This window comes from Triticum aestivum, chromosome 2B (assembly GCF_018294505.1).
Source record: "Triticum aestivum cultivar Chinese Spring chromosome 2B, IWGSC CS RefSeq v2.1, whole genome shotgun sequence".
NCBI classification, from domain to species: Eukaryota; Viridiplantae; Streptophyta; class Magnoliopsida; order Poales; family Poaceae; genus Triticum; species Triticum aestivum.
Window position 1 is genome coordinate 730,315,829 of NC_057798.1, and position 72,089 is coordinate 730,387,917.

General features: G+C 47.3%; 2 protein-coding genes across 2 annotated transcripts; both read right to left on the bottom strand.

Annotated features, from left to right (window-relative positions):
- Positions 1-24,826: 24,826 nt before the first annotated feature.
- Positions 24,827-28,350, bottom strand: LOC123042336 (uncharacterized). The gene is made up of 3 exons (XM_044464809.1): positions 27,506-28,350; positions 25,622-25,848; positions 24,827-25,542 (listed from the first exon to the last, which is right to left on the bottom strand). Exons 1-3 carry the CDS (start codon positions 27,939-27,941, stop codon positions 24,919-24,921), a joined length of 1,287 nt encoding a protein of 428 aa, XP_044320744.1. The 5' UTR covers positions 27,942-28,350; the 3' UTR covers positions 24,827-24,918.
- Positions 28,351-30,605: 2,255 nt separating this feature from the next.
- LOC123042337 (uncharacterized) lies at positions 30,606-32,957 on the bottom strand. Its single transcript, XM_044464810.1, has 3 exons — positions 32,400-32,957; positions 31,538-31,764; positions 30,606-31,462 (listed from the first exon to the last, which is right to left on the bottom strand). Exons 1-3 carry the CDS (start codon positions 32,773-32,775, stop codon positions 30,758-30,760), a joined length of 1,308 nt encoding a protein of 435 aa, XP_044320745.1. The 5' UTR covers positions 32,776-32,957; the 3' UTR covers positions 30,606-30,757.
- Positions 32,958-72,089: the final 39,132 nt, after the last annotated feature.

The following is a 72,089-nucleotide window of genomic DNA, read 5'->3' on the forward strand; positions in this document are numbered from 1 at the left end:
CCTGAAAATTTGGGCAAAACCCTAGATCAATTCCCCTCCGCGCCACCGAACATGTCGCCCCCACCGTCAGACATGTCTGTCGCCGCTCCTCGCCCAATCGGGAGCCGCCACGTCGCCAGCTCCTCCCACCTCCGTCGTGGCCCGGCGAAGCCCATCCAGGGCCCGCCCGGGTCCGAGCCACCGCCGCCGCCGCAGCTCGCGCGCACGCCACCCGGTGCAGCCTCCGCCGCCGTCGTCCAGCCCCGCCGCCTCTTTGCACGGCGACCCCGCCCGGCCCGGTCTCCGCCGCCGCGCGCCCGGAGGCGCGTTCCCGCGCCCCACGCTTCCCCTTCTCCGCCCAACCCCGCCACCCGACGCGCCGGCCGGTCGTCGTCTACGCGCGCCAGCGCCGCCTCCCATCACCGTCACCCCGCGCCCACACAGCCTGCATGCCGCCGCCGTCCGGCCTTGCTCCGGCCAGATCCGGTGCCAGGTGGCCGGATCCGCCCTGTGCCGCCCCTCTCCGGCGTCCGCCGCCGTTCGCCGGAGCCGAAGCTCCACTACGCCACCCTGTCGCCGTTAACCCCAACCTCCTCTCCCTTTGACCAGTGGGCCCGCGTTCCCGAGCCCAGACGTGTCCGGTCCCCTCCGGACAATGTCCGCTCCGATTCCCCAAGGTTGTTTTTTTACCAAGTCCCTGAAAATTCATCAGCATGTGTGCATGTTTGCATGGCCATAACATTGTGCATGTTGCTCCATTTGTTGTGTATGATATGTCAAAATGTTCATCTCAGAGTGCTCTTCATGATGGAGTAGTTTGCGTTCATGTTCCAGTTCATATTGGTGCCTTAATCTTCGTTGCAAAACTGCTAATTGATATAAACTGTTGTAACTTGCTGATTTGTCATTTTTGTTGCATTTTGTGTGTGCATCCTATGAGCATGATGTCTACATGTTTTAGGAGCTTAATAATGCCATCTTTATATTGGAGCAATACATGTATTTTTATATGCCCTGTAGTGAGTGCATCAAGCTTGTGAAGTGAGCTACTTGCTGTTAATGTTCTGTCAATGCTGATTCTGTCATATCATGTTGCCATGTTTTCTTGATGCTACCAATTTATCCATGCATAATCTGGAGATACTTAGTTGACATGATTTGATTTCCATGTTATTCTCTATCATACCATGCCTTTTGATGCCTTATATATGTCTTGTAGCATTTGTTTTCATTGCCATGAACATGCCTATATGTCGTTCCAGATTTCTGTTAACTTCATGATGCTATGTTGTGAGCTTGTTGTTAATTAATCTATGCCTCATTTGGAGATGCTCTAATTACATGTTTTGAAGTATTATATGAGTAATATGTTCACATGCCATGTTTGTTAATTTTGAATATCATATGCCTCTGTTCCATGCTTACAAACATGCTATGATAATGTTGCTGTTTTACACTAGCTGAAATTGTTTCAACATTCAATCTTGTCTTGTTGGTTCCCACTAATCCCTGAGACATATGTATATGATGCCATGATGTTATTTGCTTTTTCTTATGTTTACTTTGATGCCATGCCCTTGGTTGCTATGCTTACTTGCTGTAGTCTGTCTCTTTCTTGCTCTCAAGTTGCCATAATATTAACTCTGCTCATGCATATGCTCATGTGTTATAAAGTTGCATTTCGCATTGATCATATTGGTTTAAACTTGATTCCTATGAACATGAACCTTACTGATATTTGAAGATGTTATCTGTACTTGAAGTGTATGTCAAGTTTGTGCTCATATGATTCCTGTAGCATGTTGTTTTGATGTTTGCAATGTGCCTACTTGCTATTTTGGGCAGATTGTTGTTATATCTTGTTTGGAGTGTGTGTGTTGCACCGTTGCTCCGTTTTGAGCATGCTCTATATGAAACTTGCTTGATTTTGCATGTAGTTTCATCTTATCATGTTGCATCCATGTTTTGAGAGTGTTTGCTTGATGTTTGAATGCATTTTCATCTATGTCATGTTTAACTTGTTTTGCTCATATCTTCTAGGCCGTAGCTTCGAACTAAATGAACTTTATATGTAACTTGACTAGAATTTCGTGCAGATCATCTTGGTGCATTTTGATGTTTAACTACTTGAACGTAAGGTTTATTCAGATCTGGACCAATTTCGAAATTTATGAGGACTTACCGGATTTGTTATATGTTGTTTCCGACCTCATTTAAACTGGCTTTCATGTGTTGTTCTTGTATGCATCATCACTTGCCATGAGTAGCATCATTCAGCACTTGTCATGCATCATGCTTGGTTGTGCATCATGTCATGTTTATGTGTTGTGTGTTTACCATGTTGTTTGCTTCTTTCCGGTTGTGCTTCTTCTCGATAGTTCTTGTTTCGTTGTGACCGTGAGGATTCGTTCGACTACGCTTGGTTCATCTTCGTCTGTTCGTCTTCTTCATGGACTCGTTCTTCTTCCTAGCAGGATTTCAGGCAAGATGAACATTACCCTGGATCTGACTACTATCATTGCTATGCTAGTTGCTTCGTTCTATCGCTATGTTGTGCTACCTATCACTTGTTTATCAAGCCTCCCATATTGCCTTGTCAGCCTCTAACCGTTTCACCCTTCCTAGCAAAGCGTTGTTTGGCTATGTTACCACTTTTGCTCAGCCCCTCTTATAGCGTTGTTAGTTGCAGGTGAAGTTGAAGATTGCTCCATGTTGGGACAGGATTATTTTTGGATATCACAATATCTCTTATTTAATTAATGCATCTATATACTTGGTAAAGGGTGGAAGGCTCGGCCTTATGCTTGGTGTTTTGTTCCACTCTTGCCGCCTTAGTTTCTGTCATTTTGGTGTTATGTTCCTTGATTTTGCGTCCCTTACGCGGCTGGGTTTATGGGAACCCCTTGACAGTTCGCTTTGAATAAAACTCCTCCAGCAAGGCCCAACCTTGGTTTTACATATGCCTAACAACCTATAACCTTTCCCTTAGGACTAATTAACCCGAGGGTCATCTTTATTTTAACCCCCCCCCCGGGCCAGTGCTTCTCTAAGTGTTGGTCCGAACCGAGCAGCCTACGGGGCCACCTCGGGGAAACTTGAGGGCTGGTTTTACTCGTAGCTTGTCTCATCCGTTGTGTCCTGAGAACGAGATATGTGCAGCTCCTATCGGGATTTGTCGGCACATTCGGGTGGTCTTGCTGGTCTTGTTTTACCATTGCCGAAATGTCCTGTAACCAGGATTCCAAGACTAATCAGGTCTTCCCGGGAGAAGGAATATCCTTTGTTGGTCGTGAGAGCTTATAATGGGCTAAGTTGGGACACCCCTGTAGGGTATAAACTTTTGAGAGTCGTGCCCGCGGTTATGTGGCAGATGGGAATTTGTTAATATCCGGTTGTAGAGAACTTGACACTTGACTTAACTAAAACGCATCAACCGCATGTGTAGCCGTGATGGTCTCTTCTCGGTGGAGTCCGGGAAGTGAACACGGTTTGGGTTATATTTGGACGTAAGTAGTTTCATGATCACTTCTTGATCATTACTAGTTTGCGACCGTTTGCATAGCTTCTCATCTTATTCTTGTATTCGTAAGTTAGCCACCATATCATGCTTACTCGTTGCTGCAACCTCACCACTATCCATTCCTTACCCATTAAGCTTTGCTAGTCTTGATACCCATGGTAATGGGATTGCTGAGTCCTTGTGACTCACAGATTACTACAACAATAGTTGCAGGTACAGGTAATTCGATGATCATGACGTGGAGCGATGTTTGCTTGTTTTGGAGTTCTTCTTCTGCTTCTTCTTCGATCAGGGGATACGTTCCAGGTCGGCATCCTGGGCTAGCAGGGTGGATGTAGTTTGAGTTTTTTTTTGTTTCATTCGTAGTCGGATGTTGCTCTTATGTATGATGATGCTGTATTCGTGTGGCATTGTATGCCTCTTGTATGTATCCCCAACTATTATGTAATGGTATGATGTAATGATATCCACCTTGCAAAAGCGTCTCCAATATGCGCTTCTATCCTTGGTGGGACCTTCGAGTTCCTTTAGGATAGGGTCGCATATTGGGCGTGACAGTTACTTACTCCCTCTTTCCGGAAATACTCGTCAGAGAAATGGATGTATCTAGGCATATTTTACTTCTAGATACATCCATTTTCATCCATTTCCCCAACAAGTATTTCCGGATAGACGGAATCTTTCATTTATTTCACATATTTCACATAGGTAAAATTGTGATATGTGAAATATTTCAAGTAAGTGAAATATGTGATCTCCAAACTATTTCAGGGGAGTTATTGAGGTGTATGTTTCTGAAAATATTTCCAATAAGTAAAATATGTGATCTGTGAAGTATTTAAAATAAGTAAAATTGAAATATGTACTAAAATGAGTATGATATATCTTTCAAAAACATTTCGAAAAAGTGAAATATATGTTTCAGGAATATTCCAAATAAGTGAAATATGTGATCTGTGAAATATATAATTAAATTAAAATTGAAATAACTACAATAATGAGTGGGGTATATGTTTCGGAAACATTTCAAACAAGTGAAATATGTGGAATACATGTTTCAGAAATATTTCAAAAAAGTGAAATATGTGATCTGTGAAATATGTCAAAAAAAGGAAACTAAACTAGGGAGTGTAATGAGTGAGATATATGTTGCAAAACTTATTTGAAAATAAAGTGAAATAGAAATCATTTTTATAGTACCATTAATGAAAATATGTGAGATACATGTTTTAGAAACAGTTCAAAAAACAATTTTGAAATATGAAAACATTTTTAGTGCATTAATATAAATCATTATCAAATAATTAAAATTATTATTTTGAAGTGCCTGAAAACTTTTTTCAAATAATTAAAACCCGTTTGTATACATTAGTTATCACTTGTGAAACGAATTTAATTTTAATCAATTTGCAAAAAAAAAATAACAAGTCTAAAATTTATCCTATGATGGTCTTTTTGAAAGATCCATCAAGATGTCAATTATATAAATGATTTCAAATATAGTTTAAATATACCATAAGACGGCCAACTCAGAGGCTGGCTAAATCATGAGAAACTTTTATCACCTCGATTGATCGCTAGCTTCCATTTCAGAACATGGCCAATTGCTAAACTTTAATTATGTCGAGAAATTAATAATGGATATAACGTGATAAGAGCATGAAGGCCAGCCCTTGGTGGGTTCGAAGGAGTACTAAGTATTGGGACTTTGAAGGGAGACGTGCCCTATGAGAGAGCTAGCTTTAGCTTTTTAATAAGGCTATCTGGACCTTGATTAGATGGTATTTGCGATTGTTTAATGCTTAGCTGGTCCTTTCGGGTACATGTGATTAGTGTTAATTGCTAGATGTTGGGGTTTCTTGGTTTAATATCTTATCTTTTCTTGTGAGGAGATATTTTTTTTAAATATCTTAGTTGTCGTGTTGTAACGAGGGCTAAATTAATCAACACAAGTTGGGTAATTTATAGTTGTCGCAATGATTGGAGCCATGCATTGAGTACTATATGGCTGATGTGTCAAGAAAACAAAGCCTAATCATTTACTTGAAGGATTAGAGTGAGGAGGATGTTTGATGAGACATTTGGACGGTGGTTAACCTGGCATGCGTGTCACGAATGGCTGCCGATTTGTTGTTTTCGAAACAGAGCGGGGAGCACATGCTGGTCAACTTGATTCTGAGGCGCCAAGCTCGAAATCATGAAAATATGAAGCGCAAGTTTCTGCCACTAATGTTTGTACACTTGATCTCATCTTAGTATTTAGCATATGATACACCGGCATGTGCAAGAGACGTCAAGGATAATCATGGGACACCCACATACTTTAGAGTGTATTTTTCTTGTAGCATGTGAAGATTTGTCTCCGACGGATCTCGTGGGATTCGGTCAACATTTTTTATTTTCATTTATGACAATTGCTAGTAGCACAAGCAAAAGGAAACAACGAGCCCTCTCTATAAACACCTGGTGAATGTGATGTGGCAAAAATCCAAGGTTTTACTCTCTGTAAGCACTCCTCTTAATTCTTAAGCACCTCCATTATACATGCTCTAATGCTATACCAGTGGGACAATTTGTTAATGGTTATTCCTACAGATTATATAAGCTTTTGTCTTTTCCTATATTACAACATAGTACATATTTGGCATGCATGCTAAAAAAAGATAAATATTCAGGTGGGCTTCAGGAAAAAAAAACAAGAAACATCCATGGTCAATTTTTGAGTTATGATATTTAATAAATAGAGGGATACTATTAAAGTAGGTGTTCTGCCAATCCCGTGTAAACAAGCAAGACAACAACCCCTCAAAAGCTATATGCCATAATATCACAATACAAAAAAATTATTAAGTGTCTCATTAGCCAAGTAATTACAAAGAAAACAAATACCAATATATGTTATTACCATAACATTTTTTTTCTAGATGCAAATACCTAACCATTAAGAATTATGAATGTTTGATTACCAAAAATTGAGAAAGATAGTGTATAAACTTTCAGAGTCTTCTACAAGTTGTGGGTTCAATGTACATGCACCAAGTCTTACAACACACTCCCTTTTTGATTCCTACACTGTCTAAATTTTGGTTTGATGACTCTTTGTAGTGATCACTTTTAGGATTCAAAGAAGTCATTTGTTTAGATCAACACCGCATCAGTTCTGCAACTAGATTCTCCCCATTAGATATAATCTCTAGCCATATCTTATACACTTTCTCATCCATCTCCTCATATAATCTCTTAAGCATGTCCTTAACCTCTTCATGTACCACAACCTCATCTTCATCTTCATATATGCCTGACTCTGAAGTTTCGGATTCCCTTTGCTTTCTAGCTGGTTTCTTTATTTCACTTTTACTTTATACCATGATAAGATCACATAATTAATTTGTTGATTATGTTTTCTTTAAACTTCATAAGCTTTAGGATCTCATAGCCATCGACAAGCCATCTAAAGCCAGAAAATGTAGTTCTTTTAGGCATCTGCATAGAGTGTCCCAATCTGTCAAATTTTGATATTTGTGTTCCTCAATTGTGACTAGACTTTTCTGATTGTAGCATTAATACTAAGCCATTGCAGAACATGCTCGAGCATGGCCAAGCGGATATGAAATGAAGCTTTGGGGTGAAAAGACCAGTTTTGATAAAGTAACATTAGATCCCATGTCAACTCCTAGTTTTGTGTTCTAAATCTTTTTAAAGAAAATTTATGTCAATGCGTGAAAAATATAGCTAATGTGTCAGTGTGCACATGTACATATGCATTAACTATATTATATTTACACTATAGTACATGTGAGAAGAAAGATGAAGTAAAAATCTATTAAATCAACATCATGACTCGAAACACACCTACTCCTATAGAAGGAATTTATGAAACTGAAATAAATTGCAAGAACTATAACCTTCCCTAGTCTATGTCCTTTCTGGTTATGAAGAAAACATATGCACACTTCCAAGTTTCATCAAGGAAAAACTCCAAAATCTATAATCTAGGCATGACCAGGACATTCATGCTGCTGTAGCACTCACCGGGAATGGTGGTGTGGCATGATGGCTGATTTTGGTCGGTAACAATTGTGTGGTCATGGATGGTCGGAAGAAGATGTTAGAGTCTACTAGTGCTATTATCAGTGGTGATCGATGCGTATGGTATGTAAGTGGAGGCACTTGCTCATGGAAGGCAAACAGTGTGGTTAGTGGTGATCGGAGGCGGCCTGATTATGGACCGCAAGAAGGCAACATGATCAGGTGGGTCGGTTAGGGGCAGCAGAGAGGCGGCAAGTGTTAGCGTCTGTGATGGATGCATCCAACAGCCAGGGAACGATTGCGTCATGTGAACCTGGGTCATGGCATGGTGGATCTAGATCCCTAGGTGTGGGTGCATTCCTAGCTCGGGGCAAGAGCCAGAATTAAGGAGAAGGGGAAACCACTTCGTTTGGTGTCGTGCGCTCATGTGACAATTTTGTTGTAGTTGCAATGGAAGGCCAGGGCGACACTTGGAAAAACAATGACTTCGGTACGGTATTACCTTGGGAGCTCTCTATGGGTTGTATAACATTTCTGTATGTACTTTATAACCAGAAGCAAATTTGGACCATGCTTCCGTAGCTGGTCAAAAAATGTGTATGGCTGGTTTCGGCTTCTTCCTATAAAAAGCTACTCAAGAAACCCAACCAAAAGAAGCATGTGTTTGATAATGACCATGCTTTGTGTTTCAAATTCAAAATGAATTATGACTTTAAGTTTTGAAATGTTGATAAATTAGGTGTGGTAGAATATATGTCCATATTATCTCGGGGCTAGAATGTGTTGTATGGATATAGTTTGCGTAGTGTACAAATAAGTAAAATAGAGAGAAACTAATGTAGGGGATTCTTTTGAAGATGTGGTTGAAATGCCATCCAAAAAATGAGGGTCTCAAAATAGAGATGCCCTCGGAGTGTTTTTTGGTGGGTTGGGGGGTTATAGAATTTGAGGGCCATGGTTGGCAGTAAACATCGTTAACATGAAAAACTATTGACCGAAGAAAAATGCATGCAAGAGATGAGTGGACTAGTAAATGGGGAAAAAGTTCATATTTCAACCCTGAACTGTCACATATATCCAAGAATCAACCATAAACTATGGAATTGTCTAAGTTACCACCTTGAACTGTCAATACCGGTCAAGTTTCAACCCTGCCCTCTCCTCAAACTAGTTTTTGGTGAGTTGGGGTGGTTTTAACCAGTCGACCCGCCTTGTCAGCTACCATATGATCAAAAATAAATATGTGATCGTATCACATCAGACTTAAGCAAGCCTAAGAAGATATTAAGGAGTACTATAAGCAATCCAAACTATTCAAATGAAAAAAAAACATAGATTGCTAGATCATATGCGTATGGAACTTAAATCAGCTACATTGCTAGCTTCCATTTTAGAACATGACCTAGTGCTTTACTTGTAAAGAATAATTAATGGATATAATGTACTATAAGAGTATGGAGGCGAGCTCTTTGTTAGTTCGAACTAATGCTAAGTACTGGGACTTCCCACGGAGACATGTCCTATTTTTTACTTTTTATTTTGAGGGAGAGGCAATCGTGTCCTATATATATGAGATATCTTTAGCATTAACATTTTAATTAGGCTATTTGGGCCCGATTTAGATTGAATTTCCTCTCGATGACTTCCTAGCTGGTCCTTTCAGGTACGCAGGAAAGTGATTTAATATTTAAGCCGTCCGCAAACTGGATAATTTACACTTTTTTTCGAAACGGAGGCAAAAATATTTGCCTCATCGATTAATTAAGAAGAAGAGAATTGCCCAGTTAATTTACGAAAAACCGGACGAAAACCGATATAGACTCCCAAATGCGGACTACTCGCAAAGTAGGAAACACCAAAACCGCTTAAGCGGCCCTCTAAACAAACAACAACCGCAACCCTCAACACTTGAAGAACACAATGAAACTCCTAACAAGCATACTAACGAAAACTGACCACCCTTCATCATGAAACCACATACGCCTTTCGGATGGCGCCACACTTCTTGTTTTTCTTCTTTGGTTTCTCCTTACTTGGCATCTTCTTTGCAAGGTCACTTGTCTTGCTAGATGTCGGCTGTTGAGCCACCCATTTGTCAAGAAAATCGTAAAACTCATTAAATTTCTTCGTGTCGTTGTCATCAACCAAGGGGCTTGTAGGAGCAGGCACCAACCAACCGGCAGCATCAACATCATCGAACCAAGGAACCACCGACAGAACATCCTCCATCGCAGGAACCAGCGACACAATCGACTTCGACATCTTTAGTTGCTCACATGATAGAGATGAAACATGTTCCTTACACAACATCGTCGACGAGTCCACCTCCAATCGCTCCAAGGACAAAGGCAAAGCAAGGTTCGAACATATATCCCAAATCTCGGGCATGAGTTGCAACACCGGAGCCGCAAGCCCGACGATGGACTCGCCCACAGCGGGAGGCAACACAACGGAAGAATCAGACACCGATGGTGAATTGTCCCGAACACGAGGAGAGAAACAACCATAGGGCTCTGCCCCCCGGTCCTCCGTGGAGTCAACAACTGCCACACCAAGAGGTTGTAGCGTGGCCTGCAACATAGCCGGCACAAGGGAGAGCCTACTCAAAGCAGCCTCTACCTGCTCCAGGAAGCTCTCAATTCGTGCCTGCCAGCCTTGAAGCAACTCAGTCTGATCAGCAAGGGCGGTCTGGAGCACCATAGAAGATGGGGTTGTCGGGCTAGCAAAAGCAGAAACCACAGATGCCCAAGACCCACGGCCAAGCGCAGTGAAGGGGAGCATGGATTTCATTTGGCCCTCTCTTGAAGGAGGAGGTGGACGACGTTGGGTGCCAAGGCGAGAGACGGGCGGGACGACATGACATGCCAATGAACTGAGAGGACGCCATGGGTTGCGGCAGTTGCACGCACGATGACTGTTCTCCAAGCAACGAGAGCATCGGAATGGATCTCTGCAAACCGCAGCACGGTGGCCACGGATGAGGCATCTGCAGCAGCGACCGTGAAGCCAGGCGGGGATTGGCCGGGGAGCCAGAGCCAAGGCCGGCGACGCCGACCGACGCCGACCCTCCACTTTCACCCATCCTAGCTCCGAAGATACCACAGGGGCAGTATCAACAACAGCAGCAGCCTTATCGCTCACCCCGCCGGAGCATCTGGCAGCCAATGGCATCAGCGGGGCGAGCTCCTCGTCGTCGTCAATGCTGCAGACTTCATCAGCGAGAGAAGCCCACGACACGGCCAGCGGCGGCTGCGAGGCCCGCACAACGGCATCGGGAGCGAGCACCTCCTTGGAGCTCTGAGAGCCCGGCCACGCCGGAGCAAGCGCTGAAGGCAGAGAAGGCTCCTCCCCGACAGCAATGGCCGTGATGACCGAACAGGGGCTCGCCACAGGCAGCGGCGCCCCTTCCAGCAGGAGCTCCAGAGGGGCCACAGAGACATTGAAGGCGTGCGGTGGAGGAGTCCGCTACATATCAAGATCCAGGACGGAGGGCGCCGTCACGAGCAGAGGAGGTGGTGGTGGCGGCGGCTCTAGCTCAGAGAAGACGAGCGGCGGTGTGGGGAGGGGCGTCCGGAGCTTGCAGGTGGCCGAGGATGCGGCGAGCGGCGGGGCAGGGGTCGCCGGCGCCGGGGAAGGCGCCGAGCGTGGCTGGGATCTCATGCCCTTGTCATGCACACCCCGGGTACAGGAGAGCAGGGAAGAGCTGGAGAAGGCCAGATCCAGGAGCTGCGGCCTCGGGGGAGGCCGGATCCGGGCGCGGCGGTCGCGGAGGTGGACGGAGCGGCCGATCCGGGCGGCGGCGGCCGCGTGCTCACGCGGCATCGGGCGCGGTAGCGGTCATGCTCCCGTTTCTCGGGCCAGGAGGTTTCGTCCCCGACGCGACCGATGATTTATTTTTTAGAGAAAAGGCCAAGGTCCGACTTTATAGGATAAAGCCACCAGGCAGTGTCACGGATATCACAGGTTCACAGGATAACATAACCACACAGAGGAGTTTAAGAGAAACCTAAGCAAGACGATACAGGCAACTGCCATACACAGCGCGCAGGCCGGGGGAGGAGAAAGACGTAATGTCCGCAAACTACAGCACCAGATTATACGACAGGGTTCGTCCCGGAGATCTGAGAAGCCGAAGCCCGAATTTTGTTGATGAGCAGGTCCAGGGCGTCCCGATCGGGCTCCTTAGTCAATGATCTCCACTGCTGCAAGAATATACATGATTTGAATAGAACATCAGCAGGTTTAGATGGGAAGGTAAGCTCAATAGTAAATTTGTTTCTAATGTTCCATAAGGCCCAGCATAAGGCTCCCAAGCCAACCCAAAATACCATCTTGGTGACCCCGACCAAAGTTTTGGCTAGAGTTCTAATATCAAAGAAAGAGGAGGGACCCAGGAAACCCGAAGCCAAGATCTGACGCAAGACCAAACTAATTTGGCAAGTACACAGTTGAAAAAGATGTGGTCCGAATTTTCCAAGGCCCCACACAGGTTACAGAATTCAGAGCCCGGCCCATTGCGTTTTTTGATCTGATCAGCAGTAGGGAGGCGACCACGAAAGGCTTGCCAGAGAAAAATCTTAATTTTTGGAGGAACCCTTGATTTCCAGACACAAGAGAATCTAGCCGAGGGGGTACCACCAATGAGTCTAGAATACAACGACTTAACCGAAAATTTACCAGAGGCCAAAAGTGGCCAAAACACCGAGTCGGCCGACTCCGAGAGCATGGGGAAGAGGGCAGAGAGGCTTTGCCAATCTTCCAACTCTTCAGGAGACAGAGCCCGACGGAAAGCCAAATCCCAATTATTAGCAGCCAGCTCCGCGATGGAGATCTGCGGATTGGGACAATAAGAAAACAGAGTCGGAAAGCTCACGGCAAGTGGGGCATCCCCAGACCACCAATCCAACCAAAAACGAACAGCAGACCCATTACCCACAGAAAACTTGACATGCTCCAAAAAAATCGGCCTAACTTTAATAAGAGCTTTCCAGAACTGAGAACCACGCCGCGCGGAAGCAAACATAGGATTGGAGTGGGGGAAATATTTGGCCTTAAGAATCGAAAACCACAGCGACCCGGGCCCCACAGTCATAATTTTCCACCACCACTTGATAAGCAAACAAATGTTCATCACCCGAGTGTTAATAATGCCTAACCCCCCAAGGTTTTTAGGCCTACACATAAGTTGCCACTTAACCAGCCTATATTTTCTTTTGTTATTAGCTGAATTCCAGTAGAAGCCACCCCTATGTTTGTCGAATCCAGAATGCATGCCATTCGTGAGAAGATAGAATCCCATAAGGAACATAGGGAGAGATGACAAGCAAGAGTTGATTAAAGCCACTTTGCCTGCATTGGTATTATATCTACCCCTCCAAGGGAGCACCCTGTTTCCTACTTTAGCAACCACCGGAGCGAAGTCCTTCGCATGAAGCATACTAGGAGAAATAGGAAGTCCTAAATATTTGAAAGGGAAGGAGCCTAAAGAGCAATTAAGGAGCCTGGCAACCCGCAAGGCTTCCGCCCCGTCCACACCCGTAACCAGAACCTCACTCTTGGCGAAGTTGATCTTCAGACCCGAAACAACTTCGAAACACAACAAGATGAATTTAAGATTGGCAATACATGCATTATCCAACTCCACCAAGATGATAGTATCATCTGCATATTGCAGATGGGAGACACCTTCCGGCAGTAGATGGGAGATCACAGGGGTAATGTGCCCACATCGGGCCGCCTTGGAGAGCATGCAAGAGAAGGCGTCGGCCACAAAGTTAAAAAGAACAGGGGAGGCTGGATCCCCTTGGCGAAGGCCCCTGCCATTCGCAAAGAAGTTGCTAATAACGCCATTCATAGCAACAGCAGTATGGCCACCCGAGACCAACTGCATGATACGATGGACATAAGCACCATCGAACCCTTTGGCAAGAAGGACCTGCTTGAGGAAAGGCCAACTAACCGAGTCATAGGATTTTTCAAAGTCTAACTTAAGAATAATCGCTTTAGCTTTCCGCGCGTGTAGGTCGTGAACAATCTCATGAAGGGAAAGAATACCATCTAGAATGAAGCGCCCTCTGATAAAAGCAGATTGAAAGGGGCTAATAACTCTATGAGCAACCGGGGACAGCCGATTTGCAAAGCCTTTGGAAGGGAATTTGGCAAAGTTGTAATCAACGCTATAGGCCGAAATTGAGAAATAACATCACCACCCTTGACCTTCGGAATCAGGGATATAACAGCGTAATTCAGGCGAGAGATATCGACAGTACCAAGACAGAAACCCTGAATGACGCTACACGTCCGGGCCAGATGGCTTTTCCATTCCTTTCTTTCGGAGATTTTGGCCCCGATGATTTTATAATTTACACTTATTGTGATGATTGCAGCAATGCACATTAGTATACTATACATATAGACAAGCTTTGCTCATCAGGGTGATGATATGTCCTTAAATCAATGCCTAAATCTCTTGCTTGTAGTATTAGATTAAGGAGGGTGCTTGGCGAGAGATTTGGAGCCTGGTCTAAGAGGGTTGACAGCATGATGGATGCATACACTCTTCTAAAAAAACATGATGGATGTATGCTAGACGACTAGTACTGTCAAGTTGGCGTGTGACGAACGTACGCGGCTGCCGATTTGTTGTTTTCGAAACATGACGGAGGCACAGTGCTCAAAATCCGCGGAAAAGGACTTGCCTGAACTCCAGTATTTTTATGGGAAGCAGCTCAGCTCCGGCAGAAATCCAGTGAAACTCTCAGGTTCCATATACTCCATCCGTTTCTAAACATAAGCCTTTTTAGAGATTTAAATGTAATCCACACACGAATGTATATAGATATATTTTAAAATGTAGATTCACTCGTTTTGCTTTGTATGTAGTTCATATTGGAATATCTGAAAAGGCTTATATATTTAGGAAGCGGAGGGAGTAGAAGTTTATATTGCTTTTGTTTGTCCACTTGGTCGAGGAGAGAAGATTAATCAACTGATTGGTCAGGCGCATAACGCACACTGGCTAGTCAGCCAGGTGGTTGATGGTTAGGTTAGGGGATTGGCCAATCCCCAGGGGTTTGACACTGCAAATTAACATAACATTTGGCTAATGGACGGATTATGCATCATGTGCTCTAAACGGATGAACATCGCCCTTCTTTCCCGTTGGCTTTGGCGTATCGCGCAGGGTCAGGGTGGCCTCTGGCTAGACATTATCCGGAATAAATACCTGCGTGGTCAACCCCTTGCCTTCTGCCAGAAATCGGGCGGCTCTCAGTTTTGGCAGTCTCTCGTCCAACTCCTACCGGTGCTCCGCATTGGTACCTCTATCTCGGTGGGGTCCGGCCTCTCGACGCTTTTCTGGTTCGACCATTGGGCCGGAGACTCGCCCTTCGCGGCCCGCTTCCCCACCCTCTTCTCTATCTCTGTCGACCCTATGATTTCTGTTGATAGGGCCCTTAGTGACTTAGGGCGCCTTGCTTTCCGCCGTCCTTTTGGGCCGGCGGAATCCGCCGCATGGCGTGAGTTACTTGACTGCGTTGCTCTTAACGAGCCGTTGGTGGATGGCGACCAGGACCTTATGCGCTGGCGGCTGGAGCCGTCTGGCCAGTTCTCCACCAAATCGCTTTACTTGGCCATTGCTCCCTCATCCGCCCCCCTCCCCCTGTCGATGGTGTGGTCCGTCCGCGTCCCACTGAAGATTCGCATCTTCATGTGGCAGTGGATCCGTGGACGGGTCCCGTCCGGCGTGGAGGTCCGCAAGCGAAATGGCCCGGGCACTGGTATCTGCCCCCTTGCGATGTTTCTGAAGACTCCAATCACATTTTCTTCGCTTGCGTTTCCGCCCGGTTCCTTTGGAGCTGCTTTCACGAGATTGTCGGTGGGAGTTGGTGCCACACCAATTTCCCGGACCTTTTTGCTGAACTCCAAGTGTCCCCTACGACCTCTCGCCACATTAGGTGGCTGGAGGTTGGGGTCCTTGCCTGGACGCTGTGGACCGTTCGCAATAAGCTTGTGATCCAACGTTCTCCCCTCCGTCGCGCTACTGATGCTCTCTACAAATTCTCGGGTTTCTTGCAGCTTTGGCGACCGCTTAGCCGCCCCCCGGATCGGGACGCCATCTCAGCCTTCATCACCGATCTTCGCTCAATGGCCGTCCGCCTGTCGCCGCCGCCCCCGCCGCCGCCGCCGGAGCCAGACTAGATCACCTGCGCTGGGCAGGCAGGCTTTGCTGTGTTGTGTTTTTTCTCTCTCTTCTGGGCTTGTTGAGTTGTGCCCTCAGCAGAACCTCTGTACTTTGTTTGTGGATCTTGGGTGGTGTGTGTGGACCTGTTTTGGTTGTATGTCTTGTGGCGGTTTGCTTTATTTATAAACGGGGGCGAAAGCCTTTTTGGGTAATGGACGGAAATCTCATGGTCCGGTCAGTGTACGTCGCCGCCCCAGCATCTGGCCTGATCCTGATGCCCCGGTGACTAAAATAACCCAAGACGGCAGCATCTGGTGCTCTGTTTTGTCCACAGGTAGCTGGTGCTTTTTGGTTAGCTAGATTGACTCAAGCGGCCGGGAATTTTGTTCCACTCGTGATGTCTACCATTTGGTAGGAATAGAGGATTGTCTGTTTCCAAGATGCCTTTCGCTTTCTTATTTGTAAGTTGTATCTCATGCATCTGAACCAATTTTTAACCGATGCAGAACCAACCACGTGCAATCTCAGAGCTTATCCGAAGGTCAAAAAACACGAATCTAGAGTTAACAGAAACGTCAAGGAAGCTATTTTTCCTTCTATGAATTGTCAAAAGGCTCACTGCTTTCTTCAAAGGAAGGTCACAACCTTTTGTCGAGAGGACAAATGAGTCCGTCGACAGTCGTCACCACATCCACAGGAGTGGGCCTTGCGATGTGGATTTTGCTCCTGCCGGAATGCAAAACTGTTTGCCACTTGGCAACCAACTGACTCTGTGGTGTCTGTCTCTTTGCAGAGCATGCCGAGTGAAAAGAGGGAGAATGTTCGTTCAGTGGTCTCATGTCTGTCAGGATGACAATAGAGCAGGTACAGGCGTGTGTTCCACATCTACAGGCTTGGATCAGCTTTGTCTAGGAAGGATTATGAAGAATTAAAATGGGACAGATGAGACTCGTGGATAACTAATTGTAAGCCTCTACCGAACTCATAGCTTGTTATCCACATATTTTTTTCGGTCTAAGAGTTTTTATCCACGTCCTTATTTTTATATCAACATGGGTACATACAAGTACAACACAGTGTATGGTAGGACTAGGGTTCCTACCGGCTCTACTGCGTAGGTTGTAGGGGCAAAGAGGAAGTGGGCGTGGCGAGGAGCGGGCGCGCCGGCGGCAGGGCGCCGTCGCGGCTAGGGTTGAGAGCGGCGGCGGCTAGGTTGCGGCGGCTAGGGTTTCCGGCTCCTCTAGGAGCCGGGCAACAAAAGATAATAATAGTCTTTATTGCTTGCATCCAAAAGAGTCTTACAATCTATATTTATATCCTAGATAACTTGTAGAAGAATCAATCCTGAGATAACTTGCCTAATCTGAATAAAACTAAGGTAACTTGCGGGCCTAAGCCTGCCTGTTGGGCCTGCACGGCCATAGACCTGGCCGGTCATAACATCTCTCCCCGCCTGCGCAAACAGCTCGTCCTCGAGCTGAAAGTCTGGATAGTGTTGACGGAAATCCTCACGCTGCTCCCAAGTCGCCTCTTCCTCCGGAAGGCCCGCCCACTGAATTAGGATGAACCAGACGCCACGACGGAGCTGAGCCTGCAACACCTTTGCTGGCTCTGGAAGAATGCGACCATCGGCGGTTGGAGGAAGCGTCGGAGGAGCCGCCGATGGCTCGCCACGGAAAGGTTTGAGCAGCCCCACATGGAACACGTCGTGGATGCGGGCGCGGGCTGGAAGCTGAAGACGATAGGCCACCTTCCCAATGCGCTCCACGACAGGGAAGGGCCCGGCGTAGCGAGGGCCAAGCTTGCGCTTTGCGCGCGGGTCCAGTGACTGCGTAGAGCGGTGGAGAAGACGCAGCCACACCCAGTCACCCACTGCGAACTCCGCCTCGTGATGATGATCGTCGTAGTAGTGCTTTGCCGTCTGCTGGGCCTGAAGGAGACGCTGACGGACCTCAGCCAGCATCTCATCACGGGTGCGGATAAGGTCACCCGCTACTGCTGTCCGAGCCGTCTCCGGGTCGACCGGAAGTATAGGCGGGGGTGGTCGACCATAGACCACCTCAAATGGCGTCGCGCGCAGGGCGGAGTGATAAGAAGTGTTGTAGCAGTACTCCGCCCAAGATAGCCAGTCCACCCAAGCGCGAGGTCGATCACCTGTCACACAACGCAAATACATGGCAATGACCTTGTTAACCACCTCAGACTGACCGTCCATCTGAGGATGGAACGCCGTACTCAGGCGGAGCTGGACACCCGCCATCCTGAAGAGCTCGCGCCAGACATGGCCCGTGAAGACTGGGTCCGGATCACTGACGATCGACGTCGGGAACCCGTGTAGACGGACTATGCCGTCGAAGAAAGCCCGGGCCACGGATGCCGCTGTGTACGGATGGCCCAACGCGATGAAGTGGGCGTACTTAGAGAAGCGATCGACCACCGTGAGGATGACTGACTTGCCCCCTACCTCGGGAAGGCCCTCGATGAAGTCCAAGGAGATATCCGCCCAAACCTGAGACGGCACCTCCAAGGGCTAAAGGAGCCCCGCCGGTCTCAGGGTCTCTGTCTTGTTGCGCTGGCAAGTCTGACAAGACCGAACCCAGTCGCGGACCAGGGCACGATCGCCAGGGATGTAGAAGTCAGCGCGAAGACGGTGGAGGGTTTTCTGCACACCCTCATGGCCCGCCGAGTGAGCGAGCTGCAACACCTGGTGACGGAGATCATCATGCGCCGGAACAAAGATCCGGCGTCCATGCAGGAGCAGTCCGTCAGAGAAGCGCCAGGGCTCCTCCAAGTGGCCGACCGCGAGCTGCTGCTGAAGAAGTGCGGCGTCATCGGCCGTCGCAGTGGCGCATCGAATGTCGGTGAAGAGACCGAACGATGGCCCGGAGCGGATGCACAGGGCCGTCCCGGCGGACGCGTCGGCGGTTGGTGCGAGGTCGGAATCGCGACGGGATAGCGCGTCGGCCACGGTGTTAAGACGGCCCGGCCGATACTCGACGGAGAAGTCGAAGCCGAAGAGCTTGCTGATCCACTGGTGCTGCGGTACGGTCGACAGCCGTTGATCCAGCAAGAACTTCAGGCTATAGTGGTCCATGCGAATGTGAAAGGTCCGCCCCCACAAGTATGGCCGCCAATGACGCACGGCCTGGACGAGGCCAATGAGCTCCCGCTCGTAAGCGGCCAACTTAAGATGGCGCGGAGCGAAAGGCCGGCTGAAGAAGGCGAGGGGCCCATCGCCCTGATGAAGTACGGCGCCGAACCCGGCGCCCGAGGCGTCACAGTCCACCACGAACGGACGGTCGAAGTCGGGCATCTGGAGGACGGGGCCCGTCGTGAGGGCCCCCTTGAGGGCCTCGAATGCCGTCGTCGCCTCAGCGTCCCAGGCGAAGGCGTCGCGGCGAAGCAACCGCGTGAGGGGCGCCGCGATGAGTCCGAACTCCCGGATAAATTTCCGGTAGTAGCCAGCGAGTCCGAGGAACCCGCGGAGAGCCCGCGGTGAGTGAGGCGTCGGCCAGGCGGAGACGGCCGCCACCTTATCGGCGTCCATAGCCACTCCGTCGGCCGAGATGACATGGCCGAGGTAGGCGACGGTAGGTGTCCCGAACGAGCACTTTGAGCGCTTAAGGTGGAGGTGGTGCGCCCGAAGCTCGTTGAAGACGATGGCGACGTGCTGGAGATGTTCGGCCCAGGTGGCGCTGTAGATAAGAATGTCATCAAAGAAAACAAGCACAAACCGCCGTAAGTAGGGTCGAAGGACGTCATTCATCAGGGCTTGGAAAGTCGCCGGGGCGTTGGCGAGGCCGAAAGGCATCACCAAGAACTCGAAGTGGCCATGGTGGGTGTGAAACGCCGTCTTGGCGATGTCGTCCGGATGCATGCGCACCTGATGATAGCCCGACCGAAGATCGAGCTTGGTGAAGAAGCGTGCCCCATGGAGCTCATCCAAGAGCTCGTCGACCACCGGTATAGGGAACTTGTCCTTGAGCGTGAGTGCATTGAGGGCGCGGTAGTCGATGCAGAAGCGCCATGTGCCGTTGAACTTACGGACGAGAAGCACCGGCGCCGTGAAGGGTGACGTGGAGATCCGGATGATGCCTGCGGCGAGCATCAGGGCACACTGGCGCTCCAACTCATCCTTCTGCAGCTGGGGGTAGCGGTAGGGCCATACCGCCACCAGAGTGGAGCCTGGTACGAGGTGAATATGATGGTCGTACACCCGGGCAGGCGGAAGACCCCGCGGAGCGTCGAAGAGGTCGTTGTGCTGCTCCAGAAGAGAATCCAGCAGGGGGTGCTCAGCCTCCGAGGACGCGGCAGCCAGCTGGAGATGTGGCACGGCAGCCGCGGCGCCCCCAATGCCCTCCCACCGGATGCGGTGGCCCTGCCGCCAGAATGTCATCATGAGTGCGTCGAAATCCCATAGGATGGGGCCGAGGGTCCGGAGAAAGTCCACCCCGAGGATGAAGTCGAAGCAGCCGAGATCGATCCCTGCACAAGTGATGGAAAAGTGTTCGCCGCCGATGGAGATGGGAACGTCGCGGGCTAGCCCATGGCACTGGAGGCGATCACCGTTCGCCACTGTGATCCGCAGGCGCTCCCCGCCCGTCGTCGGGAGGGCTAGCCGACGCATGGTCGATTCGGGCAGAAAGTTGTGTGTGGAGCCCGTATCTAGCAGGGCCACCAGGCGCTCGCCATGGATCGTCACCGGCAGCAGCATGGTCTGCTCGCCCCGGATGCCGGCCAGGGCGTGAAGGGAAACGACGCACGCCGTCGTTGCGGAATCCATGGCCGCGTCCTCGGGCGCCGTAGGCGGATGTAACGAGTCGGGCGAGTCGTTCTCCTCGGTGTAGTCGACCGTCTCTAAATAAAAGAGGCGGGGGCAGACATGGGTCGGCGTATAGGGCTCATCGCAGTTGAAGCAGAGACCCTGACGGCGACGCTCCTGCTGCTCGGCCGGTGACAGCCGACGGAAGGGCCGTGTGGCAGCCGAGGATGTGGCCGTCGCGGATGGGAGAGGCCGACCCGGGGCTGAGGAAGTCGGTGCTGGCCGACTAGGCTGGCGGCCACTCCGTCCGAGTGGCGGCTGCAGTGCCTGGGCCCGCTGCTCGAAGGCCCGGGCGTAGTACATGGCCGTCTGGAGATCGGGGGGATCCCGGAGCTCGACGTCCACGCGGATATGGTCCGGCAGACCGCCCACAAAGAGCTCGGCGCGCTGGGTCGCGGAGACGCCCGGCGCGTGGCATGCCAGGGCCTGGAAGCGATCGGCGTAGTCCTGCACCGTAGATGTGAATGGTAAACGGCCGAGGGTCGCCAGTCGGCTCCCGCGGATAGGAGGCCCAAAACGGAGAAGATAGAGCTCTTGGAAGCGCTCCCACGGTGGCATGCCGTCCTCGTCCTGCTCGAGGGCGTAGTACCAGGTCTGTGCTGCGCCTCGAAGATGATAGGACGCGAGCCAGGTACGATCTGAAGCGAGCGTCCGCTGCCCTCGAAAGAACTATTCGCACTGGTTGAGCCAGTTGAGGGGGTCCTCCGTGCCCTCGTAGGTGGCGAAGTCGAGTTTGGCGAACCGCGGCGGTGTCTGCTGCGGCCCGCCGTGCTGAGCAGGCGCGGGGGCTCGGAAGAGTGAAGCCGGAGGTGCCTGATCGGAGTAGTCCGGGTACTGGCCGGCGGGGCCGGATGGCCCGCCGAACTGCGGAAACGGAGTCGGCTCAACCGGGGTCGTGGTGTAGACCGGTGAAGGCGACGACCCCGCCGCCCATGCTGGCAGGGGGGACGGGGACGGGGGAAACCGGACCTGATGGATCGGTAACCCAGTAGTCGAGGCCGCGCCCGAGGTGGTCCCGGCTGATGAGGGCGCGGAGAACGGCGGTGGACGCAGGCCCTGGGACGCCGTCGGCGGCGGCTGCTGGGCCGGCCATGCGGGGAACGGCGTCTGCTGAACCGGCCAGACGGTGGGCAGCGGCTGCTGCAGCCAGGAGACGGCCGAGGTGGCCGGCGGCAAAGGCCAGAGGGGCGCCAAGGCCGGCGCTGGCCCGGATGCCAATCCCGCCTGGATCGGCCCGAACAGGGGCCCGCCGTACGCGGCCGCGCCCTGGTACGGTCCTGGTGGTGGCGCGAAGGGGCTCGCCCCGCCCCCGTACTGCGGCTGCTGCTGTAGGAGAAGACCAGGGGCGGCGATCGGGGCCGATGGCGGTTGAGCATAGGCCCCGGCCCCATATTGCTGGTGGAGCTGAAGCCCGTGGACGTCGGTGACGAGGTGATGTAGCGTGGCGGCGAGTTGCTCCGGAGACAAGGCGGCCAGCGGTGGTGGTGGAGATGCGCCCGGAGACGCCGGTGCAGGTGGTGCCAAGGAGGAGACGGGACACGCCAGCGAGGTCCCGGCGGATGCGGTCGGCGCGGTGATGCTTGGCGCCGTCGTCATGGGCGCGGTGGTGCCGACGGGCAGCGGCGGCGGTGATGGCGGCATCGACATGATCGCAACGTGGTCTCTGATACCAAATTGGTAGGACTAGGGTTTCTACCGGCTCTACTGCGTAGGTTGTAGGGGCAAAGAGGAAGTGGGCGTGGCGAGGAGCGGGCGCGCCGGCGGCAGGGCGCCGTCGCGGCTAGGGTTGAGGGCGGCGGCGGCTAGGTTGCGGCGGCTAGGGTTTCCGGCTCCTCTAGGAGCCGGGCAACAAAAGATAATAATAGTCTTTATTGCTTGCATCCAAAAGAGTCTTACAATCTATATTTATATCCTAGATAACTTGTAGAAGAATCAATCCTGAGATAACTTGCCTAATCTGAATAAAACTAAGGTAACTTGCGGGCCTAAGCCTGCCTGTTGGGCCTGCGGCGGCCATAGACCTGGCCGGTCATAACAGTGTACATACTGGTGTAGTGTTATTTCAGAAAAATTATGCTACTTCGACTGAAACGAAATTCTGGTTTGTTGCCGTCCATTGAAGAAAATTAAGCAGAATCCACAGCATTTGCATCAAAATGCAAGAAATCCATCTGCCAAGGTGATCAAGAAATTCATCCGTGTTCTCGCAAAAAGAAAATAATCTGTGGAGATTATAAGGCAGCTTAGCAGAGTGTAGATTGCATCCCGGAGCCAGAGATGAGAATAAATATGAGAAACGGTAGAACTCCATGATGATAGTACTATTCCGTGTTTCCACACACACACAAAAAACAGTCCTTCTACTTCAAGATGGCAACGGAGATGAAACCCACCGGGTTTTGCCTTCCCAAACTCATCTCCACGAAAAATTAGGAAGCCCGTCCCCTTCCCCGTCACCGTACGCGGGGCTAGCTTTTTGCCCGTCCCCTAAACCCATATGGTTTTCTAAACCCACGGGAAAATCGGCATGTTTAAGCAAACATAAGGACTGAAGTTCTACCGCTTAGAACTAGAACTCTACCACTTGTGCTAAATACTGATTCTAAGGCAACCGTGCTGACCGAAGTTGCAAAAATATCAGCCTCAAAGTTGGATAGAATGTTCCACCAACTTTTCACCAATCTAACACACTGAAGTTATCTTTGGACAATGAAACTAGCTCATCTTCCAAGTAATTAACAGTCTAGCTCAGATTTCATCCTAAAAGATGTTGGCTATTTTTGAGCAACACGTTCATTGAAGAGTGACATAAGGAATGGAGCTTGCAAAGAAGAGAATGAGCAAGATGGCTGTCCATGATCATCATCACTCTCAAGATTGTACTCCTCGAATACGCTTATTGTAGTATTTTGACGGCAATGGTGGGTTTCGGGTTCGGGTATTGTTGAAACGGGTTTGAACCCGTGAAACGTGTCGGGTTTTATACTTTACCCAACAGCAGCCCCGCGGGGTTAAAAAGACGCTCATCCCCGTCCCCTAATAGGGTAAAAACCCGCGGGGATGCGGGTTTCAAGGCCCCATTGCCATCTTTACTTCTACTCCGTGGAGATTATTAAAACATCTACAGTCGGACTTAGCAAATCCGACCTCGCAAATGCTCATGGACGCGTCCGCAGACAGTGATCGGTCAAGCCTCCACATCCGGATACCACAAATTAGAAACCTCAAATCCATATTATTACATGCAATAGCGATCTTTGAGCGGAGCTTCATCCGTTTCCGCTCCCCGCTCGTCCGGCTCCGTCGCGGCCATGTCCGGCGGCCGGCTGCACCCCTCAAATGCCTGGGCGCGGCGGAGCGCAAGCAGGATGGCAATCTCCTCCTCGGGGTTGCGTGGGATGAGTTCGGAGTCGACGGATCTGAAGGTGAAGGACTCGGGTCAGCTGTCCGCCATGCTGGAGATGGCCGAATGGCGCCGGAGACGAGCCTGGGTGGCGGAGGGTAGTGGATGGGAGTGGAGTGAAGTGGCTAGGATTTGGTTCGGTGAGCGGATGGGGAGGAATATATGTGGGGTCGGGTGGGCCAGCTTCGACCGGGTCCGACGTGGTAGGCCACGGCCGTGGCCTGCCCTTATCCACCCCATTTGGGATGGATACGAGGGATGCCAGTCAGCCCGGGCGTCTGAGGGCCGTTTGAGACGCCCGTCTGGGTCAAAATATATGATCGGGCAGTGACTGAACGCCCCGCCCGGACGTATAAAGCGGGTTTGAAGTGCCCGGCTGTAGATGCTCTTAAGGCATACTTAACACCTGGTGAGATCGCTGGTCATCCTGACGCGGACCCACACCATGGCGACATTCACAATTTGAACCCCAAACCATGGCAGGGCTCATCTCATCGACGTGTCACCAGCAACGTCAGGAGAGACTGGGGACGGAAGAACTGGCTTACTGGGATGACGTAAAACACGACAGTGGGTGACACAGGCCCCGGGAAGGTTTGTGTCGAGCGTAGTGTACTTCCCGTGTGGCGGTCTGCGAGCTCGAAGATGAAGGCAAGCTCAAGGTGATCGAGTTGAAGCTTCTGGGCAAAGACCGTGAGGATAGGACGTACGTACCACAGATATACAGTCACTAATTAACTCCCCTAACAATTTCAGACTGCGTTTGTTTTATGTGTGCTATGAATACTTTGCTTTTGACATGAATTGGTTTGTTTTTCACGCAAGACAGGATGGATGTGTAGTTGATGAAGACGTTGATGCCTGCATACAATATCTTAACTTTCACAAATAATTAGTACACCATCAAAGCACCAACTTTCCACACAAAAGACTAAATGCACAAGTCAAAGTGCACACATAATCATGCAAAACATAGCCATCTCCTAGCAAATCTTGTCTACAGGCAATGGACAAGGTAAGGTCTCTTTCGGCGAGGGGAGGAGCGACCAAGCAACGGTAACCTCCACCGCAGTTTCACCAAGATGACAGATACCTTTAGTTGCGCCGCACTTTTGTGGTGTGAAGAGGACATGACCACCAGTAATTTCACCAGATGGTGCATATGCTTGAATCATAACTTTGAGCTTCCCTTCTAATTCTACAGAGACAACCTTTCTGGACAGCTCAAGACAACGGTGTTTCCCCATCGGCATTTTTCCACCTTTTGTGTCAAGCATCACAATTTCCTCGGGTTGCTCGTGAGGCAGCGAGAAGCATGCAACTCGGCCACCATGCGGAAAAGGTGATGAGTCCCTTTCAACAATCCGAACACGCGAGATTGTGGCCTGAATGGACTGCTTAAGTTGCTGAAAGCATAATTCTATCCCACAATGCATGTCGCCGACGAGATAGGTACCTAAACTTTCACCATTGTGGTTGTAAACTTTGCTGATCAATATCCTGTCCTCGGACTTGGCTGCGCCCTTTAGTTTCAGCTCTATCTCAATGTCAACAGGGTTCATAGACACAATTGCACGACATGGGCCAGTTAAGTGTAGAAAGCGATCCTGCAAGCATCATCAGTTGTCATGAACTAATCAACAGCGATAAAGATGTCAAGAAAAATAGTTGAATAGCCATACATACTTGCAGATTAAGGATTTGACAGCCATTTCTTGGACGAAGGAAGATTGGGTTACGACTGCTGTCCACGGTGTCTCGGGCAGCAACCACACCATACACCTTCAGGGGGCTCTCAATGTCGTGTATTTCTGCAACCTTAACAGAGTAGATCTGCAAGGTGCTCCCAATGATGGCATTTCTTGGCATACGGCCTGGTGTGCAGTGTGTAAAGAGCATGGAACTCGCTAACGCTGCATGCCAATGAAGCGTTAGTTAGAAATTAACAGCTACAAACTAAGCATGTGATCCCCTTTGCATTAAGTTATCAGTTTGGCTACATACAAAGGAAAATCCCACCCCTAATTATAGAACAAATGTTGAAGAATGAATGGAGTGAAAAGTGCAATGGGAGCAAATAGAATAAGGCTTAAGAAAGAATAAGACTTAATATAATTTATAAGCACTAATTAAACTTGTGTTACCTATGTGGAATGTAGAGCTTTTAGTAAGTCTACAAATTCTGTATAAGTATCAAGTACTATTTTCCCGGCATTTGTCCTATATCATCACCTTATTTAAGTTCTCACATGGGTAGCTTTGCAATCTACAATGCTATTTACAAGTTCTCATGCCAACATTACTTTTCAGCTAGGAAAATACACGTTTCAAAATCTTTGATTACTGCTACCAAATGTAAACTAGTGATCTTAAGTTTCAGCTATAGTTAGACCTCAATCAAACAGACACTTCAATCTATATAATACCTGAACAACAAGTAGACTGACACCCACATGTTCAGAAAACAAGGCATGGGCAACCACAGGGTTGTTGTTGTTGTTGTTTTGCTTTTCTGTTCCTTTAATAAAGAGAGTATCGCAATGTAATAGAATAGTACATAATGTACAGTCAGATTGGCATGGTGACCTTTCTTTATTTTCTTAACACTAACTGTGAAATTGATTGAGATTGAGATCCTTCTCTTTTTCCTTCAAATTCACAAATTCTCTTTTTTGAGTTTGTATGTATCTATTGTTGCAGAGTACATCAGTCCACAGGGGCTGATGTTTAGAAAATTCTGCTTTTTCTCTATAAATGTCATACTGTGTAGTCATCCAGCTTCCATTGCTCTTTGTTCCCATTGGACGGTGGCTCCCTGGGAGCGGATGACTGAGTTTAGTCCTACTATTATGTGTGAGGCTGTTGTATGTAAAAGGATGAAGTAATAATTGAATCTTCAGTAAGATCATGGTTTCACAGGTAATCTTCCATAAACATTGCTAGACAAAACGTTCCTAAAGTTAGCAATAACGGGTTTCAGTGGCGGGCCTAGGAGTGTGTATGTGGAGTGCCCCAGCAGGGCCTGTCCGCGTGTGATTTTTGGAGGTCGTGGATAATGAACAAACACGGTGAAGGTTCAGTAAGGCGGCGCCTGATTTGATGTGATGCAGGAAAACTGTGCAGCTCAATCTAATTTTTGCTACCTCAACAATAATTTCCACAATAATATGTCGTCGTGTCCCTAAACTTATTTCAGTCAACTCTCTTCCAGACTTTTTTGTGTGTATGGATCTTTTCGCTAAGTGTAAGACAATATGCGTGTCTTATTTCATTTAATTTAAGGCTAAATGTGATGAGTTTACAGTAGCCAATTTCTTTGTTATAATGAATTTTGGAAGGTAGAAAAAATAATAATATACTCTATATTAGATCGAGTCAATTGAATATAGATCAAGTATTTATATCTGCAATGCAAACATTCTCTAGTTATTGAACGAAGGGTTCAGAGGTTATAGAATGGATGTAATTATATTTGCTTGCATAGTGAAAAGTGCAGTTTGAGCAAGTAGAAAAACAAACGAACTGTAAACACGATCATAGTGAAAAGCATGTGTGCAGTTGTTTACTTACTCATGTCCTCAAAACTCCTCGCAGGGCGCCATAACGACTCCCAGCAGCTACGGTAGGCATCCAATCCCTCGACCACCATCCCGACTGCTATTGATTCAGATTTTGTTTCTTCATCCTTGCTCACCTCCTCCTCATCAACCTTCAGCTCCATCGATCTCAGTTTGCAACCAAGATCATCCCTGCTGATCTCCTCCTCCTCAGCCTTCACCTCCATCGATCTCAGTTTTCTGTCAAGCTCCGGTTCCAGCCTCCGAAGCATATCGATACTTGCAGAGATTGATTGCATTTTGGAGAGAAGGGCGAGATCATGCTCGTATCTTGGGAAGTGTTCCCACAGATCACGGATCACCTCGCAGCACGAATCTAATGGGCAAACGGGCTTCTCTTCCTGTTCCGCCATCTTTTCTTTTCCCCGGAGTGCAAATTCTGCCACCATCGAACTAGAAATCTCTCCGGCGAGAGTGTCGAGCAGAGTGCCCAGATCTTCGATTCCCTCGCTCTCTGTGATTCTTTACCCTGGTTTTCAACGCCCTCTGTGAGGAGCAGCTTCAGCGTTTCTGAGGAGATGCCCGTGCGCTTTCCTGATATGATCCCCTTGCGTTTCCTGGATCCGACCCCCTTCCGCTTCCCGGATCCTATCCGCCTCACGGTTGATTCCTAATCGAAGTCAAACACCCCCATGATCAGCTCTCCGGATCCGGATAGGAGCCCTTCGGCAGAAGCAACTTCAGCTTTCCTGAGGGGAAGGCATTGTGCTTCCCTGATCCGATCCCCATGACCTCCACGCTTCCTATCGGCTCCACCTCGGATCGGTTGCCAGTTCTTAGCGGATCCATCACACAAGGGCAGCCAGCACTCTTCTTTCTCTTCTTCACCGCCGCTGCGCTTTTTTTTTTTTTGGATCCTTGGGCGATCGATCGCCAGAAGAGTTCCCATCGACCCGGAAAAGGGTCGATCCTGGCCCATTATGGAGCACGTAGGAAAACAATGGGCTAGGCCCAAATAGCAGTTTTTCCCAAAAAAAAATGCCATTAGCAAATAATGGGAAAAAACTCGTACAGGAAAAATATAGTTTACAACTGACATGGTCTGTTTTATAAAAAAAATGCCATGCTGTACTTTATAAAATATATTTTTACGCAAGTCCAATAAATTTCCCATGGCCCAAACACTTTTTTTTGTAAAAAGAAAAATGTCCCCTCTTAATAATAAAAATCCCATTCTATCTTAATAATAATAATAATAATAATTTCCATCCTATTAATAATAAATTTTCACGTTATTAATCATTAAAACTCCATGCTCTTAATAATAAAATTAATAATAAATTGCCATGTGAGAAAGTAAAAAAAACGAAAATTGCCATGAATAAGTGATAAATTTCCCAAAAAATTTCAATGGGGCATTGAAAAGGACCTAAAAATTGCCATGTTTTGGAAGACAGAACATGTCATGGTTAAAAGTAAAAAAAATATTTTGCACGCTACCCATAATGAAAAAAATGTACATGCCAAGTTTAGAAGAAAAAACCTATTTAACAATAGATTTTTTTCTTTGAAAAATGAAAAAAAAATATCCGTATTTTTGGAAAAACAATTCGAATGAACAATCAAATTTAAAACCAAAAATAGCTTTCAAAAATCCAAATTTTGTAGTTTATGCCCAAGTGTTAACAACCCTCCACTTTAGTCGAGATAAGTGCCCCTGTCTCGTAGGTAGGAGGTCGGGAGTTCGAACCCATCCATGCGCGCCTTGGTCCTGCACTTTTTGGAGAAAACAAAAATTAAAATGTTCGCCAGGAACCGAGAAAGGACGAACAGCTCCAGTTGATCGGCCTTGCGCCAAGATACGTGCAATAGCGGGGAAGGCGTTCGCTGGGGTTGACCTCCTCGCGACCTTTCGTCGGTTATCACTTCCGGGTTTTTTAGCTAGAGTTAAGGGATTCTATGGTACTTCTTCTGTTTTTGTTGTCCGCATATAAAATTTGTCTAAAGTCAAACTTCATAAAGTATGACGAACTTTAAATAAAAGAAGGTATCAACATTGACAATATAGTATTCTAGATATTCTTCTTTTTTTATATAAAGTTGGTCAAACTTTGTATAGTTCGACTTCAGATAAATCTTCATACATGAAGTAAAAAGAAACTAAGGGAGTACAGGCAAACGAGACACAAGTGTTAATTTAATCGATAACTCTCAATTTAATTATTTTATGGGAACCCATTTTCAAAAAAAAAGCATCTTCTGTGAGATGCTAACCGTCGGTTGTGTGATAATTCTAGAAGATTGACCACTCGTTGGATGGAGCGCGGGACAACTATCGGATCTCTCTCCAATGAGCCGTTGAGGTGCGCCAGCCTTTGCAACAATGCTCATGTTGCGCTTGGCGCTTTGCAACACGAGCTCTCTTACACTCCCTGCCAAACCTTGTTTTCCTTTTGTTTCACACCATGCGACGATCATCGGATCATTGCAACACAGACAATGTTGCGGTCATCCATTTCTACATGGACCATGTTGCGGTCATCTCGGCTTGTGTCACTGGGGCCAACAACGACTTGTCGCAACTCCACCTCTTGCAACACGACACGTGTTGCAGCATTGGCAGTGAGCGGTGGCCGCCCAACTTAATTGCAACACCGATGCCCTACATGCCTGCCATGGCAGCACATGCGGTGAGTGAGAACCCCCCCCCCCCCCTTCCCCCCTCCCCCCTTGCAGCGCCGGTACCTGCAAACATCATGTGTAGATCTAACCCAGCACCAGCGACGAGCTGCGTTCGGCGGCAGCCCCGGGACCTTGCAGCAAGCCATGGATCTGGCCCAAGTCATCCTAATTTGAAGTTTAGTGGCCCGTTTAGATGACTGGAGTAACACTAGACAATTTGTATGACACGGCCGAACTACGTGTGTAGCATGACTGATTAACAACAAGCACGTCAAGGTGGCCGAGAAATGTAATTATTCACGATACAAAAAATGACAGTAGAGTAGAATAACAAGGGTCTTGTGAGAGTTCTTTCAACTGAACCACAATCGCAGGGAGAAACCAGCATCAATTCTAGCAACATCAATTGGCAGAAATAACAAGCAAACAACTCCAAGAAACAATAAAGCAGTTAAGATATAACAACCGTACGTGCATAAGTAGGCCAGTTATTTGTCTCCAGATAGAAGTGCTAGTTGCAGACAAGCTTAGAATGCAACATAGGCCAGAGGTTTAGATAACATAATACAAATCCTACCAAAGACTAATAAACAGACCAATCCATTTCTCTCAACAGAGAGGGGTGTAGAGCTGGACACATCCCAAATGGGTCCACATGGCCACTTGCCTGGATAGTCACATCATCGTCAACCATTAGAGACCAAGCCACTGTAACCTCGACCTCCATCTCCCCAAGGACAATTCTCTCTTTACTAAAATTGCACTTCTTGGGTGTAAAATGAACATCACCACATATGTCACCACATGACGAGTAGGCCTTGATACAAACAATCAATTCTCCTCTTAATTCAGCAGAAACAACATTCCTCTGCAGATCAATATAACCATGCTCATCTGTAAACCTTCTCCCATCAGCTGAATCAAGCAACACAATTTGCCTAGATGAGGGCCAATTGACTTCATGTACACCACGAGGCAGCGAGGAGCAGACAACTCGGCCGCCATGTGGAAAAGGCGGTGATCCATGTTCAACGATATGAACATCCAAGATAGTTGCCTGGACTGACCCCTTAAATCGCTCAACGCAAAGCTCCATCTTGCAAAAGTGGTTGCTGACATTCAGGGTAGAAAACCGACCACCAGCATTCGCATCATGAGACAATATATCACTGATGAATGTTCTATCTTCAGACTCTGCTCTGCCCTTTAATTTTAGTTGGATTTCAAAAGAAACAGTGTCTTCACACAAAATTGCACGAGTTGGGCCAGTCAAGCGCAAAAAGGGATCCTACAACCATTGTCATTTGTCACTTACTGATCAACGAATCAACAACAACAAGAACAAAAATTATACCATGCATACCTGTTGAGTGATGCACTGCCACTCATCTCTTGGACAAAGGAACAGAGGGTTTCGGCAGCTGTCCACGGTGTCTCGGGCTGCAACAATTCCATAAACCACTAGTGGCCACTCGAGATCAGTAATTTCTGTAATCTTGATTGAGTAGATCTGCAAGCTCAGTTGGTCAACAGCGTACCATGGCATGCGTCCAGGTGTGCAGCTTGTAAAGAGCATGGAAGTCAGTGATGCTGCATGAAGCCAAGTCAAGTGCGTTAGGAATGTAACGCAGAGATTAGAAGAGGTAACATCTGATTTCGTTCACATCAATGTAACATGTAGCCATAGGCTCATAAGCATCCACGAGTATTATTTATCAATTAGACTGCAAAATAGATATATTTTTCTCCACATGTATCAATCTCCTCGTGTTGTAGCAAAACATTCTCTGAACAGCTACCTATGTTTTTTTTTTTGAACAAAGCAAGGCACCAACAGGTGCCAATATATTCAGCTCATAGTCAAAGTACATCAAGAGTTACAAGATCTGCAAAGTATTATAAAGGAGAGAACAGCAGAACTCAGCAACTACAGCTGAATACAAGTCTTAGAAAGTAGCAAGGGATTAACCCCTGCTAATGAACAGCAAGACTAATAAGGAGAAGTACATCTGGAAAGCAAGATTCTCACCACAAGGAAAAAGGTTGTGTGATACTGAAGCCCCAAAGTGCTACACATTGTGCTACTACTTATAAGCAACTAATTAGGCATAAAGAAAAGACTAATCCGCCAAATCCAATACTAATAGACATAGAGTTGAGTGCAGAGTTGGTACAACTACACAAGTAGTAACACATGCGGCGAGAGCAAGAAAAGATGTACTCACTCAATTCCTCAAACTTGTTGGCGTTGATCAATTCCCACATGCTACGGCGGGCAGCGAACAGCCCCTCCTCCTCCGCGGAGTCTGATTCATGCTTAGAAGGTCTCAGCATCAATTTCAGTTCATGATCGAGGCCTGGGTTCGACCTGCGGAGATCATCGATGCGTGCGGAGATAGACTGTAGCTGGGAGAGTGCGCGCAGGCAGCGCTCAGACTTGAGCCAGGATCTCACTGCATCCCTCTCGTTGGTCGAGGAAGATCGCAGCAATTTCTTCATCTCGTCTTGGAGATGATCCATGTGCGACTCGTCAAGTGATTTTTGGGGCATCCCATACACCTGCTCCTGCTCCTCCTCCTCTTCGGCGTGGCGACCGATCATCTCCGCTTTAGTTTTGTTGGTTTTTGAACGCTAGAACAAATCCACCCGGAGCAACCCGCACTTGCAAGCTAGCCTCAACAAGAACACAAGCTAGCAGGTGGATTGATTAGCGATGCCACGTTGGCCTGGGCTTGCTTTAACTTGCGATCGGCTCTGTCGGCGGAACGTACTAGCGCCAAACAGGATCGATACTAAGCTAGGCCTAACACAAACCGACTAGGTATAGGTATCCTACATGGATACGCACACACACACGGGAAAAAGGAAAAAAAAAACATATGTGACCTGGACTCACGCTAACTATCTTTAGACCTATTCCATCGAAAGACACGTGCCAGTGTGAATCTTAAAGCATCCGTATAACTTCTTCTCAACTTATCCACAATCCTTTGCCTAATCTCTCTATTCTTCCTTCCCCGCGAGACAAGACGGCGGTGGCCGGCCAACCAACTCCAGAACCGACCGCGGCGACATTGGCCCGGTGATGCAGATTACAGAGGGTGTGGATGATGTGGTTGGGTGGAGTTTTTTTTTTTGACGAATATGCAACGCAAAGTTTGCATATCATTGCATTGATAGAAGGAGTAGAATAAATACAGATAGGGATACAATACATGGCACGAACGTAGACAGGCGTGAACATAGTGCCTAGAGCAGAAAAGATAAGGGATGCTCAGCCCGAAGAGAAGATACAGCACACCTAAACCTACCAAACCCAAACAAAGAGCAGCAAATGTCGCCAGAGCCAAGACCGGGGACACCGCGAGCGAGCAAGATAGCACCTTCAAGAAGGAATACGACGCCGTCGCCATCCGTCCGGAGGAACCGGACCTAAGCTTTCCCCTGATCTCGAAGAGGGGCGCAACCAAGGGCCTTGACAACGCCTCCAACGAGGAAACGACATCCGCTGACGCCGCCGTTGCCAGCATCGGCAAACCGAGCAGGGATTTCTCCCAGGCATGAGGCTGAGCAATCCCATAGCCGTTGTATCTAGAAACGAGGATGAGGAAGCCAACGCTGATCGGAGCAACCATGTCGGAAGGGGGTTGGCAGGCTGCACCTGCCGTTGGAGGGTTGTACCTCCTCCGAATCCACGAGCATTGGATCTGGAAAAAATGGGAGGCTTTGAAGTGTACAAGGTAGGGCAGACGGTGAAGTAAACCACGAGGGGGTGGGGTGGCGGCGAACAGCAATGCCGACAAGCTAGGACTGGACAAACGCAGATACGAGCTGCCGTAGCCATAGCCGTCGGGACGTCGAGGAGCCAGGCGAGCTGGAAGGGATGCAACTGATGTGTTCTTGAGGCCGGAGCCACCCGCCAGAGGTCACCGACAGCCATGGACACCGGAGAGACACGGGTCCAAGTTCGCCGGGGCCGGAGCAGCGCCAGCAAGTACCTGCCTTGAGGGGCTTCGTGATTGCCTCTAGCAATGTAGCTTCGTCGCCTCCGCGCGTGAGCCATCACCGTGGCTCGGGAGGGAGAGGGCCGCCGGATACGAGGGGGGCGCCTACGGGAAGGCAGACTGCGAACACGGTTGGGTGGAGTTGGGGAAGAACGGCCAGTTCTCAGCTCGTTCAACATATGCGGCCCGATTTATGGGGCTCGAGGTGTTGCAGACGGCGACATTTACTTGGGGATCGCGGGCGCCACTCCAATGCCGTTTTTTTGCCTGGCTAGCCTTCAAGAACAGATGTTGTACTTCGGATTGTCTTGCCCGTCGAGGGCTGCCTCATCAGGAGTCATGCCCGCTTTGCAGCCAAGGAGAGGAAACCATATGGCACCTGCTGCTTGACTGCGTGTTTGCCAAGCAAATCTGGCACTAGTTGGGGAGGTTCACAGATAGGCCAACTTTTGAGCCGCTTGCAGATGAGGATTTAGGTGCGTGGTGCATCAGGCAGGACTCAACCGTTATGGACCGGAAGTCAACAAGAGCCAAATGCCTACTGACTATGCGGATGCTATGGAAGCACATAAATGACATGGTATTCAACGGCGTGCTAACGTCGATTCCCAAATCGAAGCAGCGGATTATGGATGAAGGAAGGCTATGGGCCAAGGCCGGCTTACTCAATAAGGGCGCAGAGGGTCTTGAGGCGGAGGTAGACCGGTGGGCTGTAAGTCCTAGTAGACCTTAATTTCTTTCCAAGGTAGTGCCGGAAAATCCGGCATGTAAATAAACTTTGTACATATGACACTTGAGAAATCTCCTCTTTTCTTCTTTAACGAATGATACGCATACTTGTGTGTATTCTAGAAAAAAGAACCGAGACCAAGGGCACATGAGACCAGCGGCGAGCAGCGGAATTTATTCGGCGTTGAGGAGCGTGGCCGCGAACGGGGAGGGCGAGCAGCACAACTGCATCATCATCGAGACCGGCGAAGTCGAGCAACCAGGACGGTTTGAGGACGGAGCAGCAGCGCCAGGCATCGCGTGCACAGGCGGGGACAGAGAAGCAGCGCCATGGCGAGATCTGCGAAGGAATTTGGCGAATAGTTTTGGGAAACGAAGAAGTTACCTGGAGGTGGTGGAAGAATATGGAGATGCTTTAAGATCCGTTTTTCTAGGTGGCAGCATCGGAACGGGGTCCAACGAGTTTCCGCCCTTCCGACGAGAGCCTGCTGTCCATTGGGACTCTTTTTTTTTTTTTGCATCGACATTGGGACTTGTTAGCCTTCTCCTTGTCCCTAGCTCGCCTTCAACCAGATATCCGTCTCCGTATTTCGCAATCTTATGGCTGTTTTTTGCTTCTATAAACTCATGGTTGAACCGAATTAGTCGAAAATCTCCAGAGCCTCTCCGGATCCATCGCTACTTCATATCGGCTCCATCTCGGATCCGTGGCTGCTTCCTATCGACGACTGTTGTGAACTTGTGAGAGCTGAATCCTCAGACGATCTACATTATTTTTTAGACAACCTCGCGAAGTTTTTATTAATTCGTCACAATATTTACAGTGACGGATGGAGGATCTTCCGGGTATCCCAACCATGTCCCAACCACACATGACGATCCATCCCGAGCGATAAAGCATACTTCGCTACATTGTGAGCTTCGACATTCGAACTCCTAAATTTATGACTATACTTACAAAAAGCAAAATCTGAAGAGTGATGTAAAATCTCATGTATGATAGCGCCATAAACTGGTGTTCTCCTTCTTTAGGTCCTCGACCACCACCTTGCAATCAGAGGCCACATGTACCCGTCTCTGATAAAGATCATCTGCTAGAGCTAAAGCTTCTATGATTGCCATTGCATCAAGCGTCGGTGGATCTGCAATATGTTTAATGACAAGCACTGAGGCTCCCAAAAAGACTCCTTCCGAGCTTCTACAGACTGCCCCTGCTGCCCCATGTCTAGCATGGCTTGAGACTGCAGCGTCAACATTTATCTTAACGCTTCCTATTCCGGTACCAGCCATCGGTTTGGTCTTGGGATTGATGGAGCTGCCGGCTTTCAACATGTGGAGTTGATAGCCCGGACTTCTGCGAGGTAGCTCGTGATGAAACCGTCGACATTATGCGGAGATTGATATATATCTTCATAGATAACTTTCCTCCTCGCTCCCCAAATGGCCCATAGAGTGACAGTCAAACGCACAAAGGCCTCGCTGTCCAGAGCATCATGAAGTGAAAAAACCATTCCCTGGATCCTTCCTCCTGCCTGTCAACCAAATGAAATACCAAGTCCTCCTGTGCTAGGGCCTATACACCAGCAGCCATCGGGCACATTAACAGGGCATGCTTCCAGGTATCCCTCGCTCCACAAAGGTGACAAGTATCTTCAGTAGACATATTTCTATGTTTCAAAAGCTCCCCGGTAGGCATGGATTGTTGGGGAACGTAGTAATTTCAAAAATTTCCTACGCACACGTAGGATCATGGTGATGCATAGCAACGAGAGGGAAGAGTGTAATCTACGTACCCTCGTAGACCGTAAGCGGAAGCGTTTATCAACGCGGTTGATGTAGTCGTACACCTTCACGATCTGTCCCGATCAAGTACCGAACGTACGGCACCTCCGCGTTCAGCACACGTTCAGCTCGATGACGTCCTTGCCTTCTTGATCCAACAAGAGGGCCAAAGTAGTAGGTGAGTTCCGGCAGCACGACGGTGTGGTGACGGTGTTGGTGAAGAACAATCTTCGCAGGGCTTCGCCTAAGCACTACGAAAACTATGACGGAGGATAAACTAGAGGGGACGGGGTTGCCGGCACACGGCTTGGTGTTTCTTGATGTGTCTTTGGTGCTAGCCCTGTCCCTCTATTTATATGTTGAGCCCTGGGGTCGAAACTTGGAGCAAAAGCCTCCTCAAAGTCGGTTTTGCCCGAAAGGCGAGAGTCCCACTCGGACTCCAAGACCAAACGCCACAATCCTTGGCATCTGGCCCAGACACTACGGGCCTCGCCGTCTGGCCCAGGGCCAGACGCCAGGGTCTCCGGCGTTTGGCCCCCTGGCCTCCGCAAAACTCCTTTTGCACCGACTTATAGCCCCGTGGGCCTGACCCCTTTGCCTAACCATATCATCCAATATATGAATCTTTACCTCCGGAGCTCCTCGTCATGTCCGTGATCTCATCCGGGACTCCAAACAACATTCGGTCACCAACATACATAACTCATATAATACTATATCGTCAACGAACGTTTAAGCGTGCGGACCCTACGGGTTTGAGAACTATGTAGACATGACCGAGACACCTCTCTGGTCAGTAACCAATAGGGGAATCTAAATGCCCATATTGGCTCCTACATATTCTAGGAAGATCTTTATTGGTCGAACCGCATAACAACATACGTTGTTCCCTTTGTCATCGGTATGTTACTTGCCCGAGGTTCGATCGTCGGTATCTCAATACCTAGTTCAATCTCGTTACAGGCAAGTCTCTTTACTCGTTCAGTAATACATCATCCCGCAACTAACTCATTTGTTACAATGCTTGCAAGGCTTATAGTGATGTGTATTACCGAGTGGGCCCGGAGATACCTCTCCGACAATCGGAGTGACAAATACTAATCTCGAAATACGCCAACTCACAAGTACCTTCGGAGACACCTGTAGAGCACCTTTATAATCACCCAGTTACGTTGTGACGTTTGGTAGCACACAAAGTGTTCCTTCGGTAAACGGGAGTTGCATAATCTCATAGTCATAGGAACATGTAGAAGTCATGAAGAAAGCAATAGCAACATACTAAACGATCAAGTGCTAAGCTAACGGAATGGATCAAGTCAATCACATCATTCTCCTAATGATGTGATCCCATTAATCAAATGACAACTCATGTCTATGGCTAGGAAACATAACCATCTTTGATCAACGAGCTAGTCGAGTAGAGGCATACTAGTGACACTCTGTTTGTCTATGTATTCACACATGTATCATGTTTCCGTTAATACAATTCTAGCATGAATAATAAACATTTATCATGATATAAGGAAATAAATAATTGTTGGAGATATGCCCTAGAGGCAATCATGTATGATGATATTTCCTATGTGTTTATGAGTAAAGATAGTCCTTGGACATTATCAATGATGTGTATTAGCAAGTATGTGACTTGTTTGTGGGACTATGCATTGTATGATGGCTGTCCTAAAAGGTCCCTAGTCAAAAGGGTTGTGTGGACGCGCAGCCGACTAGACTAGCATATGACACGGTCGATGGCTTGGTCTCATTAGCCATGGAGCATTGGATGCTAACCGAATAATATGGACTTGGAAAGGTCTGGTCGGATTCGACGTAGTCGGATCCGAGTCGAGATAAGGTCTGAGTCGGACAGACCCAACTATGAGACACAGCAATATGTCATCTGTGAGTCTCTAGTACAACATACGTTCTATGTCCTAAGACCTGAGCTGACGCATGTACTCGGGATGGTGACAGACTTGCTTTGGGCCGACCAAACGCTACTCCGTGACTGGGTAGTTACAAAGGTAGGTTTCGGGTTTGTCTAGTCCCATGCTGTGAGACATGGTCGAGCAAGATGGGATTTGCCCCTCCGATCAGGAGAGATATAATCTAGGCCCCTCTTGTGATCCGACCAGGAGAAGCATGGCCATGCGACAAGGTTTATGAGATAATTTGGGTAGTGGTCGGGATCACTGGAACGAGAAAGAGGTCGGGCTAGCACAAGGATGACAGTCTCGCCTTGATCCCGACAACATATATCGTGCGGCAAAGGGAACAGAAGTGTGACATGTTGTACAGGTTCGCCTAACCAGCTCCATAGTCTGCTTGGTGGTTGGCACGCCTTGCTAGAGGCCGCTACCAACCGTGCAGGTCGGAGGTGATCCGAACTGTGACCAAGCCGACTTGAACCTAAGGGATCGCGCGCTTAAGGGAAGGAACCTATGAGGTCGGTTCGTAGGACACTAGTCGGATGTGATCCGAACTAGACTAGGAACGTGACTGAGTAGACTTTGGGCTTTAGGGTCCGTGCGAGGCCCAACTGTTGAGCCTGCGACGGACGCCTATATAAAGTGGAGATGTGGCTAGGGTTTCCATGTGTTGCAAATAGCCACCTCCACTCGTTGCCGACTGTTGGGGATATAACTATTGAGTATAAACCGCCCAGGAGGGGCCGGTTTACCCTCAACCGTATTGAAGCCCATGAAGACTCAGAAAATGGCGTTTTACTATGAAGCTTAGAGGCCCAGAGCCCAGTGGCGGATTAGGACCCATGATAGCAAACTGCCATGCTTATGTAAACTTGTGTTGTAAGTTAGGAAAGGAGAGACCGAGCCGGACACTTGTATGAGTCGGCCTCGGGACTCTGTAGACCGGCCGGGCGTCAACCTGTGTATATAAAGGGACGACCCGACTGCGGTTCAGGGACAACAGACAACAACTCGAGGCCTAGGTAAAGCATATTCGCTCCCTGGTCATCGAAACCCAATCAATCCCATCATAACTAGACGTAGGCTTTTACCTTCATCGAAGGGGCCGAACTAGTATAAAACTCCGTGTCCCTTGTCCGGTTTAACCCCTTCAAGCTAACCCGTAGCGATGGCTCCGCGACTAAGTCCTTTCATGAGGACATCTGACGTGTTAATTCCACGACAGTTATCTTTCGCTTTGGCTTTCCACACGGCATCATCACGGATAATGGCACAAACCTTTCTAAAGGTGAGATGGAAGATTTCTGTCAGAGAGAGCACATCCGGCTTGACTTAGCATCTGTGGTGCACCCTCAGTCCAACGGTCAAGCAGAGAGAGCTAACCAAGAAATTTTGAAGGGTATTAAACCCTGGCTCATGATTCCCTTGAAGCGGACGCCGGGTTGTTGGGTGGAAGAGTTTCCTTCTGTCTTATGGAGCATCAACCCCACCCCTAATCGATCAACTGGATACACACTTTTCTTCATGGTGTACGGGGCAGAGGCAGTCCTCCCAAGTGATATTCGTCATGACTTGCCCCGGGTTGCTAATTATGTTGAAGCGGACAATGAGCAAGCACGCCAAGAGGCGCTGGACCTGTTAGATGAGAAACGGGACATGGCTCTGGCTTGATTGGCGGTTTATCAACAAGACTTGCGGTGTTATCACAGCCGCCGGGTTAGGACAAGAACCTTTCAAGAAGGCGACTTGGTGCTCCGGCTCATCCAGGATCAGACTGACATGCACAAGTTATCCCCGCCTTGGGAAGGGCCCTTTGTGGTCAGCAAAAATCCGCACAAAGGCTCATACTACCTCATTGACGTTCGAGACAACTCACGCAGCTCTGAGGAGGAGACCCGGCGGCCGTGGAACATAGCTCTCCTATGACCTTACTACACTTGAGCCATAGGCTTTTCTTATGTACATATTTCGACAATGTATATATTATGATCAATAAAGTAAACTAGCATCCTTGCTATAAGCAGGGCCTCTGCTATTTTTTCTCAAATATCCTTTGAGTTACATGGGGGCTTCAGCCGACAAAGCGGAGCACTGCCTGTTAAACCGGCTATCATGCCACAATACAGCTTGGGAGCTTCACACCCAAGGGGCCAAAGAGAGTCTGGATGCTATGCATAGCTCAAACATAGGCACCCAATGAGCATAGCTCATCATGTTACTTGGGGGCTCCTTGTGTCAAATACCAAGGAGTTTGAAAGGACCCTTGTAGCTGGGTATCGACCCACAGCTTGGAAGCCTGGTATATTTACCTAAAACCCCGGGTTAACCTGCCTTCATCAAGTAAGCCACTCCTATCCAGGTAATCCTGGCATGACCCTCCGAACGTTTGACAGTTACTCTCATTGAGACCCTGAACTTTTCAAAGTTAAAACGGTGATTGGTTAGTTGGAGGCCCATCTTAAAAGGCTTTGTTAAATGGTTTAACTCAGTGTCCTGGCAGCCCATGAAAAGCCTTGAATTTGGGCCTGGCAGCCCTTGAAAAGCCTCGACTACATGGTTTTATTTGTGTTTGTCATTTTTCTTTTGATAAATTCTATATTTAAACCGGTCTCTTTGACCTGGTATGGCTTTTCAGTCATCTTATTATCCCGGTGTTTCTTAAACCGGCTTGGCTTTGACTACTTGTCGCCAGACCTTATCAAACCGGAGTTTCATAACCCGGCCTGGCTTTGAGTACTTGTCACCAGTCTTGATCATGTGAGGTTCATTATAACTCGGTATGACTTATTATACGCCATCAGCACATGATGGAGTTATTCAAAATTCCAGATTTGGGTCTTCACCCTTATTACAATCACAGTTGGTAAACCAACTAATGTGATATTGCATCACAGGTATGAGTTATTTCATATTTCTTAAAATTTGATTATCAATCAGGCTTTATCTTGGGCATTATGACCCGTCCGGCGGTAAACCGCCAGGACAATTCCTTTTATGCAGACATAGGGATTGCATAGTATGATATATGAGCCAACATTGAAATTTTCATGACAGATCACATAAAGTATTTCCCACTGCACGATGGCAGCAGATCAAAGTATTTTTGCTACCCTATTACAAGGCGCCTAACGACCCAAAATATGGAATTTTCTTAAACTGGACAGTTTCTGCAATATCAACCGGATTGCCGGATCAAGCGTCATCGCCATGTTGACGTGAAGTGGATGGGTCATCTGGCATCGGTTCAACCTCCTCCTCCCCATCCAGTGGTTGGAAGTTAGTGGTGGTCCAGTCAATCCGGGTTAAGGCCTGAAAGATAGCCTCTTCACTTATAAGATCAGTCGGATCAACGTCAGGGGCGTAAGTGTGCTTACGGGTTGGCGGAATAAGATTTTGCACTTCCGGAATGACAGCCTCAACCCGTTTGTTGTTAGCATCATAGAAGGACCGGTGAACCGTCAAGTTTGCTTCTTCTGCCAGCTAACTCGCCAGAGGACGCATCTCCCTTGTCACACGTTTGAGGGCGTCATTATCAAACACTACCCCGTTTTCTTGTTCACTGGGAAAGCCCTTGGCAATATCGACCGGATCAAGGTCAGCTATCCATGCCTTGGCTCGGGTGAGTGCTAACAAATCGCCAGCCCTGGCAGCGGATCGCTTCACCTCTTCTATCTATGCTGGCGTCATAGATAACCTAGCCAGAGTGTCCTTGATCAGTGTCGGGGCCGCATTGTCATAAGAAGTTGCGCAGATAACCCATTGGGCACCGGTATACAGCTGTTCAATCAGCGTATAGGCGGCCTTGAGCTTCATCCGCATATCAGAGCCCAGATGAGCAATGCGGCTACCTACAGCGGTTTAAGGATTTCATGTTAAACCGGCAAAATTTCAAAGCGGAATATTCATAAAGCCTCGGCAAAAGGTACTTACCAAACATTGCAGAAGTCATGGCATTGACTTGGCGCTTTAATCCAGTAAGCTCTTCCATCACCGGTTTAAGAGCCGATTCAGCGTCTTCCGCTCACTTCAGCAATCCAGCCTTTTCGGTATCCCAGTTGGCCTGCTCAGACTTGAACAACTCTTTGAGCTGCTCCATGGTGGTTAAGGCGGTTTTCAATTCATCACTGGCCTTGGTGGTTTCTGCTTGTTGGGTTTTCAGATTTTCTTGAAGATCGGCAATTTGAGAGACTTGTTGATTTATCTCACTCTGCAACAGTAAGAAGAGCATGTCAATACCTTTTTGAAAGTCCCAAGCATATAACTAGTTATACACTTGGCACTTGGGGGCTAATGTGGATCACCTTTTTCTACTGATTGTTTAAAGTCCCAAGGATTAATACAAGTTTTAATCTTGGCACTTGGGGGCTAATGGGTGTTTGATCAACAAATACACAAGGAAATCAACAAAGTACAGTATGGAATATACAAAGTCCCGGTTTGACTCTCTAAGAAAACCCGGCCCTTGGGGGCTACAATGCAATGAAGGTACAGAATAAAGGATCAAACGGTTTACCTCATAGCGCTCCTTCATCAAATTTACCAAACAGGCCTCATAGTCTCGGCTGGTGAAGAGACGGTTTAAGAAACCGGAATGAAGGTCCTGAGCAGATAAATCAGCAGAGTCTGACAAGTTGGTTTTGCTTTTCCCCTTGTTCATAAACGCAAATTCATCCTTGGCGGAATGCTTGGATAAAGTAACTGGATTGCCTGGGGTGGTATATGTCGTGCCAGTAATAACAACATCATCATCCTTGGCGGGGCTTGATGGATTGACATTCTCCTTAGCGGGGCTTGGCGCTTTTGCAACAGGGCTCGGCGGTTTGGTAACAGGGCTTGGCGGATCAACAGTTGGACTTGTAGGGGTGGCATGAGGAGTTGATGTATCAACATGTGTCTCCGTTCATCTTCTTCCGGGTTGGCATCAGCGCCTGGATTTTGCGGAGCAGAGTGATCTGTGGCAATCTCAGGATTTTCGCCCTCGTTCTCTGGGATCTTCTCCGAATCAACATCGTCAGTACGGCCGCTAGTCTTGCCTTTCTTACTTAATCGGGCCTTGGCACTACAACATCCAAAAGTTAGAATATGATAAACCGACGCATGAAGAAACAAATTGAGGAATAGTATACTTACCCAGGAATGGTCTTGAGGGGAGACAGTTGAGTGGTTGATGAACCGCCAAACGAGTTGGAAGATGCCTGATAATTCGGATCAGACGGATTGAGTGGGCATCGGAAGAAACCCTTCAAATGATAAAGTTTTTCAGGAGAACAAGTCACCTCTAGACGATGTTTCCGGGTTGGTGTATATGGTAAACCGGACGAGGTGATTTGCTGGCCACTGTGCCGGGTTGTGCGATGTTCTGCAGCTTGCTGTGTCTTCAAAGAAAATTTTGGATCCAAATGAGCAAGGGGGTGAGAGTGTTTTACTTTCCGAACTGTGGGGCGAACTCTTTGAACTGGCACAAGATCTGAATCGGAAGAAAGAGTAATTACCTCAACAGGGTCTGCGTGGCTGGCCTCAGCGTCGTCCTGAGAATAATCATTGTCAATAATATGTACGAATAAGGAACCAAGTGAGTCAAGTACTACCTCCGCGTCTGATTCCTCATCGTCTGGCGGATCAGAAGACTTGGCAGTTTTCTTCTTGGAAGTTTTCTTGGTGGCCTTAGTCTTCGCACGAGGAGCCCTGGCCAGTTAGTCCGTTTCCAGAAGGAGCTATTGGCCTGCATCTTTAAGGCAAGGAAATGTTAGCACATAATTAAAAGCGGAGGCGATTCAGTAAGTATTAAGATAGACTTTACCGCTGGCGGAGGATTGGAGACGCAAAAAGGTGGCAACCCAGTTTGACTGCATACGGAGGTTGTTTCATCAGGCATCTTCTTCACAGATTCAGTGACTTCCAGGTCCGTCATTACTACTTCATGATAGCGTTGAGGGTCTTTGACGTTGCCAGTATATTCATGCATCAATCCGGGGCAGCGGCTTAAAGGCGAAATGCCCCAAGATACCCAGCAGCGGACAAGGTCAATGCCAGTCAAACTGTTGGCCATGAGAGCCCGGAGCTTGGAGATTTGAGGGGCAAAGTTTTTCCGTTCCACGGCGGACAAGCGTGAAGGTAATGGGTGACCGTTGCTAAGCCGGTGAGGACGGTAACCCGGCAAAGGATTTTCTCCATCAGGGGCGGTGTTCCGGCAATAAAACCAAGTTTGTTTCCAATCTTTAGGATGGCTATGATGTTTTGCATGTGGGAAGTCAACTTCTTTCCTCTTCTGAATTGAAACACCACCAAGTTCTGTGTTGGGACCATCAGAGAACTCTGTACGGCGGTTCAAATGGAAAAAAATCCCGGAACAACTCCACAGATGGCTCTTCTTGAAGGTAGACTTCGCAGAATACTTGAAAGTTGCATATATTAGACACGGAGTTCGGTGCAATATCTTGTGGATGGAGCTGGAAGCTTGCTAGGACATCCCGGAAATTTTTTGATCCAGGCGGGCTGAATCCCCGGTCTAAGTGTTGCATAAATACAATCACTTCTCCATCTTGAGGTTCAGGTGGGCATTCAGAGCCCGGAACTCGCCAATGAAGGACCCTTTCTAAGGCTAAAGCGCCAGTGATGACATATCCATTGATTTGTGTCTCCGTAATCCGGGACGGAACCCAATTGCAAGCAGAGAATTGTTTCGTCATCTCGGAAGGAAAACTGAAAGGAAAAATAAAAGACGGTTTACAATTAACCGGTTTAATTGCATTATTTAGTGTTAAACCAGAGAATTGTTGTTCATAGTCAGTTGGCGGTTTAAGAGAGGGCTAATGGTATATGGCGGATTGGTTATCAAAGGTTAAACCGCCCGCAGGCAGAAGGGTCTGGGTTCAAAATCTAGTAAGTGTTACAAAAACAGGTTTCACAATATTGCAGTATAATTTTGGATCTACCATGGATAACTAAAGAAAATTTTCCTGAACCCTACAATGGCATTAAAAGGAACAGGGAAGATCCAGGCAGAGTCTGTTTTGAGCAGCAAGAAGGTACGACGGTGGACTATCAAAATGAATCTAGCCACAAATCAAAGCCTAGCAGACGCATACATACATCCTCAGTAAAAGGACTAAGGAGAAAGTTGTAGAAGAAATAAGGAAAGGCGGTGGACATGGATGAACTCGAAAACCCTAATGAAGATCTAGGGTTACATGGAAACAAACTTACCAGGGCCACTCGGCGGCGGAGGAGCGTGGCAGAGTCTCTGGTACAAACAGGGTGATGCAGCGGCCTTGGTCGGTGCAGACTCGAAGATCGACAGAGGCGGCGGCGCTGGAGTTCTTCGGTCACGAGGAAGAAGATGGGGAGAAAGGGGGAAAATGAAAGTGCCCGTTGGGGCTATTTATAACTGGGAAGAGAGATAAAGACCGGCGCGAAAATCGAGGAGTCCAAAGCGACAAGTGGCGCAGTTGTCGCCTCGATTTCCAGGATAACATTAAATAAAGGGAATCTTTTTATTCATTTTTTACAGAGATGACATCATGATGATCCATTGCGGTATCCGGAGGATGACGTCACGACAGTTTACGAGAAACGAAGGAAGATGTTTTCAGGATTTTTCTAAGTACTGAAGATTGACATGAACAGGTTAAAATCATTCTGGGGCCTAATGTTGGGGATATAACTATTGAGTATAAACCGCCTAGGAGGGGCCGGTTTACCCTCAACCGTATTGAAGCCCATGAAGACTCAGAAGATGGCGTTTTACTAGGAAGCTTAGAGTCCCAGAGCCCAGTGGCGGATTAGGGCCCATGATAGCAAACCGCCATGCTTATGTAAACTTGTGTTGTAAGTTAGGAAAGGAGAGACCGAGCCGGACTCTTGTATGAGTCGGCCTCGGGACTTTGTAGACCGGCCGGGCGTCAACCTGTGTATATAAAGGGACGACCCAGCGGCGGTTCAGGGACAACAGACAACAACTCGAGGCCCAGGTAAAGCATATTCACTCCCTGGTCATCGAAACCCAATCAATCCCATCACAACTAGACATAGGCTTTTACCTTCATCGAAGGGGCCGAACTAGTATAAACTCCCGTGTCCCTTTTCCGGTTTAACCCCTTAAAGTTAACCCATAGTGATGGCTCCGCGACTACGTCCTTTCATGAGGACATCTGACGTGTTAATTCCACGACAGTTATCTTCCGCTTTGGCTTTCCACACAGCATCATCACGGATAATGGCACAAACCTTTCTAAAGGTGAGATGGAAGATTTCTGTCAGAGAGAGCACGTCCGGCTTGACTTAGCATCTGTGGCGCACCCTCAGTCCAACGGTCAAGCAGAGAGAGCCAACCAAGAAATTTTGAAGGGTATTAAACCCCGGCTCATGATTCCCTTGAAGCGGACGCCGGGTTGTTGGATGGAAGAGTTGCCTTCTGTCTTATGGAGCATCAACACCACCCCCAATCGATCAACTGGATACACACCTTTCTTCAGGGTGTATGGGGCAGAGGCAGTCCTCCCAAGTGATATTCGTCATGACTCGCCCCGGGTTGCTAATTATGTTGAAGCGAATAATGAGCAAGCACGCCAAGAGGCGCTGGACCTGTTAGATGAGAAACGGGACATGGCTTTGGCTCGATCGGCGGTTTATCAACAAGACCTGCGGCGTTATCACAGCCGCCGGGTTAGGACAAGAACATTTCAAGAAGGCGACTTGGTGTTCCGGCTCATCCAGGATCAAGCTGACATGCACAAGTTATCCCCGCCTTGGGAAGGGCCCTTTGTGGTCAGCAAAAATCTGCACAACGGCTCATACTACCTCATTGACGTTTGAGACAACTCACGCAGCTCTGAGGAGGAGACCCGGCGGCCATGGAACATAGCTCTCCTATGGCCTTACTAAACTTGAGCCATAGGCTTTTCTTATGTACATATTTCGACAATGTATATATTATGATAAATATAGTAAACTAGCATCCTTGCTATAAGCAGGGCCTCTGCTATTTTTTCTCAAATATCCCTTGAGTTACATGGGGGCTTCAGCCGACAAAGCGGAGCACTGCCTATTAAACCGGCTATCATGCCACAATACAGCTTGGGAGCTTCACACCCAAGGGCCAAAGAGAGTTTGGATGCTATGCATAGCTCAAACATAGGCACCCAATGAGCACATCTCATCATGTTACTTGGGGGCTCCTTGTGTCAAATACCAAGGAGTTTGAAAGGACCCTTGTAGCTGGGTATCGACCCACAGCTTGGAAGCCTGGTATATTTACCTAAAACCCCGGGTTAACCTGCCTTCATCAAGTAAGCCACTCCTATCCAGGTAATCCTGGCATGACCCTCCGAACGTTTGACAGTTACTCTCATTGAGACCCTGAACTTGCCAATGTTAAAATGGTGATTGGTTAGTTGGAGGCCCATCTTAAAAGGCTTTGTTAAATGGTTTAACTCTGCGGCTTGGCAGCCCATGAAAAGCCTCGAATTTGGGCCTGGCAGCCCTTGAAAAGCCTCGACTACATGGTTTTATTTGTGTTTGTCATTTTTCTTTTGATAAATTCTATATTTAAACCGGTCTCTTTCACCTGGTATGGCTTTTTAGTCATCTTATTAGCCCGGTGTTTCTTAAACCGGCTTGGCTTTGACTACTTGTCGCCAGACCTTATCAAACCGGAGTTTCATAACCCGGTCTGGCTTTGACTACTTGTCGCCAGTCTTGATCATTTGAGGTTCATTATAACCCGTTATGACTTATTATACGCCATCAACACATGATGGAGTTATTCAAAATTCCAGATTTGGGTCTTCACCTTTATTACAATCACAGTTGGTAAACCAACTAACGTGATATTGCATCACAGGTATGAGTTATTTCATATTTCTTAAAATTTGATTATCAATCAGGCTTTATCTTGGGCATTATGACCCGTCCGGCGGTAAACCGCCAGGACAATTCTTTTTATGCAGACATAGGGATTGCATACTATGATATATGAGCCAACATTGAAATTTTCATGACGGATCACATAAAGTATTTCCCACTACACGATGGCAGCAGATCAAAGTATTTTTGCTATCCTATTACAAGGCGCCTAACAGCCCAAAATATGGAATTGTCTTAAACCGGACAATTTCTGCAATATCAACCGGATTGCCGGATCAAGCGTCATCGCCATGTTGACGTGAAGTGGATGGGTCATCTGGCGTCGATTCAACCTCCTCCTCCCCATCCAGTGGTTGGAAGTCAGTGGTGGTCCAGTCAATCCGGGTTAAGGCCTGAAAGATAGCCTCTTCACTTATAAGATCACTCGGATCAACGTCAGGGGCATAAGTGTGCTTACGGGTTGGCGGAATAAGATTTTGCACTTCTGGAATGACAGCCTCAACCCGTTTGTTGTCAGCATCATAGAAGGACCGGTGAACCGTCAAGTTTGCTTCTTCTGCTAGCTAACTCGCCAGAGGACGCATCTCCCTTGTCACACGTTTGAGGGCGTCGTTATAAAACACTGCCCCGTTTTCTTGTTCACTGGGAAAGCCCTTGGCAATATCGACTGGATCAAGGTCAGTTATCCATGCCTTGGCTCGGGTGAGTGCTAACAAATCACCAGCCCTGGCAGCGGATCGCTTCACCTCTTCTATCTATGCTGGCGTCATAGATAACCTAGCCAGAGTGTCCTTGATCAGTGTCGGGGCCGCATTGTCATAAGAAGTTGCACAGATAACCCATTGGGCACCGGTATACAGCTGTTCAATCAGCGTATAGGCGGCCTTGAGCTTCATCCGCATATCAGAGCCCAGATGAGCAATGCGGCTACCTACAACGGTTTAAGGATTTCATGTTAAACCGGGAAAATTTCAAAGCGGAATATTCATAAAGCCTCGGCAAACGGTACTTACCAAACATTGCAGAAGTCATGGCATTGACTTGGCGCTTTAATCCAGTAAGCTCTTTCGTCACCGGTTTAAGAGCCGATTCAGCGTCTTCCGCTCGCTTCAGCAATCCAGCCTTTTCGGTATCCCAGTTGGCCTGCTCAGACTTGAACCACTCTTTGAGCTGCTCCATGGTGGTTAAGGCGGTTTTCAATTCATCACTGGCCTTGGTGGTTTCTTCTTGTTGGGTTTTCAGATTTTCTTGAAGATCGGCAATTTGAGAGACTTGTTGATTTATCTCACTCTGCAACAGTAAGAAGAGCATGTCAATACCTTTTTGAAAGTCCCAAGCATATAACTAGTTATACACTTGGCACTTGGGGGCTAATGTGGATCACCTTTTTCTACTGATTGTTTAAAGTCCCAAGGATTAATACAAGTTTTAATCTTGGCATTTGGGGGCTAATGGGTGTTTGATCAACAAATACACAAGGAAATCAACAAAGTACAGTATGGTATATACAAAGTCCCGGTTTGACTCTCTAAGACAAACCGGCCCTTGGGGGCTACAATGCAATGAAGGTACAGAATAAAGGATCAAACGGTTTACCTCATAGCGCTCCTTCATCAAATTTACCAAACCGGCCTCATAGTCTCGGCTAGTGAAGAGACGGTTTAAGAAACCGAAATGAAGGTCCTGAGCAGATAAATCAGCATAGTCTGACAAGTTGGTTTTGCTTTTCCCCTTGTTCATAAACGCAAATTCATCCTTGGCGGAATGCTTGGATAAAGTAACTGGATTGCCTGGGGTGGTATATGTCGTGCCAGTAATAACAACATCATCATCCTTGGCGGGGTTTGATGGATTGACATTCTCCTTAGCAGGGCTTGGTGCTTTTGCAGCAGGGCTCGGCGGTTTGGTAACAGGGCTTGGCGGATCAATAGTTGGACTTGTAGGGGTGGCATGAGGAGTTGAGTGATCTGTGGCAATCTCAGGATTTTCGCCCTCGTTCTCTGGGATCTTCTCCGAATCAACATCGTCAGTACGGCCGCTAGTCTTGGCTTTCTTAGTTAATCGGGCCTTGGCGCTACAACATCCAAAAGTTAGAATATGATAAACCGACGCATGAAGAAACAAATTGAGGAATAGTATACTTACCCAGGAATGGTCTTGAGGGGAGACAGCTGAGTGGTTGATGAACCGCCAGACGAGTTGGAAGATGCCTGATAATTCGGATCAGACGGATTGAGTGGGCATCGGAAGAAACCCTTCAAATGATAAAGTTTTTTAGGAGAACAAGTCACCTCTAGACGACGTTTCCGGGTTGGTGTATCTGGTAAACCGGACGAGGTGATTTGCTGGCCACTGTGCCGGGTTGTGCGACGTTCTGCAGCTTGCTGTGTCTTCAAAGAAAATTTTGGATCCAAATGAGCAAGGGGTGAGAGTGTTTTACTTTCCGAACTGTGGGGCGAACTCTTTGAACTGGCACAAGATCTGAATCGGAAGAAAGAGTAATTATCTCAACAGGGTCTGCGTGGCTGGCCTCAGCGTCGTCCTGAGAATAATCATTGTCAATAAGATGTACGAATAAGGAACCAAGTGAGTCAAGTACTACCTCTGCGTCTGATTCCTCATTGTCTGGCGGATCAGAAGACTCGGCAGTTTTCTTCTTGGAAGTTTTCTTGGTGGCCTTAGTCTTCGCACGAGGAGCCCTGGCCAGTTTAGTCCGTTTCCAGAAGGAGCTATTGGCCTGCATCTTTAAGGCAAGGAAATGTTAGCACATAATTAAAAGCGGAGGCGATTGAGTAAGTATTAAGATAGACTTTACCGCTGGCGGAGGATTGGAGACGCAAAAAGGTGGCAACCCGGTTTGACTGCATACGGAGGTTGTTTCATCAGGCATCTTCTTCACAGATTCAATGACTTCCAGGTCCGTCATTACTACTTCATGATAGCGTTGAGGGTCTTTGACGTTGCCAGTATATTCATGCATCAATCCGGGGCAGCGGCTTAAAGGCAAAATGCCCCAAGATACCCAGCAGCGGACAAGGTCAATGCCAGTCAAACTGTTGGCCATGAGAGCCCGGAGCTTGGCGATTTGAGGGGCAAAGTTTTTCCGTTCCGCGGCGGACAAGCGTGAAGGTAATGGGTGACCGTTGCTAAGCCGGTGAGGACGGTAACCCGGCAAAGGATTTTCTCCATCAGGGGCGGTGTTCCGGCAATAAAACCAAGTTTGTTTCCAATCTTTAGGATGGCTATGATGTTTTGCATGTGGGAAGTCAACTTCTTTCCTCTTCTGAATTGAAACACCACCAAGTTCTGTGTTGGGACCATCAGAGAACTCTGTACGGCGGTTCAAATGGAAAAAATCCCGGAACAACTCCACAGATGGCTCTTCTTGAAGGTAGACTTCGCAGAATACTTGAAAGTTGCATATATTAGACACGGAGTTCGGTGCAATATCTTGTGGATGGAGCTGGAAGCTTGCTAGGACATCCCGGAAATTTTTGATCCAGGCGGGCTGAATCCCCGGTCTAAGTGTTGCATAAATACAATCACTTCTCCATCTTGAGGTTCAGGTGGGCATTCAGAGCCCGGAACTCGCCAATGAAGGACCCTTTCTAAGGCTAAAGCGCCAGTGATGACATATCCATTGATTTGTGTCTCCGTAATCCGGGACGGAACCCAATTGCAAGCAGAGAATTGTTTCGTCATCTCGGAAGGAAAACTGAAAGGAAAAATAAAAGACGGTTTACAATTAACCGGTTTAAGTGCATTATTTAGTGTTAAACCAAAGAATTGTTGTTCAAAGTCAGTTGGCGGTTTAAGAGAGGGCTAATGGTATATGGCGGATTGGTTATCAAAGGTTAAACCGCCCGCAGGCAGAAGGGCCTGGGTTCAAAATCTAGTAAGTGTTACAAAAACAGGTTTCACAATATTGCAGTATAATTTTGGATCTACCGTGGATAACTAAAGAAAATTTTCCTGAACCCTACAATTGCGTTAAAAGGAACAGGGAAGATCCAGGCAGAGTCTATTTTGAGCAGCAAGAAGCTACGACAGTGGACTATCAAAATGAATCTAGACACAAATCAAAGCCTAGCAGACGCATACATACATCCTCAGTAAAAGGACTAAGGAGAAAGTTGTAGAAGAAATAAGGAAAGGCCGTGGACATGGATGAACTCGAAAACACTAATGAAGATCTAGGGTTACAGGGAAACAAACTTACCAGGGCCACTCGGCGGCGGAGGAGCGCGGCAGAGTCTCTGGTACAAACAGGGTGATGCAGCGGCCTTGGTCGGTGCAGACTCGAAGATCGACAGAGGCGGTGGCGCTGGAGTTCTTCGGTCACGAGGAAGAAGATGGGGAGAAAGGGGGAAAATGAAAGTGCCCGTTGGGGCTATTTATAACTGGGAAGGGAGATAAAGACCGGCGCGAAAATCGAGGAGTCCAAAGCGGCAAGTGGCGCAGTTGTCGCCTCGATTTCCAGGATAACATTAAATAAAGGGAATCTTTTTATTCGATTTTTACAGAGATGACATCATAATGATCCATTGCGGTATCCGGAGGATGACGTCACGACGGTTTACGAGAAACGAAGGAAGATGTTTTCAGGATTTTTCTAAGTACTGAAGATTGACATGAACAGGTTAAAATCATTCTGGGGCCTAATGTTGGGGATATAACTATTGAGTATAAACCGCCTAGGAGAGGCCGGTTTACCCTCAACCGTATTGAAGCCCATGAAGGCTCAGAAGATGGCGTTTTACTATGAAGCTTAGAGGCCCAGAGCCCAGTGGCGGATTAGGGCCCATGATAGCAAACTGCCATGCTTATGTAAACTTGTGTTGTAAGTTAGGAAAGGAGAGACCGAGCCGGACTCTTGTATGAGTCGGCCTCGGGACTCTGTAGACCGGCCGGGCGTCAACCTGTGTATATAAAGGGATGACCCAGCGGCGGTTGAGGGACAACAGACAACAACTCGAGGCCCAGGTAAAGCATATTCACTCCCTGGTCATCGAAACCCAATCAATCCCATCACAACTAGACGTAGGCTTTTACCTTCATCGAAGGGGCCGAACTAGTATAAAACTCCCGTGTCCCTTTTCTGGTTTAACCCCTTCAAGTTAACCCATAGCGATGGCTCCGCGACTAAGTCCTTTCATGAGGACATCTGACGTGTTAATTCCACGACAGTTATCTTCCACTTTGGCTTTCCACACAGCATCATCACGGATAATGGCACAAACCTTTCTAAAGGTGAGATGGAAGATTTCTGTCAGAGAGAGCACGTCCGGCTTGACTTAGCATCTGTGGCGCACCCTCAGTCCAACGGTCAAGCAGAGAGAGCCAACCAAGAAATTTTGAAGGGTATTAAACCCCGGCTCATGATTCCCTTGAAGCGGACGTCGGGTTGTTGGATGGAAGAGTTGCCTTCTGTCTTATGGAGCATCAACACCACCCCCAATCGATCAACTGGATACACACCTTTCTTCATGGTGTACGGGGCAGAGGCAGTCCTCCCAAGTGATATTCGTCATGACTCGCCCCGGGTTGCTAATTATGTTGAAGCGGATAATGAGCAAGCACGCCAAGAGGCGCTGGACCTGTTAGATGAGAAACGGGACATGGCTCTGGCTCGATCGGCGGTTTATCAACAAGACCTGCGGCGTTATCACAGCCGCCTGGTTAGGACAAGAACCTTTCAAGAAGGCGACTTGGTGTTCCGGCTCATCCAGGATCAAGCTGACATGCACAAGTTATCCCCGCCTTGGGAAGGGCCCTTTGTGGTCAGCAAAAATCTGCACAACGGCTCATACTACCTCATTGACGTTTGAGACAACTCACGCAACTCTGAGGAGGAGACTCGGCGGCCATGGAACATAGCTCTCCTATGGCCTTACTACACTTGAGCCATAGGCTTTTCTTATGTACATATTTCGACAATGTATATATTATGATCAATAAAGTAAACTACCATCCTTGCTATAAGCAGGGCCTCTGCTATTTTTTCTCAAATATCCCTTGAGTTACATGGGGGCTTCAGCCGACAAAGCGGAGCACTGCCTATTAAACCGGCTATCATGCCACAATACAACTTGGGATCTTCACACCCAAGGGGCCAAAGAGAGTTTGGATGCTATGCATAGCTCAAACATAGGCACCCAATGAGCACATCTCATCATGTTACTTGGGGGCTCCTTGTGTCAAATACCAAGGAGTTTGAAAGGACCCTTGTAGCTGGGTATCGACCCACAGCTTGGAAGCCTGGTATATTTACCTAAAACCCCGGGTTAACCTGCCTTCATCAAGTAAGCCACTCCTATCTAGGTAATCCTGGCATGACCCTCTGAACGTTTGACAGTTACTCTCATTGAGACCCTGAACTTGTCAATGTTAAAACGGTGATTGGTTAGTTGGAGGCCCATCTTAAAAGGCTTTGTTAAATGGTTTAACTCAGCGGCCTGGCAGCCCATGAAAAGCCTCGAATTTGGGCCTGGCAGCCCTTGAAAAGCCTCGACTACATGGTTTTATTTGTGTTTGTCATTTTTCTTTTGATAAATTCTATATTTAAACCGGTCTCTTTGACCTGGTATCGCTTTTTAGTCATCTTATTAGCCCTGTGTTTCTTAAACCGGCTTGGCTTTGACTACTTGTCGTCAGACCTTATCAAACCAGAGTTTCATAACCCGGTCTGGATTTGACTACTTGTCGCCAGTCTTGATCATTTGAGGTTCATTATAACCCGGTATGACTTATTATACGCCACCAGCACATGATGGAGTTATTCAATATTCCTGATTTGGGTCTTCACCTTTATTACAATCAGAGTTGGTAAACCAACTAATGTGATATTGCATCACAGGTATGAGTTATTTCATATTTCTTAAAATTTGATTATCAATCAGGCTTTATCTTGGGCATTATGACCCGTCCGGCGGTAAACCGCCAGGACAATTCTTTTTATGCAGACATAGGGATTGCATACTATGATATATGAGCCAACATTGAAATTTTCATGAGGGATCACATAAAGTATTTCCCACTGCATGATGGCAGCAGATCAAAGTATTTTTGCTATCCTATTACAAGGCGCCTAACAGCCCAAAATATGGAATTGTCTTAAACCGGACAATTTCTGCAATATCAACCGGATTGCGGGATCAAGCGTCATCGCCATGTTGAAGTGAAGTGGATGGGTCATCTGGCGTCGGTTCAAGGTCCACCTCCCCATCCAGTGGTTGGAAGTCAGTGATGGTCCAGTCAATCCGGGTTAAGGCCTGAAAGACAGCCTCTTCACTTATAAGATTAGTCGGATCAACGTCAGGGGCGTAAGTGTGCTTACGGGTTGGCGGAATAAGATTTTGCACTTCCGGAATGACAGCCTCAACCCGTTTGTTGTCATCATCATAGAAGGACCGGTGAACCGTCAAGTTTGCTTCTTCTGCCAGCTAACTCGCCAGAGGACGCATCTCCCTTGTCACACGTTTGAGGACGTCGTTATCAAACACTGCCCCTTTTTCTTGTTCACTGGGAAAGCCCTTGGCAATATCGACCGGATCAAGGTCAGCTATCCATGCCTTGGCTCGGGTGAGTGCTAACAAAGCGCCAGCCCTGGTAGCGGATCGCTTCACCTCTTCTATCTATGCTGGCGTCATAGATAACCTAGCCAGAGTGTCCTTGATCAGTTTCGGGGCCGCATTGTCATAAGAGGTTGCGCAGATAACTCGTTGGGCACCGGTATACAGCTGTTCAATCAGCGTATAGGCGGCCTTGAGCTTAATCCGCATATCAGAGCCCAGATGAGCAATGCGGCTACCTACAGCGGTTTAAGGATTTCACGTTAAACCGGCAAAATTTCAAAGCGGAATATTCATAAAGCCTCGGCAAACGCTACTTACCAAATATTGCACAAGTCATGGCATTGACTTGGCGCTTTAATCCAGTAAGCTCTTCCGTCATCGGTTTACGAGCCGATTCAGCGTCTTCCGCCCGCTTCAGCAATCCAGCCTTTTCGGTATCCCAGTTGGCCCGCTCAAACTTGAACCACTCTTTGAGCTGCTCCATGGTGGTTAAGGCGGTTTTCAATTCATCAATGGCCTTGGTGGTTTCTGCTTGTTGGGTTTTCAGATTTTCTTGAAGATCAGCAATTTGAGAGACTTGTTGATTTATCTCACTCTGCAACAGTAAGAAGAGCATGTCAATACCTTTTTGAAAGTCCCAAGCATATAACCAGTTATACACTTGGCACTTGGGGGCTAATGTGGATCACCTTTTTCTACTGATTGTTTAAAGTCCCAAGGATTAATACAAGTTTTGATCTTGGCACTTGGGGGCTAATGGGTGTTTGATTAACAAATACACAAGGAAATCAACGAAGTACAGTATGGAATATACAAAGTCCCGGTTTGACTCTCTAAGACAAACCGGCCCTTGGGGGCTACAATGCAATGAAGGTACAGAATAAAGGATCAAACGGTTTACCTCATAGCGCTCCTTCATCAAATTTACCAAACCGGCCTCATAGTCTCGGTTGGTGAAGAGACGGTTTAAGAAACTGGAATGAAGGTCCTGAGCAGATAAATCAGCATAGTCTGACAAGTTGGTTTTGCTTTTCCCCTTGTTCATAAACGCAAATTCATCCTTGGCGGAATGCTTGGATAAAGCAACTGGATTGCCTGGGGTGGTATATGTCGTGCCAATAATAACAACATCATCATCCTTGGCGGGGCTTGATGGATTGACATTCTCCTTAGCAGGGCTTGGCGCTTTTGCAGCAGGGCTCGGCGGTTTGGTAACAGGGCTTGGCGGATCAACAGTTGGACTTGGAGGGGTGGCATGAGGAGTTGATGTATCAACCTGTGTCTCCAGTTCAGCTTCTGGCGGGTTGGCATCAGCGCCTGGATTTTGCGGAGTAGAGTGATCTGTGGCAATCTCAGGATTTTCACCCTCGTTCTCTGGGATCTTCTTCGGATCAACATCGTCAGTATAGCCGCTGGTCTTGGCTTTCTTACTTAATCGGGCCTTGGCGCTACAACATCCAAAAGTTAGAATATGATAAACCAACGCATGAAGAAACAAATTGAGGAATAGTATACTTACCCAGCAACGGTCTTGAGGGGAGACAGCTGAGTGGTTGATGAACCGCCAGACGAGTTGGAAGATGCCTGATAATTCAGATCAGACGGGTTGAGTGGGCATCGGAAGAAACCCTTCAAAGGATAAAGTTTTTCAGGAGAACAAGTCACCTATGGACGATGTTTCCGGGTTCGTGTATCTGGTAAACCGGACGAGGTGATTTGCTGGCCACTGTGCTGGGTTGTGCGACGTTCTGCAGCTTGCTATGTCTTCAAAGAATATTTTGGATCCAAATGAGCAAGGGGGTGAGAGTGTTTTACTTTCTGAACTGTGCGGCGAACTCTTTGAACCGGCAGAAGATCTGAATCAGAAGAAATATTAATTACCTCAACAGGGTCTGCATGGCTGGCCTCAGCGTCGTCCTGAGAATAATCATTGTCAATAAGATGTATGAATAAGGAACCAAGTGAGTCAAGTACTACCTCTGCGTCTGATTCCTCATCGTCTGGCGGATCAGAAGACTCGGCGGTTTTCTTCTTGGAAGTTTTCTTGGTGGCCTTAGTCTTCACACGAGGAGCCCTGGCCGGTTTAGTCCGTTTCCAGAAGGAGCTGTTGGCCTGCGTCATTAAGGCAAGGAAATGTTAGCACATAATTAAAAGCGGAGGCGATTCAGTAAGTATTAAGATAGACTTTACCGCTGGCGGAGGATTGGAGACGCAAAAAGGTGGCAACCCGGTTTGACTGCATACGGAGATTGTTTCATTAAGCATCTTCTTCACAGATTCAGTGACTTCCAGGTCCGTCATTACTACTTCATTATAGCGTTGAGGGTCTTTGACGTTGCCAGTATATTCATGCATCAATCCAGGGCGGCGGCTTAAAGGCAAAATGCCCCAAGATACCCAGCAGCGGACAAGGTCAATGCCAGTCAAACCGTTGGCCATGAGAGCCCGGAGCTTGGCGATTTGAGGGGCAAAGTTTTTCTGTTCCGCGGCGGACAAGTGTGAAGGTAATGGGTGACCGTTGCTAAGCCGGTGAGGACGGTAACCAGGCAAAGGATTTTCTCCATCAGGGGCGGTGTTCCGGCAATAAAACCAAGTTTGGTTCCAATATTTAGGATGGCTACGATGTTTTGCATGTGGGAAGGCAACTTCTTTCCTCTTTTGAATTGAAACACCACCAAGTTCTGTGTTGGGACCATCAGAGAACTCTGTACGGCGGTTCAAATGGAAAAAATCCTGGAACAACTCCACAGATGGCTCTTCTTGAAGGTAGACTTCGTAGAATACTTGAAAGTTGCATATATTGGACATGGAGTTTGGTCCAATATCTTGTGGATGGAGCTGGAAGCTTGCTAGGACATCCCGGAATTTTTTTGATCCGGGCGGGCTGAATCCCCGGTCTAAGTGTTGCATAAATACAATCACTTCTCCATCTTGAGGTTCAGGTGGGCATTCAGTGCCCGGAACTCGCCAATGAAGGACCCTTTTTGAGGCTAAAGCGCCAGTGGTGACATATCCTTTGATTTGTGTCTCCGTAATCCGGGACGGAACCCAATTGCAAGCAGACAATTGTTTCGTCATCTCGGAAGGAAAACTGAAAGGAAAAATAAAAGCCGGTTTACAATTAAACGATTTAAGTGCATTATTCAATGTTAAACCGGAGAATTGATGTTCAAAGTCAGTTGGCGGTTTAAGAGAGGGCTAATGGTATATGGCGGATTGGTAAAAGGCTTTGTTAAATGGTTTAACTCAGCGGCCTTGCAGCCCATGAAAAGCCTCAAATTTGGGCCTGGCAACCCTTGAAAAGCCTCGACTACATGGTTTTATTTGTGTTTGTCATTTTTCTTTTGATAAATTCTATATTTAAACCGGTCTCTTTGACCTGGTATGGCTTTTCAGTCATCTTATTAGCCCGGTGTTTCTTAAACCGGCTTGGCTTTGACTACTTGTCGCCAGACCTTATCAAACTGGAGTTTCATAACCCGGCCTGGCTTTGACTACTTGTCGCCAGTCTTGATCATCCGAGGTTCATTATAACCCGGTATGACTTATTATACGCCCTCAGCACATGATGAAGTTATTCAAAATTCCAGATTTGGGTCTTCACCCTTATTACAATCACAGTTGGTAAACCAACTAACGTGATATTGCATCACAGGTATGAGTTATTTCATATTTCTTAAAATTTGATTATCAATCAGGCTTTATCTTGGTCATTATGACCCGTCCGGCGGTAAACCGCCAGGACAATTCTTTTTATGCAGACATAGGGATTGCATACTATGATATATGAGCCAACATTGAAATTTTCATGACGGATCACATAAAGTATTTCCCACTGCACGATGGCAGCAGATCATAGTATTTTTGCTACCCTATTACAAGGCGCCTAACGGCCCAAAATATGGAATTGTCTTAAACAGGACAATTTCTGCAATATCAACCGGATTGTCGGATCAAGCGTCATCGCCATGTTGACGTGAAGTGGATGGGTCATCTGGCGTCGGTTCAACCTCCTCCTCCCCATCCAGTGGGTGGAAGTCAGTAGTGGTCCAGTCAATCCGGGTTAAGGCCTGAAAGACAGCCTTTTCACTTATAAGATCAGTCGGATCAATGTCTAGGGCGTAAGTGTGCTTACGGGTTGGCGGAATAAGATTTTGCACTTCCGGAATGACAGCCTCAACCCGTTTGTTGTCAGCATCATAGAAGGACCGGTGAACCGTCAAGTTTGCTTCTTCTGCCAGCTAACTCGCCAGAGGACGCATCTCCCTTGTCACATGTTTGAGGGTGTCGTTATCAAACACTGCCCCGTTTTCTTCTTCACTGGAAAAGCCCTTGGCAATATCGACCGGATCAAGGTCAGCTATCCATGCCTTGGCTCGGGTGAGTGCTAACAAAGCGCCAGCCCTGGAAGCGGATCGCTTCACCTCTTCTATCTATGCTGGCGTCATAGATAACCTAGCCAGAGTGTCCTTTATCAGTGCCGGGGCCGCATTGTCATAAGAAGTTGCGCAGATAACCCGTTGGGCACCGGTATACAACTGTTCAATCAATGTATAGGCGGCCTTGAGCTTCATCCGCATATCAGAGCCCAGATGAGCAATGCGGCTACCTACAGCGGTTTAAGTATTTCACGTTAAACCGGCAAAATTTCAAAGTGGAATATTCATAAAGCCTCGGCAAACGGTAATTACCAAATATTGCAGAAGTCATGGCATTGACTTGGCGCTTTAATCCAGTAAGCTCTTCCATCACCGGTTTAAGAGCCGATTCAGCGTCTTCCGCTCACTTCAGCAATCCAGCCTTTTCGGTATCCCAGTTGGCCTGCTCAGACTTGAACAACTCTTTGAGCTGCTCCATGGTGGTTAAGGCGGTTTTCAATTCATCACTGGCCTTGGTGGTTTCTGCTTGTTGGGTTTTCAGATTTTCTTGAAGATCGGCAATTTGAGAGACTTGTTGATTTATCTCACTCTGCAACAGTAAGAAGAGCATGTCAATACCTTTTTGAAAGTCCCAAGCATATAACTAGTTATACACTTGGCACTTGGGGGCTAATGTGGATCACCTTTTTCTACTGATTGTTTAAAGTCCCAAGGATTAATACAAGTTTTAATCTTGGCACTTGGGGGATAATGGGTGTTTGATCAACAAATACACAAGGAAATCAACAAAGTACAGTATGGAATATACAAAGTCCCGGTTTGACTCTCTAAGACAAACCGGCCCTTGGGGGCTACAATGCAATGAAGGTACAGAATAAAGGATCAAACGGTTTACCTCATAGCGCTCCTTCATCAAATTTACCAAACCGGCCTCATAGTCTCGGTTGGTGAAGAGACGGTTTAAGAAACTTGAATGAAGGTCCTGAGCAGATAAATCAGCATAGTCTGACAAGTTGGTTTTGCTTTTCCCCTTGTTCATAAACGCAAATTCATCCTTGGCGGAATGCTTGGATAAAGTAACTGGATTGCCTGGGGTGGTATATGTCGTGCCAGTAATAACAACATCATCATCCTTGGCGGGGTTTGATGGATTGACATTCTCCTTAGCAGGGCTTGGCGCTTTTGCAGCAGGGCTCGGCGGTTTGGTAACAGGGCTTGGCGGATCAATAGTTGGACTTGTAGGGGTGGCATGAGGAGTTGATGTATCAACATGTGTCTCCGTTCAGCTTCTTGCGGGTTGGCATCAGCGCCTGGATTTTGCGGAGCAGAGTGATCTGTGGCAATCTCAGGATTTTCGCCCTCGTTCTCTGGGATCTTCTCCGGATCAACATCGTCAGTACGGCTGGTGGTCTTGCCTTTCTTACTTAATCGGGCCTTGGCGCTACAACATCCAAAAGTTAGAATATGATAAACCGACGCATGAAGAAACAAATTGAGGAATGGTATACTTACCCAGGAATGGTCTTGAGGGGAGACAGCTAAGTGGTTGATGAACCTCCAGACGAGTTGGAAGATGCCTCATAATTTGGATCAGATGGATTGAGTGGGAATCGGAAGAAACCCTTCAAACTATAAAGTTTTTCAGGAGAACAAGTCACCTCTAGACGACATATCCGGGTTGGTGTATCTGGTAAACTGGACGAGGTGATTTGCTGGCCACTGTGCCCGGTTGTGCGACGTTCTGCATCTTGCTGTGTCTTCAAAGAAAATTTTGGATCCAAATGAGCAAGGGGTGAGAGTGTTTTACTTTCCGAACTGTGCGGCGAACTCTTTGAACCGGCACAAGATCTGAATCGGAAGAAAGAGTAATTACCTCAACAGGGTCTGCATGGCTGGCCTCAGCGTCGTCCTGAGAATAATCATTGTCAATAAGATGTACGAATAAGGAACCAAGTGAGTCAAGTACTACCTCTGCGTCTGATTCCTCATCGTCTGGCGGATCAGAAGACTCGACAGTTTTCTTCTTGGAAGTTTTTATGGTGGCCTTAGTCTTCGCACGAGGAGCCCTGGCCAGTTTAGTCCGTTTCCAGAAGGAGCTATTGGCCTGCATCATTAAGGCAAGGAAATATTAGCACATAATTAAAAGCGGAGGCGATTCGGTAAGTATTAAGATAGACTTTACCGCTGGTGGAGGATTGGAGACGCAAAAAGGTGGCAACCCGGTTTGACTGCATACAGAGATTGTTTCATCTAGCATCTTCGTCACAGATTCAGTGACTTCCAGGTCCGTCATTACTACTTCATTGTAGCGTTGAGGGTCTTTGACATTGCCAGTATATTCATGCATCAATCCGGGGCGGCGGCTTAAAGGCAAAATGCCCCAAGATACCCAGCAGTGGACAAGGTCAATGCCAGGCAAACCGTTGGCCATGAGAGCCCGGAGCTTGGTGATTTGAGGGGCAAAGTTTTTCCATTCTGCGGCGGACAAGCGTGAAGGTAATGGGTGACCGTTGCTAAGGCGGTGAGGACGGTAACCAGGCAAAGGATTTTTTTTCCATCTGGGGCGGTGTTCCGGCAATAAAACCAAGTTTGGTTCCAATATTTAGGATGGCTATGATGTTTTGCATGTGGGAAGTCAACTTCTTTCCTCTTCTGAATTGAAACACCACCAAGTTCTGTGTTGGGACCATCAGAGAACTCTGTACGGCGGTTCAAATGGAAAAAATCTCGGAACAACTCCACAGATGGCTCTTCTTGAAGGTAGACTTCATAGAATACTTGAAAGTTGCATATATTGGACACGGAGTTCGGTCCAATATCTTGTGGATGGAGCTGGAAGCTTGCTAGGACATCCCGGAAATTTTTTGATCCGGGCAGGCTGAATCCCTGGTCTAAGTGTTGCATAAATACAATCACTTCTCCATCTTCAGGTTTAGGTGGGCATTCAGAGCCCGGAACTCGCCAATGAAGGACCCTTTTTGAGGCTAAAGCGCCAGTGGTGACATATCCGTTGATTTGTGTCTCCGTAATCCGGGACGGAACCCAATTGCAAGCAGAGAATTGTTTCGTCATCTCGGAAGGAAAACTAAAAGGAAAAATAAAAGCCAGTTTACAATTAAACAGTTTAAGTGCATTATTCAGTGTTAAACCAGGGAATTGTTGTTCAAAGTTAGTTGGCGGTTTAAGAGAGGGCTAATGGTATATGGCGGATTGGTAAAAGGCTTTGTTAAATGGTTTAACTCAGTGGCCTGGCAGCCCATGAAAAGCCTCGAATTTGGGACTGGCAGCCCTTGAAAAGCCTCGACTACATGGTTTTATTTGTGTTTGTCATTTTTCTTTTGATAAATTCTATATTTAAACCGGTCTCTTTGACCTGGTATGGCTTTTTAGTCATCTTATTAGCCCGGTGTTTCTTAAACCGGCTTGGCTTTGACTACTTGTCGCCAGACCTTATCAAACCGGAGTTTCATAACCCGGCCTGGCTTTGACTACTTGTCGCTAGTCTTGACATCTGAGGTTCATTATAACCCAGTATGACTTATTAGACGCCATCAGCACATGATGGAGTTATTCAAAATTCCAGATTTGGGTCTTCACCCTTATTACAATAAAACCAACTAACGTGATATTGCATCACAGGTATGAGTTATTTCATATTTCTTAAAAATTGATTATCAATCAGGCTTTATCTTGGTCATTATGACCCGTCCGGTGGTAAACTGCCAGGACAATTCTTTTTATGCAGACATAGGGATTGCATACTATGATATATGAGCCAACATTGAAATTTTCATGACGGATCACATCAAGTATTTCCCACTGCAAGATGGCAGCAGATCAAAGTATTTTTGCTACCCTATTACAAGGTGCCTAACGGCCCAAAATATGGAATTATCTTAAACTGGACAGTTTCTGCAATGTCAACCGGATTGCCGGATCAAGCGTCATCGCCATGTTGACGTGAAGTGGATGGGTCATCTGGCGTTGGTTCAACCTCCTCCTCCCCATCCAGTGGTTGGAAGTCAGTGGTGGTCCAGTCACTCTGGGTTAAGGCCTGAAAGACAGCCTCTTCACTTATAAGATTAGTCGGATCAACATTGGGGCTATTTATAACAGGGAAGGGAGATAAAGACCGGCGCAGAAATCAAGGAGTCCAAAGCGGCAAGTGGCGCAGTTGTCGCCTCGATTTCCGAGATAACATTAAATAAAGGGAATCTCTTTATTCGTTTTTTACAGAGATGACATCATGATGATCCGTTGCGGTATCCAGAGGATGACGTCACGACGGTTTACGAGAAACGAAGGAAGATGTTTTCAGGACTTTTCTAAGTACTGAAGATTGACATGAACAGATTCAAATCATTCTGGGGCCTAATGTTGGGGCTATAACTATTGAGTATAAACCGCCCAGGAGGGGACGGTTTACCCTCAACCGTATTGAAGCCCATGAAGACTCAGAAGATGGCGTTTTACTATGAAGCTTAGAGGCCTTGAGCCCAGTGGAGGATTAGGGCCCATGATAGCAAACCGCCATGCTTATGTAAACTTGTGTTGTAAGTTAGGAAAGGAGAGACCGAGCCGGACTCTTGTATGAGTCCGCCTCGGGACTCTGTAGACCAGTCGGGCGTCAACCTGTGTATATAAAGGGACGACGCGGCGGCGGTTCAGGGACAACAGACAACAACTCGAGGCCCAGGTAAAGTATATTCGCTCCCTGGTCATCGAAACCCAATCAATCCCATCACAACTAGACGTAGGCTTTTACCTTCATCGAAGGGGCCGAACTAGTATAAAACTCCCATGTCCCTTGTCCGGTTTAATCCCTTCAAGCTAACCCGTAGCGATGGCTCCGCGACTAAGTCCTTTCATGAGGACATCTGACGTGTTAATTCCACGACACCGACTGTGTGATTGGACCTAGCAGTCTGCCGCACGGTGTTCCTCCTGCACGCGCGGATACCATTAGAGGCAGTGCACTTGTGCCGCTGCAGCGAACTTGTACGTGGGATCGGACGACCGGCTCTTCGAGGGAGATCGGACGAGGAGGAGACGATCAACGCGAACGTGCTGCCTCAACTCTACTTCCGCTGCACGATACTGCGCGTCTAGTGGTATCGAACTGTGATCCATCTCCCGTAGCATGTTCTTGGTTGTTTTGCACGTAGGAAATTTTAATTTGCAGTCGACGCACCCTACCGTAGACCCCAACAATGGTATCAGAGCCTCTACTATAGGATTTGGATTCAGATTGTATGCATATTAGATATGTGAAGGCGGCAGATGAGATCTGTTGTTGCTGATAAGATCGGCTATGTGCACGGTTGATGTGATCAGCTGCACATGGGGATTGAAGAGGCTATGTTTTTTTGATGATCGGAGTCGATGAGTCGTGACACAACCTGCCCCTACCGGTTGGTATCCGCCATCGGGGTTAACAGTGAAAAGTAAACCCGAATCGAACTTGCGATGATCGATAAATCGGCCAGATCGGAAAATTCGGCGTGATCGGAGTTCAGATATGATCTGTGATTTCCAAAAACATCGGGCGCTGCCCGCACCCGCGAGGGGCGCTACCGTGTGCGTAGCACTGTGTATTTCGTACCCGACACACAAACCAGTAGAATGTGATTCTATGCATAACTTTGTTTTGCAGGTTTGATGTGAATAGTATGGCTCATGTGTATGTGATGCATGTGTGTAATTTATACATGGCCTGCGTGTCATGTTTGTCAGCTGACAGGAGCCAAAGTGCCATCATTATATTGTATAACGACCTGCATGTCGACTTGTGACTCTATGTAAAATTCATTACTAGTTGTAGTAGTTGGATAATAGAGATCAGGTTGGTGGCTTGGCGTCCCGGCGTGACAAACAAGATGGAGTTCGTATATGGTCATCGGAGTCGAAGCTGAAGAACGTCCATGAAGGAGCCATACTATTTCACAATATGTGCTTATTTGTGATTTTATGCTTCTTTGGTTCTATGCATGTTATAATGGGAGAATGATCCCTCATGAATATCAAGCGAATTGCCATCCCCGATGTCGCACCTTCACACGTCAAGTACGTCTAGTAGTGGGCTCATAAAATTGGGGTGCTGCTGGGTGTCCTTGAACTGAAGGGTTCGTGTCGGACACGGACGTGCACTGCAACAGGTTAACTTGACAAGGCTATCAAAACGGTTTTGGGCCTTGTGGCAAAGAAGGTTGGGAGCCGGGGTATGAGATACCTTCCCGACCGACAGGAGTTGTATAGAGATGCGATTAGCAAGGAGTTGCTTACCGGATAGGCATGTTGGCTAGCAGTGATGCTAAAGCTCACTAGTCGCATGCGCTAGTCGGATCCTGAATCACTGAGAGTTTGCGGAGGGATGCTGACTTCAGTGGGAGTATTTCTGTTTAGGCGAATTACTCTACATAAACACATTGCTTAGTGATTGCATATTTTCTATTGTAGATCAATGGCACCACCTGCTCAAGCCAACTTTGCATTGAAATCAATTCTGGAAAAGGATAAACTGAATGGAACAAACTTTACCACCTGGTATAGAAATCTGAGAATTGTTCTCAAGCATGATAAAAAGGAACATGTTCTAGAGGATCCACTTCCAGAGGAACCTGCCGATAATGCTAATGCCACAACTAAGAATGCCTACTAGAAACTCGTTGATGAATCAACGGAGATCAGCTGTCTGATGCTGGCTTGTATGGAGCCCAATTTGCAACAGCATTTCGAAAATGTTGAGGCTTACGATATGATCGAGAGTCTCAAAAGGATGTTTCAGACACAGGCTAGGACCGAAAGGTTCAACGTCTGGCGATCATTAATGGATTGCAAGCTGAAGGAAAGTGATCCACTGAGCCCACATGTGATCAAGATGATCAGATATGTGCAAGCTTTGGATCGGTTGGGCTTCTCGCTCTTGGATGAGCTTGCTACAGATGCAGTTCTGGGTTCTCTTCCGCCCAGCTATGGGACGTTCATCTCGAACTATCATATGCATGGCATGGATAAGAAGCTCACTGAATTGCATGGGATTCTCAAGGTGGCAGAGCAGGATATTAAGAAAGGCACGCATCAAGTGTTGATGGTGCAGAAATTGGCTAAGTTCAAGAAGAGTTGGTCTAAGAAAAAGGCTAAGGCAAAGGGCACAGAGACGATAACCTCCACCGTTGCGCCAAAGTCTGGACCGGACTCGAAGACCATTTGCTTTCACTGCAAGGAGACTGGTCACTGGAAAATGAACTGTAGCAAGTGGCTTGCAGAGCATGGCAAGAAGGCCGGGAATGCTGCTTCAGGCAAAGGTACACTTGTTGCATATGTTATAGACATTTACCTTGCTGACATACCTAGTAGCTCTTGGGTATCTGATACCGGATTGGCTATTCATATTTGCAACTCGATGCAGGGGATGGTAAGAACTAGGCGTGTGGCACAAGGGGAGATGGACATCAGGGTCGGCAACAAAGCAAGAGTTGCTGCGTTGGAGGTCGGCACGATGCAGCTCCAGCTTCCTTTTGGATTCATTATGGAATTGAATAATTGTTATTACATTCCTGCACTTAGTCGGAACATTATTTCTGCCTCATGTTTGATGAGTCAAGGTTATGAATTCAATTTAAAGGATTGCTCGATATTTTTGAATGGTATGTTCCACGGCTATGCACCCATTGTTGATGGGCTATTTATATTGAATCTAGAACAGGAATCGGTCTATAACGTGAATGTGAAGAGGCATAAGCCTAATGAGATAAATCCGACATACTTCTGGCATTGCCGGCTTGGACACATTAATCTGAAACGCATGAAGAAGCTCCATGATGATGGGCTCCTAACTTCGTCCGACTTTGAGTCGTTTGAGACATGCGAATCATGCTTGCTCGGCAAGATGACTAAGTCTCCTTTCGCAAAGAGTTGCGAGAGGGCACCCGAGCTATTGGAACTTATACATAGTGATGTGTGTGGTCCAATGAGCACAACTGCCAGAGGTGGCTATTAGTACTTCGTGACTTTTACTGACGACTTGAGTAGATATGGATATATCTATTTGATGAGGCACAAGTCAGAAACTTTTAAAAAGTTCAAAGAGTTTTAGAACGAGGTTGAGAATCACCTCGGCAAGACTATAAAGCTTCTGCGATCTGATCGTGGAGGTGAGTACATGAGCCAGGAGTTTGATGATCATCTGAAAAGTCGAGGTATAGTACCTCAGCTCACACCTCCAGGTACGCCATAGAGAAACGGCATGTCAGAACGGACGAATAGGACCTTGTTGGACATGGTGCGGTCTATGATGAGCAAATCGGATTTACCCTTGTCATTCTGGGGATACGCTCTAGAAACTGCAGCTTTCACACTTAATAGGGTACCATCAAAATCCGTAGACAAGACACCACATGAGATGTGGACCGAGAAGAGTCCCAGTTTGTCTTTTCTAAAGATTTGGGGTTGTGAAGCATTTGTCAAGCGACTTATGTCAGACAAGCTTACACCAAAATCGGATAAATGCATATTCGTGGGATATCCGAGGGAAACCTTGGGATATAGCTTCTACAACCGGGAAGAGAACAAAGTGTTTGTTGCTCGGAATGGGGTTTTCCTTGAGAAAGAGTTTCTCAGTCGGGAGGCCAGTGGGAGGACGGTTCGACTCGAAGAAATTCGAGGTCCACTCGGGCACGGCTCGGCTGGTGACGAGATCATACCGGAGTCAGTCAGGGAACCTATAGTGGAAGCGGCACCGGAACCACGGAGGTCGGAAAGATTGCGCAGAGTGCGTGATGTATTGTTGCTAGAAAGCAACGAGCCGGCCACGTATGCGGAAGCAATGGTGAACCCAGATTCCGAGGCATGGCTAGAGGCCATGAGATCCGAGTTAAAATCCATGGATGAGAATCAAGTCTGGGACTTGGTTGATCAGCCACCTGGCATAACTGCCATTGGTTGCAAATGGGTCTTTAAGAAGAAAACCGATGTGGATGGAAATGTTCAGATCCACAAAGCTCGGCTTGTCACTAAAGGTTATGGACAAGTTCAAAGAATTGACTACGATGAGACTTACTCACCGGTAGCGATGCTGAAATCGGTGAGGATCATACTAGCTATAGCTGCATATTTCGATTACGAGATATGGCAGATGGATGTCAAAACGGCTTTCCTTCATGGAAATTTAACCGAGGACGTGTATATGATACAACCCAAGGGTTTTGTCGATCCGACTAGCACTAGTATGGTATGCAAGCTCAAGAGATCCATTTATGGGTTGAAGCAAGCATCTCGGAGTTGGAACATTCGTTTTGATGAGGTCGTCACTGGTCTCGGTTTCATCAAAAGCGAAGAGGACTCTTGTTTATACAAGAAGTTAAGTGGGAGCTCGATAGTGTTTTTGATCTTGTATGTGGATGACATATTATTGATCGGGAACAATGTTTTAATGATAAACTCGGTCAAGGAATCATTGAATAGCCAGTTTTCGATGAAAGACCTTGGTGAGGCAGTGTATATTTTAGGCATTAAGATCTATAGTGATAGATCGAGGAGGCTGCTCGGCTTGAGCCAGAGCACGTACATAGATAAAGTGTTGAAACGGTTCAACATGAGTGAGGCGAAGAAAGGGTTCTTGCCGCTCTCACATGGTATAAGGCTAAGCGAGACTTAGAGTCCTTCGACATCTGATGAGCGAAGCAGGATGAGTAGGATTCCATATGCATCTGCAATCGGATCCATCATGTATGCCATGATATGTACAAGGCCTGATGATGCTTTTGCAATAAGCCTAACAAGTAGATACTAGGCCAACCCAGGTGAGAGTCACGGGGCAGCGGTGAAGACTATTTTGAAGTACCTGAAAAGGACTAAAGAGATGTTCCTAGTTTATGGAGGTGAGGAAGAGCTCGTCATAAGGGGTTACGTCGATGCTAGTTTCCAAACCGACAGAGATGATTGTCGATCATAGTCCGGATTCGTGTATGTCCTGAACGGAGGAGCAGTGTGCTACCTCTTGAGCACTACGTTGGATTTCCCCGAAGAGGAGAGGATGATGCAGTAAAGTAGCGTAAGTATTTCCCTCGGTTTTTGAGAACCAAGGTATCAATCCAGTAGGAGACCACGCACAACTCCCTCGTACCTACACAAAACGATAGCAAATCGCAACCAACGCTTAGGGGTTGTCAATCCCTTCATGATCACTTACGAGAGTGAGATCTGATAGAGATAATATTTTTGGTATTTTTGATAGATAGATGCAAAGTAAAAAGTAAAGGCAAAGTAAAAACAAAGCAAGTAAATAAAGTGATATAGATTGATATGATGAGAATAGACCCGGGGGCCATAGGTTTCACTAGTGGCTTCTCTCAAGAGCATAAGTATTCTACGGTGGGTGAACAAATTACTGTTGAGCAATTGACAGAATTGAGCATAGTTATGAGTATATCTAGGCAATGATCATGTATATAGGCATCACGTCCAAAACAAGTAGATCGAAACGATTCTGCATCTACTACTATTACTCCACTCATCGACCGCTATCCAACATGCATTTAGAGTATTAAGTAAAAAGAGAGTAACGCCGTAAGCAAGATGACATGATGTAGAGGGATAAATTCCTGCAATATGATAAAAACCCATCTTGTTATCCTCGATGGCAACAATACAATACGTGCCTTGCAACTCTTTCTGTCACTGAGTAAGGACACCACAAGATTGAACCCAAAGCTAAGCACTTCTCCCATTGCCAAACCAAAAAGATAATTCGAAGAGACTTGCAAAGATAACTCAATCATACATAAAAGAATTCAGGGAAAAATTAAATATTTTCCATAGATAATACTGGATCATAAACCCACAATTCATCGGTCTCAACAAACACACCGCAAAAAGAAGCTTACATCGAATAGATCTCCACAAGAGAGGGGGAGAACATTGTATTGAGATCCAAAAAGAGAGAAGAAGCCATCTAGCTACTAGCTATGGACCCGAAGGTCTGAAGTAAACTACTCACACTTCATCGGAGGGGCTATGGTGACGATGTAGAAGCCCTCCATGGTGAATGCCCCCTCCGGTGGAGCTCCGAAACAGGCCCCAAGATGGGATCTCGTGGATACAGAAGCTTGCGACGGTGGAATTAGGTTTTTGGCTCCTGTTCTGATCGTTCGGGGAAACATCGGTATATATAGGAGGAAGGAGTACGTCGGTGGAGCTCCGAGGGGCCCACGAGGTAGGGGGGCACGCCCAGGGGGGTGCGCCCTCCACCCTCGTAACCTCCTCGGAAACTTCTTGGAGTAGGGTCCAAGTCTCCTGGATCACGTTCGGTTGGAAAATCACGATCTCGAAGGTTTCATTCCGTTTGGACTCCGTTTGATATTCTGTTTCTTCGAAATACTGAAAAAGGCAAAAAACAGCAATTCTGGGCTGGGCCTCCGGTTAATAGGTTAGTCCCAAAAGTAATATAAAAGTGGAAAATAAAGCCCAATATAGTCCAAAACAGTAGATAAAGTAGCATGGAGCAATCAAAAATTATAGATACGTTGGAGATGTATCAGGCATCCCCAAGCTTAATTCCTGCTCGTCCTCGTGTAGGTAAATGAGAAAAAAATAATTTTTGATGCGGAGTGATACTTTGGCATAATTTCAATGTAAATCTTCTTAATTGTGATATGAATA

Coding starts and splice junctions, on each gene's coding strand:
- LOC123042337 (XM_044464810.1), bottom strand. CDS start 32,775: ATGATCGGTCGCCACGCCGAAGAGGAGGAGGAGCAGGAGCAGGTGTAT. Junction 31,765..32,399: donor CAACAAGTTTGAGGAATTGA/GTGAGTACATCT, acceptor GGCTTCATGCAG/CATCACTGACTTCCATGCTC. Junction 31,463..31,537: donor GGCAGTGCATCACTCAACAG/GTATGCATGGTA, acceptor CAATGGTTGTAG/GATCCCTTTTTGCGCTTGAC.
- LOC123042336 (XM_044464809.1), bottom strand. CDS start 27,941: ATGGTGGCAGAATTTGCACTCCGGGGAAAAGAAAAGATGGCGGAACAG. Junction 25,849..27,505: donor GAGGAGTTTTGAGGACATGA/GTAAGTAAACAA, acceptor ATTGGCATGCAG/CGTTAGCGAGTTCCATGCTC. Junction 25,543..25,621: donor GTCAAATCCTTAATCTGCAA/GTATGTATGGCT, acceptor TGATGCTTGCAG/GATCGCTTTCTACACTTAAC.